General features: G+C 49.5%; 1 protein-coding gene, 1 long non-coding RNA gene and 1 pseudogene across 4 annotated transcripts; 2 read left to right on the top strand and 1 right to left on the bottom strand.

Annotated features, from left to right (window-relative positions):
- Positions 1–30185: 30185 nt before the first annotated feature.
- Positions 30186–31390, top strand: LOC120666558. Its single transcript, XM_039946425.1, has 2 exons — positions 30186–30410; positions 30491–31390. Exons 1-2 carry the CDS (start codon positions 30261–30263, stop codon positions 30917–30919), a joined length of 579 nt encoding a protein of 192 aa, XP_039802359.1. The 5' UTR covers positions 30186–30260; the 3' UTR covers positions 30920–31390.
- A 1375-nt stretch (positions 31391–32765) lies between these two features.
- On the top strand, positions 32766–42990 carry LOC120667994 (annotated as a pseudogene). Its single transcript, XR_005672221.1, has 18 exons — positions 32766–32771; positions 33263–33373; positions 33489–33594; positions 33674–33832; positions 33911–34107; positions 34189–34324; positions 34448–34828; positions 34917–34984; positions 35165–35279; positions 35435–35540; positions 35992–36085; positions 36282–36472; positions 36596–36695; positions 37567–37683; positions 37967–38023; positions 38278–38379; positions 39158–40659; positions 42292–42990. The product of XR_005672221.1 is annotated as an uncharacterized LOC120667994 (transcript).
- Positions 42991–43021: 31 nt separating this feature from the next.
- LOC120666559 lies at positions 43022–45469 on the bottom strand. Of its 2 annotated transcripts, XR_005671787.1 has the most exons (4): positions 45023–45469; positions 44003–44084; positions 43442–43542; positions 43022–43250 (listed from the first exon to the last, which is right to left on the bottom strand). It is a non-coding gene; the product is annotated as an uncharacterized LOC120666559 (long non-coding RNA). The 2 variants fall into 2 exon arrangements; XR_005671786.1 differs by lacking the exons at positions 44003–44084; positions 45023–45469 and having other exon boundaries at positions 43442–43990.
- Between the last annotated feature and the right edge of the window lie 26021 nt (positions 45470–71490).

Genomic DNA, 71490 nt, shown 5'->3' with positions numbered 1-71490 from the left:
GCCTCGTGTGTTCGAGCCTGTGTTTCTTTACTTTATTTCCGTGTTCTTCGTATGCGACTTAGATAAACATCTGCGAGGAAGTTCGCGTTCATAAGCAGCGTAGGCGTAGGGTGGTGAGGGGGGTGCCGTATCCCGGAGGCGTAGGCGGCCCCCACGACTCGGCCAGCCCCGTACCGTAGTTGCTTACGCCTCGCGTCCGTTTTTTCCAAGGATACAAGAAGCTTAGAATCGAGACGGAAATGTTTCGAAAAAACATTGGCGACTTTTTGGGGACGTTCGGGGGTTCCCCCCGTAGTAGCCCCCGAGGGAGGCTCGGCTTTGCCGAGCGTAAAGCCGAGCGTACCTCCATGTTCGCGCGCGCCCGAGCCCTCGAGGATCGGGAAGGTTCCCAAAAAGCGATAAGTGAAGGGTGCTTCCTTATTATTTCGGGAAATTGAAAATGCGATTACGAACAATATAGAAATAGCTTGAAATGCCTAAGGATAGAAACGACGTAGCTGTTGTATATTCCAAGCGTTGGTGAGGACTTCGCCTTTTTCGTTGGCCAGTTTGTACGTGCCGGGTTTGAGCACCTCGGCTATTATGTACGGTCCTTCCCATGGAGGTGAGAGCTTGTGGCGGCCCTTGTTGTCCTGTCGAAGCCTTAGCACCAAGTCCCCTTCGTTGAGGTCTCGGCGCCGGACCCTCTGCGCTTGATACCTTCGCAAAGACTGCTGGTAGCGCACAGAGTGGAGGAGCGCCGTGTCTCGAGCTTCGTCCACCTGATCCAGCGAGTCTTCGCGAGCTCGCTGGTTTCGTTGCTCTTGATATGCCTTGAGCCTCGGTGATCCGTACTCCAAGTCAGTGGGGAGGATAGCCTCGGCACCATAGACCAGGAAGAACGGAGAAAAGCCTGTGGCTCTGCTCGGGGTCATCCTTAGGCTCCAGATGACCGAGGGTAGCTCCGTGAGCCACCTCCGGCCAAACTTGTTCAGCTTGTTGAAGATTCTTGGCTTTAGTCCTTGGAGGATCATGCCATTGGCACGCTCTACTTGCCCGTTGGTCTGCGGGTGTGCCACAGCCGACCAGCCCACACGTATGTGGAAGCTGTCGCAGAACGCCAGGAACTTCTTGCCTGTGAACTGGGTGCCGTTGTCGGTGATGATCGAGTTCGGGACCCCGAACCTGAAGACGATGTCAGTGAAGAATTGGACTGCTTGCTCGGATTTGATCTTGCCGATGGGTCGAGCCTCGATCCATTTGGAGAACTTGTCGACCGCCACCAGCAGGTGGGTGAAGCCCCCGGGCGCCCTCTTCAATGGACCGACGAGGTCCAGCCCCCACACGGCGAACGGCCACGTGATGGGGATGGTCTGCATAGCATGGGCCGGGAGGTGTGTTTTTTGGGCGTAGAACTGGCATCCCTCGCAAGTCCGCACGACGTCAGTGGCGTCGGCGACCGCAGTGGGCCAGTAAAAGCCTTGGCGAAACGCGTTACCCACGAGGGTGCGCGGCGCTGCGTGGTGGCCGCAGATGCCAGCATGGATGTCGCGGATCAGCTCCTTGCCCTCGTGGATGGGAATGCAACGTTGCAGGACACCCGAGGGGCTACGCTTGTGTAGCTCGTTGTCGATTAGAACGAAGGACTTGGCCCGCCTGGTGAGGCGTCGCGCCTGAGCGCGGTCCGAGGGTAGGTCCCCTCGAATCATCCAGTCTAGATACTGGACGCGCCAGTCTCGCGAAGCGGGGGCCTCGTCGACTTCCATTGCTTCGGCCTCATCCACGGAGGTTGTCCCGGAGTCTGTGTCCATGGGCTCGACGCTGTCAACCGTGGGGTTCCCGCCGGAGGGCCCGGCGGACGAGGTGCCTGACTCCGTCGGTTGCTTGAACTCGACGGAGGGCTTGGAGATGTCGTGAGCGAAGACGTTCGGGGGGACGGTGGTCCGCCCCGAGGCTATCTTGGCCAGTTCGTCAGCATCCTCGTTGTACTTGCGCGGGATGTGATTGAGCTCAAGGCCGTCGAATTTGTCCTCGAGGCGGCGTACTGCGTTGCAGTACGCCTCCATCTTCGGATCGTGACAGCTAGACTCCTTCATTACTTGGTCGACGATGAGCTGAGAGTCACCGCGCGCGTCGAGGCGTTTGACGCCGAACTCGATGGCGATGCGGAGGCCACCGAGGAGGGCCTCATACTCCGCCATATTGTTCGAAGCAGGGAAATGCAAGCGGATTACGTACCGCATGTGTTCTCCGAGGGGTGAGATGAAGAGGAGGCCGGCACCGGTGCCGGTTTTCATCACCGACCCATCGAAGTACATAGTCCAGCATTCGCCCTGGATTTGTGGTGGGGGTAGCTGAGTATCCGTCCACTCAGCCACGAAGTCGGCCAAGATTTGGGACTTGATCGCCTTGCGGGGGGCGTAGGTGAGTGCTTCTCCCATCAGCTCCACAGACCATTTGGCAATTCTACCCTCGGCTTCCCGGTTGCGGGCTATCTCTCCCAGGGGGAAAGACGAGACCACGGTGACGGGGTGAGCCTCGAAGTAGTGGCGCAGCTTGCGTCGAGCTAGCACTACTGCGTAGAGCAGCTTCTGAATCTGCGGATAGCGTGTCTTGGTTTCGGACAACACCTCGCTGATATAATACACCGGCCGCTGGACGGGCAGAGCTTGACCCTCCTCTTGTCTTTCAACCACGATCACCGCGCTGACCACTTGGGTCGTCGCAGCTACGTACAGATAGAGGGGCTCGCCGTCCGTAGGTGGTGTGAGAATGGGAGCATGGGTGAGCAATGCCTTCAGCCTTTCGAGGGCTTCTTGAGCTTCGGGGGTCCACGTGAAGTGCTCGGTCTTCCTCAAGAGTCGATACAGGGGTAAGCCTTTCTCGCCGAGACGCGAGATGAAATGGCTAAGGGACGCTAGGCATCCCATGACCCTCTGTACCCCCTTTAGGTCTCGGATCGGTCCCATCCGAGTGATGGACGAGACTTTGTCAGGGTTGGGTTCGATGCCCCGCTGGGAGACAACGAAACCCAAGAGCATGCCTCGAGGCACCCCGAATACGCACTTCTCAGGATTTAGTTTTACCCCTTTGGCCCGTAGGCAGTCGAATGCGATCCTGAGATCAGCAACCAGGTCGTCCGCCTTCCTGGTTTTGACAACGATGTCATCGACATATGCCTCTACGCTCCGTCCGAGCTGGTCTCCGAAAACGTGGAGCATACACCGTTGATAGGTGGCTCCGGCGTTTCTGAGGCCAAAGGGCATCGTAACGTAGCAGTACATGCCGAAAGGTGTGATAAAAGAAGTCGCGAGCTGGTCGGACTCTTTCATCTTGATTTGGTGGTAACCGGAGTAAGCATCAAGAAAGGATAAGAGCTCACATCCCGCAGTAGTATCTACAATCTGATCGATTCGTGGCAAAGGAAAGCGGACCTTCGGACATGTCTTATTTAGACTAGTGTAGTCCACACACATCCTCCAGTTTCCACTCTTTTTCTTCACTAATACTGGATTAGCAAGCCACTCGGGATGGAATACCTCTTTGATGAATCCGGCCGCCAGAAGCTTCTGCAACTCCTCGCCGATCGCCCGGCGCTTGAGCTCGTCGAAGCGTCGCAGGCGTTGCTTCACCGGTTTGGAGTTGGGTCGGATATCAAGAGAGTGCTCGGCGACCTCCCTCGGTATGCCAGGCATGTCCGAGGGGCTCCACGCAAAGATATCTGCGTTGGTGCGGAGGAAATCAACGAGCACCACTTCTTATTTGTCGTCGAGGGTGGCGCTGATCCGCAACGCCTTGTCGTCGGAGTGGCTCGGGTCGAGGGGCACCTTCTTGATACCCTCGGCGGGTTCGAAGCTCCCGGCGTGTCGGTGCGTGGAGTCCAGGGCTTCGCTCGCCATTTTGTCGAGGGTGGCTGCGAGGGCCTCGTCCTCCGCTTGAGCTTCTGCGCGCTCTACGCACTCGACATCGCACTCGTAGGCGTGCTCGAACGAAGAGCCGATGGTGATGACGACCTTCGGACCCGGCATTTTGAGCTTGAGGTAGGTGTAGTTGGGGACGGCCATAAACTTGGCGTAGCAAGGACGGCCGAGGATGGCATGATAGGACCCTCGAAATCCCACCACCTCGAAAGTGAGTACCTCCTTGCGGAAGTTGGCTGCCGTGCCGAAGCACACGGGCAGATCGATCTGGCCGAGGGGTTGGACCCGCTTCCCCGGCGCGACGCCGTGGAATGGCGACTTGCTGGGGCGTAGCTTGTCTAGTCCGATCCCCATGAGCTCCAAGGTGGGGGCGTACATGATGTTGAGGCTGCTGCCTCCGTCCATGAGCACCTTGGAGAAGCGGGTGTTGCCGATGATGGGGTCGACAACAAGCGGATACCGTCCCGGGTGCGGGACGTAGTCGGGGTGGTCCTCGCGGCCAAAGGCAATGGTGTCCTTCGACCAGTCGAGGTAGGATGGTGTGGCTTTGGTGACGGAAAAGACTTCGCGGCGCTCACGTTTGCACTGCCCAAGAGTCATATTCGTCGTTGCTCCTCCAAAGATGAAGAAGGTGTTCTCCACTGGGGGGAACTCGTCATCTCCACCTTTGTCGCCCGCATCTTTCTTTTTGTCCTCGTCGCGATGCGCGACGCGGTTATAGTACTTTTTGAGCATTTCGCATTGCTCGAGGGTATGATTGACCGGGCCCTTGTGGTAAGGGCACGGCTTCTTAAGCATGTCGTCGAACTGGCCACCGCCACCTCGAGGGGGGCCTCGAGGACCTTTGCGGTCTGGGGCGGCAGCGAAGGCCTCCTCGGAGTCCTCCGCCTGCCCCGACTCACGCTGGTTTGGTAGGACCGGCTTCTTTCCCTTCCTCCCCCGCTTCAATTTCTTGGCGGGGGCGTTGGGCTTGACGCTGCCGCCCTCCGCGGGCGCATCGTCCTTGCGCTTGCTCGATTTTTCGTCGAAGATGGCACCAACAGCCTCCTCGCCGGCGGCGAAGTTGGTGGCAGCGTCGAACAACTCGTTGGTATTAACGGGTCGGCTTCTCGCGAGCTCATGCACCAGATTCCTGCACGTCGTACCCTCGAGGAAAGCGTTAATGACCTCAACGTGGGTGACGCTGGGGAGCTCGGTGCACTGCTTGGAGAAGCGCCGCACGTAGTCACGCAGGGATTCGCGGGGCTTCTGACGACACCCTTTGAGGTCCTAGGAGTTCCCAGGGCGCACGTACGTGCCCTGGAAATTGCCCACGAAGATGTGGACCAAGTCGGCCCAGTCGTGGATCTGGCCCGCGGGCAGGTGCTCGAGCCACGTTAGTGTGGCGTCAGCAAGATGGAGAGGAAGGTTGCGGATGATAGCCGCATCCTCCGTCGCGCCGCCTAGCTGGCATGCTAGGCGGTAGTCGTTAAGCCAGACTGCAGGATCAGTCTCGCCCGAGTATTTGATGAGGGTGTTGGGTTGTCGGAAGCGCGGGGGAAAAGGCGCGGTTCGAATCTCCCGGCTGAACACCCGGGTGCCCGGAGGCTCCGGTGACTCACCCCTGTCGTGCTCGGGGTCGACGCGTCCACCCCGTCGAGGGGTGTACCTCCTGTTGTCGATGACGTTGCGGGCGTCGCCGTCGCCAGCGTGCCCGCGAGTGTCACGGATTCGCTCCCTTACGGGAATTCTCCCGATGCGCTCGTGCACCGAGGGTGCCCTCGCAGCGGGCACTACGGCTGCCATGCCCTTCCCTGCTGGGGGTGTGTGCACAGAAACCTCACGGTCCTGGTGCGCAGTCCCATCACACTGCTCCGGGGCCTTCGAGCACATGCGAGACGCAGAACTCTCGGCCTGCTGCACGGCAGCTTGCTCGATGAGCTCCTGTGCCTCGCGGCGCAGGTTGCGGCCCGAAGGTGTCGATGGCTCGGGCATAGCTTGGAGTAGGTAAGCCGCAGCGACGAGCTTTTCGCCCGCCGTTTTCAGTTCCGGAGATTTGTCGACGTTGTCGTCGGCCAGGATGCGCTCCCGGGCAACACGTCCCGCAGCCTGGGCGTGTGCACCAGGCACGGTACGCTGCTGCTCGAGTGCGGCGCGTAGCTCCTGGGTTTGTCGACGCTGCTCGTCGAGCTTGGCTTGAAGCTCGTTAAGCTGCGCCAGTTGAGCTTGTCGCGCCGCTGAACTTGACGAGGAAGGGGCTGCAGGCGGGACCGCCGGTTGCTTTGCCCGTACGTCCGCCCCGCCGTCCTTGTCGTTGGCTGGAGCATTGTCGTCTTGCTCGTCCGCGAGGTCCGCCATGAAGCACTCCCTGGAAGGATCGAAATCCCCCTCGCTGGAGTCTTCGGAGCAGGTGAGGCAGTAGGCCGCCGCCAGCTGGAACTCGCGGAGGGCGTCGGGGTCGCGGACCCCGGAGTAGTCCTCTGCCTCCTCGGCCGTGAAGTTGTTCATGAAGAAATCGACGTCGTCGGCGATCGAGCTCGCTGTCTCGGGGTAGGATTCGTCAGGGGATGACGCGATGAGGCTGCGAGTCGACCGAAGATGATGACCCGGCAGATCCTCATGCTCGGTGAAGTCAGCGACGGTTGACGAGGCGCGGGCGGCAGCGTTGCGCATCCCGAAGGGGAAGGGCGACGCCGAAGTCGAGTCCCCCCTGGGAGGCACTAGTGCTGCCGCAGGCGATGGCGCTGGCTCAGATGACGCCGAGGCGCGTGATGATGAAACGGTTGCCCCATTGGCCGTGATGCTGAGTTGCGACACGCCGGCCTCGACCCACGTGGGGGAGCTGTGGCGGGCCGCACGACGCCTCTCCGCGCGTGCTTGTCGTGAACGCTGACCCGAGCGCCTGTCGCGCCGGGCTGGCGAAGTCGGAGCGATGAGGTTGCGTTCGGAGGAGAGGAGCTGCATGAGGTAACCGTTGCCGACTGCCCTGAACTCGAGACTTCCGAACGAGACCATGCGTCCCGCTGGGAACGGATCCGAAACACCCATAGGGTATGGGTTGGATCCGCTCGCCATTCCTGGAGATCAAATGGGAAAAAAGAGAGAAAAATGTCACGCGGCTCCCCTACCTGGCGCGCCAACTGTCGGTGTTCCGACCCGAGGGGCCTGAATCCCAACTAGTAAATGCTGCATGTTTCCTCGTCCCAGATGATGATGCAAGAGGCAACACAGTAACGCACGGTTTTATCCTGGTTCCGGCCGCAGGGCCGTACGTCCAGCAAAGGGGGTGTGTGAGGGCACTGTATTATCTTGCACCCGGAGTGCTTGTAGTAGGGGATACAAGCAAAGCGAGAGAGGGAGGGAAGCTCCCAAGTCTCTGCAAGGAGTGGAGTCGGTTGAGGTGAGTGCTCAGTAGTGCAGAGACCTTTCTGAGGGAGAAAGACCAGAGAACCTGCTGCTCACCTTAGATTGGAGAAAGTTTTATCAGCCTGCGCAAAAGGAAGCCCACCCCCTCCTTTTATAGTTGTAAGGAGGGGCGGCGTACATGAGTGTAGGGGCGCGGAAGTCGTCGTTTTCCCCCGAATCGCGGGTATAGTGGTCGAACACTGTAGAAAGTGTACTGTGGGAAGGCGGCGCGCGTCGCTATCGTCCTGGGCTCCGTCCTTGGCCCTACGAAGATTGTGCCGGTCGTCCCGCAGTGTCCCAGCGGTAGTAATGGCGTGGGACGGTCCCGGACCCCCTGGTCGGGGTGCGAGCGTGCGTACTAGAAGGTCCGGGGGTGCATAAAAGTCCCGGACCCCACAAGAGAGAGGTCCGGGGCCCTGCCCACGCATGCAGAGTGCCCCTCTTGGGAGGACACGTGCCATCGCCAGACCCCTTCCCCTGCGGGAGGTGAGTTCGGATGGTTGATGTCGGCGGAACAGTAACGGGGGCGGCGCCAACTTGTCTTGTACCGCGTTGAATGCCCCACAGTGCTGCTACAGCGGCTGGGGTGGCAGAGCGGTGACCGGGGTCAGTGGACGGGACGCCGGTCACATCCACTGCGGGAGTGGCAGTCTGACGCCGCCCGTCCTTTGAGCCGTGGCGGAGTAGCTGGCCTTTAATGCCTTTGTACGGCGGTCGGTTGGGCGGCGGGGCCATTTGTCCCTTGTGCCGAGAGATGGCCTCGAGCGAGGCGGAGATTGGCCACCCGCTCGAGGGCAGGTCCGCTGTCCTCGAGCGAGGCGGAGATTGGCCACCCGCTCGAGGGCAGGTCCGCTGTCCTCGAGCGAGGCGGAAATGCGATTGCGCGATCGAGGGTCCCGAGGGGAGCCCTCGAGCGAGGCGGAGATGAGTGACCCGCCCGAGGGTAGATCCGCTACCCTCGAGCAGGGCGGAGTTTGTTCGGTGGGCCTGAGAGGGGCCCTCGAGCGAGGCGGAGATTGGCCACCTGCCCGAGGGGGATGTGGCTGGGCCACATGCTGGACTTCTTTGAGTCCTTTCCTTTCCTCTGAGGGAGAAATAGGCCGTGGGCCTTCGTGGGCCCAGTTGCCTTAACATGTGTTTGTGTTTTTGAAAGTGGTTTTAGTACCTCAATTAGGGTGTCCCTAATTGTGGCACCCGACAGGTCCCATCCGAGTGATGGCCGAGACTTTGTCGGGGTTGGGTTCGATGCCCCGCTGGGAGACAATGAAACCCAAGAGCATGCCTCGAGGCACCCCGAATACGCACTTCTCGGGGTTAAGTCTTACCCCTTTGGCTCGTAGACAATCGAATGCGATCCTGAGATCAGCAACCAGGTCGTCCGCCTTCCTGGATTTCACAACGATATCATCGACATACGCCTCTACGCTCCGCCCGAGATGGTCTCCGAAAACGTGGAGCATACACCGTTGATAGGTAGCTCCGGCGTTTCTGAGGCCAAAGGGCATCGTAACGTAGCAGTACATGCCGAAAGGTGTGATAAAAGAAGTCGCGAGCTGGTCGGACTCTTTCATCTTGATTTGGTGGTAACCGGAGTAAGCATCAAGAAAGGATAAGAGCTCACATCCCGCAGTAGTATCTACAATCTGATCAATGCGTGGCAAGGGAAAGGGAACCTTCGGACACGTCTTGTTTAAACTAGTGTAATCTACACACATCCTCCAGTTTCCACTCTTTTTCTTCACTAATACTGGATTAGCTAGCCACTCGGGATGGAATACCTCTTTGATGAATCCGGCTGCCAGAAGTTTCTGCAACTCCTCGCCGATCGCCCGGCGCTTGAGCTCGTCGAAGCGTCTTAGGTGCTGCTTCACCGGCTTGGAGTTGGGTCGGACATCAAGGGAGTGCTCGGCGACCTCCCTCGGTATGCCAGGCATGTCCGAGGGGCTCCACGCAAAGATATCTGCGTTGGCGCGGAGGAAATCGACGAGCACCACTTCCTATTTGTCGTCGAGGGTGGCGCTGATCTGCAACGCCTTACTGTCGGAGCGGCTCGGGTCGAGGGGCACCTTCTTGATACCCTCGGCGGGTTCGAAGCTCCCGGCATGTCGGTGCATGGAATCCAAGGCCTCGCTCGCCATTTTGTCGAGGGTGGCTGCGAGGGCCTCGTCTTCCGCTTGAGCTTCCGTGCGCTCAACGCACTCGACGTCGCACTCGTAGGCGTGCTCGAACGAAGAGCCGATGGTGATGACACCCTTCGGTCCTGGCATCTTGAGCTTGAGGTAGGTGTAGTTGGGGACGGCCATTAACTTGGCGTAGCAAGGACGACCAAGGAGGGCATGGTATGATCCTCGAAACCCCACCACCTCAAAGGTGAGTACCTCCTTGCGGAAGTTAGCTGCCGTGCCGAAGCAGACAGGCAGATCGATCTGGCCGAGGGGTTGGACTCGCTTCCCCGGCGCAACGCCATGGAATGGCGACTTGCTGGGGCGAAGCTTGTCCAGCCCGATTCCCATGAGCTCCAAGGTGGGGGCGTACATGATGTTGAGGCTGCTGCCTCCGTCCATGAGCACCTTGGAGAAGCGGGTGTTGCCGATGATGGGGTCGACAACAAGCGGATACCGTCCCGGATGCGGGACATAGTCGGGGTGGTCCTCGCGGCCAAAGGCGATGGTATCCTTCGACCAGTCGAGGTAGGATGGCGTGGCCTTGGTGACGGAAAAGACTTCGCGGCGCTCACGCTTGCGCTGCCGAGAAGTCATATTCGTTGTCGCTCCTCCAAAGATGAAGAAGGCGTTCTCCACTGGGGGGAACTCGTCATCTCCACCTTTGTCGCCCGCATCCTTTTTCTTGTCCTCGTCGCGATGCGCGACGCGGTTGTAGTATTTCTTGAGCATCTCGCACTGCTCGAGGGTATGATTGACCGGGCCCTTGTGGTAAGGGCACGACTTCTTAAGCATATCGTCGAACTGGCCACCACCGCCTCGAGGGGGGCTCGAGGTCCTTTGCGGTCTGGGGCGGCTGCGAAGGCCTCCTCGGAGTCCTCTGCCTGCCCCAACCCGTGCTGGTTCGGTGGGACCAGCTTCTTTCCCTTCCTCCCCCGCTTCTGTTTCTTGGCGGGGGCGTTGGGCTTGACGTTGCTGCCCTCCGCGGGCGCATCGTCCTTGCGCTTGCTCAGCTTGTCGTCGAAGATGGCACCAACAGCCTCCTCGCCGGCAGCGAAGTTGGTGGCAGCGTCGAACAATTCGTTGGTGTTAATGGGTCGGCTTCTCGCGAGCTCATGCACCAGATTCCTGCACGTCGTACCCTCGAGGAAAGCGTTAATGACCTCGACGTGGGTGACGCTGGGGAGCTCGGTGCACTGCTTGGAGAAGCATCGCACGTAATCACGCAGGGACTCGCGGGGCTTCTGGCGGCACCCCTTGAGGTCCCAGGAATTCCCAGGGCGCACGTACGTGCCCTGGAAGTTGCCCACGAAGATGTGGACCAAGTCGGCCCAGTTGTGGATCTGATCCGCAGGCAGGTGCTCGAGCCACGTTCGTGTGGCGTCAGCAAGATGAAGAGGAAGGTTGCGGATGATGAACGTGTCCTCCGTCGCGCCGCCTAGCTGGCATGCTAGGCGGTAGTTGTTGAGCCAGACTGCAGGATCAGTCTCGCCCGAGTATTTGACGAGGGTGTTGGGTTGTCGGAAGCGCGGGGGAAAGGGCGCGGTTCGAATCTCCCGGCTGAACACCCGGGTGCCCGGAGGCTCCGGTGACTCACCCCTGTCGTGCTCCGGGTCGAAGCGCCCACCCCGTCGAGGGGTGTACCTCCTGCCATTGATGACATTGCGGGCGTCGCCGTCGCCGTCGTGCCCGCGAGTGTCATGGATTCGCTCCCTTACGGGAACTCTTTCGATGCGCTCGTGCACCGAGGGTGCCCTCGCACCGGGTATTATGGCTGCCTTGCCTCTCCGTGCCGGTGGCGTGTGCACAGAAGCCTCGCGGTCCTGATGTGCAGTCCTGCCGGGCGGCTCCGGGGCCTTCGAGCGCATACGAGACGCAGAACTCTCGGCCTGCTGCACGGCAGCTTGCTCGATGAGCTCCTGTGCCTCGCGGCGCAGGTTACGGCCCGAATGCGTCGATGGCTCGGGCATAGCTTGAAGTAGATAGGCCGCAGTGACGAGTTTCTCGCCGGCCGTTTGCAGTTCCGGAGTTTTGTCGACGTTGTCATTAGCCAGGATGCGCTCCCGGGCAACACGTCCCGCCGCCTGGGCGTGTGCACCAGACACGGTACGCTGCTGCTCGAGTGCGGCGCGCAGTTCCTGGGTTTGTTGACGCTGCTCGTCGAGCTTGGCTTGAAGCTCGTTGAGCTGCGCCAGTTGAGCTTGTCGCGCCGCTGAACTTGACGAGGAAGGGCCTGCAGGCGGGACCACCGGTTGCTTTGCCCGTACGTCCGCCCCGCCGCCCTCGTCGTTGGCTGGGGCATTGTCGTCTTGCTCGGCCGCGAGGTCCGCCATGAAGCACTCTCGGGGGGGATCGAAATCCCCCTCGCTGGAGTCCTCGGAGCAGGTGAGGCAGTAAGCCGTCGCCTGCTGGAATGAGCGAGGAGCGTCGAGGTTGCGAACCCCGGAGAAGTCCTCGGCCTCCTCGGCCGTGAAGTTGTTCATGAAGAAGTCGATGTCGTCGGCGATCGAGCTCGCCGTCCCGGGGTAGGATTCGTCGGGGGACGACGCGATGGGGCTGCGGACCGACGGAAGATGATGACCCGGCAGATCCTCATACTCGGCGAAGTTAGTACTGATCGAAGAGGCGTAGGTGCAAGCGGCAGTGTTGCGCATCCCGAAGGGGAAGGGTGAAGGCGAGGTCGAGCCCACCCCGGGAGGCACTAGCGCCGCTGCAGACGACGGTGCCGGCACAGATGATGTCGAGGCACGTGATGACGAAACGGTAGCCCCGTTCGCCTCGATTCTGAGTTGCGACATGCCAGCCTCGTCCCTCGTGGGGGAGCTGTGGCGTGCCGCACGACGCCGCTCCGTGCGTGCTTGTCGCAGACGCTGACCCGAGCGCCTGTTGCGCCGGGCAGGTGGAGTAGGAGCGATGAGGTCGCGTTCGGAGGAGATGAGCTGCATGAGGTAACCGTTGCCGGTTGCCCTGAACTCGAGACTCCCGAATGAGATCACGCGTCCCGCTGGGAACGGATCCGAAACACCCATAGGGTATGGGTTGGATCTGCTCGCCATTCCTGGAGATCAAATGGGAAAAAGAGAGAAAATGTCACGCAGAGACCCCTACCTGGCGCGCCAACTGTCGGTGTCCCGACCCGGGGGCCCGGATCCCAACTAGTGAATGATGCGTGTTTCCTCGTCCCAGATGATGATGCAAGAGGCAATCACAGTAACGCACGGTTTATCCTGGTTCCGGCCGCGGGGCCGTACGTCCAGCAAAGGAGGTGTGCGTGGGCACTGTATTATCTTGCACCCGGAGTGCTTGTAGTAGAGGGTACAAGCGAGGCTAGAGAGGGAGAGAAGCTCCCAAGTCTCTTGCTAGAAGTGGAGTCGGTTGAGATGAGTGCTCAGTAGTGCTGAGAGTTCTCTGAGGGGAAAATCAGAGAACCCGATTCCCACACCGGCCTAAGGAAGCCCACCTCCTCCTTTTATAGTCACAAGGAAGGGCGGTGCACATGAGTGGGGGTATGTAAGTCGTCGTTTTCCCTTAAATCGCGGGGTACAGTGGTCGAACACTGTAGGAAGTGTACTGTGGGAAGGCGGCGTGTGTCGCTGTCATCCTGGATTTCGTCCTTCGTCCTGCGAGGATTGCGCCGCTCGTCCTGTAGCGTTCCGGCGGTAGTTATGGCGCGGGATGGTCCCGGACCCCTGGTCGGAGTGCAGGCGTGCACACTAGAAGGTCCGGGGGATACGTGACGTCGCCGGACCCCCCCCTTCCCGGTGGGAGGCAGGCCCGGAAGGTCGGCGGGAGCGGTACCGAGCCTGTCTTGTCCCGCGTCGCAGGTCCCAAGGCGCTGCTACATCGTCCGGGATGGCGGAAGGGTGACCGGAGTCAGCGGATGGGACCCCGGTCACATCTACTGTGGAAATGGCGGCCCGACGCCGCCCGCACTTGGTGCCGTGGCGGAGTGGCTGGCCTTTAATGCCTTCGTACGGCGGGCGATTGGGCGGTGGGGCCGTTTGTCCCTTGTGCCGGGAGACAGCCTCGAGCGAGGCGGAGATGAGTCACCCGCCCGAGGGTAGATCCGCTTCCCTCGAGCGAGGCGGAGGTTGGTCACCCGCTCGAGGGTAGATCCGCTTCCCTCGAGCGAGGCGGAGGTTGGTCCTAGAGGGACCCTCGAGCGCGGTGGAGATCGTTTCACGGGTTCGAGGGGGGTGCGAATGGGCCGCATGCTGTGCTTCTTTGAGTCCTTTCCTTTCTTCCGTATGGGAAGCAGGCCGTGGGCCTTCGTGGGCCCAGTTGTCTCAGCAGGTGTTTGTGTTTTTAGGCGATCTCAGTACCCCGATTAGGGTGTCCCTAATTGTGGTACCCGACACTATCGGCTTCCATCTGTACTACACCGACGCGCTACAGAAGTTCTGTAACCGCGCGTTTAGTGGTAATCCCGTGATCTATAACTGCAGTTTTCCTGGTTTATGTGGTAGAAATTTTTTGCTTTTGCTACCCATTATTCCTACACCTTGCACCATTGAGTTCCAGAGCAGTCAATCCCTACCTACAAACCTTACTGCTAAGGGTATCTCTGAGCAGGCTTGTCGGTAAACACCGACAGGCACAATGAACTAAGTATGCACATTAAGAGCATGTACAATATGATTGCTGAGTTGAAAGCACTTGGAAAGTTCATCGCTGATAATCTGCTAGTGCAATATCTTATGGCTTCTCCACTGGAGAATTATAATAAGCGTACTCAAAATGTGGATATCCCAGTAAGATTGAAGTTCTATGAGTCACTTGATCAAGTGCAAAAGAAGGGTAATAAAGTCGTCTCATAAGCTCTCTTAAGATAAAGTTTCTCCTAAATTTTGGTGGATTGATTGAGATGCATTTCCTTGCAGGCATTAAGTCCGAGCCATAAGACAAGAGGAGTTCAAACACAGCAAAGTCTACTAATGATGATGAAGACGAAGATGATATATACTTCGTATTAGCTCTAGCTATTAGCATAGCTTCATTTTTCATATTGACAATATCTCTTAGATTAAGGAAAGCCATATTTGTTTCAGTAATAATTGATTCTGAACATTTTGTTAAGTGTTGAGATAATACATCATCATTATTCAGGACCCCCACCCCCACGTCCAGAGCTAGGAACGGACTGAAACCGGAAAAAGTATTTCCGAAACTGGAAAATTATTATTTCAACCGGAAAATCATGCTTGATAGAAAACCGAAACTAGAAAAGGTATTTCCGAAACCGAAAAATTGTTATTTCAACCAAAAAATCACACTCGATAGACAACCGAAACCGGAAAAGGTATTCCCCAAACTGGAAAATTATTATTTCAACCGGAAAATCACGCTTAATAGAAAACTGAAATCGGAAAATTGTTATTTTAACCGGGCAATCACGCTTGATAGAAAACCAAAACCAGAAAAGGTATTCTCGAAATCAGAAAAAATATTCCTGAAACTGGAAAATTATTTTTTATCATGCTGAAACAGGAATACAAAGATTCTGAAAAAAGAAACATATTATTGTAACCAGAAAATCAAAATCTGTAACTAGAAGATTATGAATATATCAAGCACATTGGACTGCGTAAGAAATCCATTTGTCTGGGGAAGAGTATTAGCTGTGATCACGAAATCAAAATTTCTAACAAGAAAATTATGAATATCTCAAGCACGGTTGCATGTGGGATCACGCTGAGGCTAGATAAGTTATTTAAATTGATAGCATGGGTAGAGAATGGAGATTTTTTGCAACATGGGTAGAAGAATCGATTTCCGGTTTGAACCTCTTTTTTTTTTGTTAGGACCTCTTAATTTTCTAGTTGCAGGATGGATGGCCATGACTAAGCTTAATTTTTCGGTCAAGTAGACCTATTTCCAGTTTGAACCTCTTAATTTTCCTGTTACGGGATAGATGACCATGACTAAGCTTAATTTTCCGATCACGTAGACCTATTTCCTGTTTGAACCTCTTAAATTTCTGATTGCGGGATGGATGCTAGATGGGCTTGAGTCTGTGCGTGAATCCACGTGTTTTGATGGCACGGAAGGCTGATCAGCGTGTTAAATAACTTATTCAGCACCCTTGGTGTTAAATAGGGTGTGTGTGTGTGCGTGCGCGCGCGTGTGTAGGACGAGTTTTTTATACACTCGCGTGAAGCTACTCTCATCATCAGCATGCCATCATGCGTATGTCCACATACTCATTTATCACTTTGAGTATGTTCATTTACTAATTCTAAGATACTTCAAAGAGATATATACAAAAAAAATTCAAAAGCATCCCTGTTTTTTAAATATATTATGATTATACATTACTACTATATATTAAAAAAAAGTATGTCCATATACTCCATGTATGGTCACATACCTAATGTATATATGATCATATATTGTCTAGTATGATCACATACTTCACATATATACTCTTCGTTGGGTCAGATACGCCATGCATCATGAGATACACGTGTGGGAGTAGTTACATGCGAGTGTAGAAAGGAATTTTCCTATATATATTGTCTAGTATGATCACATACTTCACATATATACTCTTCGTTGGGTCAGATACGCCATGCATCATGAGATACACGTGTAGGAGTAGTTACATGCGAGTGTAGAAAGGAATTGCATATTTCTTACCTAATACATCATCATTGTTGATGAGACCTTATCGAAATTGTGATATTATTAGTTAAAACCACATTTTGAATGGGAGAATTGAAATGTCTCATCAAATATAAGAGATACTCCAGCCATTAGATGTAATGTCTTATAAAGAATGAGAAGAAAGATACTCAAGCTCATTAGTTGTAAGACAAATAAGAGCTATAACTTATCACCATGTTCTATTTATCCATTAAGAAAGGAAAGGTTGAATTAGAAAATCAGCTCGTATAAAGGATGAATATGATGGAGAACGCTCCAAAAAAACCATTGTGACAGGAGAAATACTCATAATTGCCAATCGTCTCAAATAAAGTTAAGTGTGACTTGATTCATTTCTGGCCATCGCTGATGTGGCCTTGATCAGTAAAGGAAGTTGATCAATGTTTATTAAAAATAAAGAACTTAATCCATGATGAGCCACCATTTATGGATACCTAATAAGTCTAAGGGATACCATTCCTACTGCTCTAGTTATTTTAACAGTTATATTCATAAAGGAATGCAGAGTTTAGTGGGAGCCAGTGGGAGCTCACAAAGGAGGAAGAGTTTTGAAGAGATGCGGGTTTAGTTTCCCACACCGATGATTAAAGTAAAAAATTCTCAAAATGTTTAATTCATGCCATCAGTTAAGTAAACCTCCATCTCAATCTACCATATATTTTGTTGAGGAATCTCATAAGTTAATTAACCCCAACATCAAGTTGTGGTATATATGATTATTAATGTTGGCATAAAAGGAAGAGCCTTGTTTGTTTTGAAGGACTCTGTAAAAGAGGATATAGATTGAGTCTATAAGATCAAATCTATAAGTATGGATTTTGTATAAATTTCTGATGGAGTCATTACACCACCGGAAAACGGCAATATGTTGTGTGCCACAATGTTTGCCGTGTGTTTTTTCTCGGACACACGGCAAAGACACTAGTTGTCGTGTGCCTCAAAGAAAACACACGGCAAAGAAAAAACACTCAGCAAACGCCACTCTTTGCCGTGTGCCAAGGCCAAACACACAGCCGTGTGCCGACTCCCAGACACACGGCGAAGCCTCAGCACATGACATGCACGTGCTCCTGCCGTCCGGTGCCGTCCGGTGCCGTGACAGAGATCTATGTTTGCCATGTGCCTACACGGGGCACACGACAAAGCCTTCCTTTCGCCGTGTGCCGCGCGCCAGGCACATGGCGAAGTCGCTGCGCTGTCAGAGAGAAGAGGATGAAGTTAGATTTGTACATGTCATGATAGAAAAATTTGAGGGTGACTTTTAAACTTTTTCTATAGACAATATGCGATAATGATTGCTTCATGTTTTCATATTTTTCCGGGTCCATTTGGTATTTTACCATGAGCATGATTCAGAAAGAAAATTAAAAATACTATAAGCTTATAGTTTATCATGATTCAGTATTTTCATGGATAAAGGTATATGTACTAAAGGTGGAAAAGTTATTATCCTAATACTCTAAGTAAGTTATTATCCTAATATGTACTAATGGCGCCTCCGAGGGGCGAGCCAAGGGTTCTGACTTCTGAGGAAGGGCGCAGCAGTCAGGCGGCGGGGCTCAATGCAAAAGAGAGCAGCGGGAGTTACCTGTAAAATCGTGACAATCATTCTCGACTATTAAAGATAACATAGTCACATTCTCATGCCAAATGAGCAAAGGTTCGTTACATTTGTAAGAGAGCTTGGCGATGTTTAAAAAAAAACTTGCAGGTAGCAGTAGCACAAGTTTCTGAAAGACTGACATGCCTAAACAAAGTTTAGAACAACTGGTAATGTAACAACGGAGCTAGAGACATCACAAGACATATATATACATACAAGTAGTACTACGTAAGTGGCTAGCTACTAGTAAGTACTACTACTTGACGGTTTGCCTTCACTTGCTGCTGCTACTAGCTCCAGAAGTGTTGTTTCGCACGTCCACCTCTGACTCATATGTTGCTGGCTTGTCCTTCTTGCCATTTTCCGTCAGCCACAAGTCCCATTGAGATCGGCACAAGATGCTGAAGTCTTGTGCTACTTCCTTTATCTCCTCACAGCTCCCCGCAGTCAAATAAACGGTTTTCTCTTCTCCGTTGGCATCGTAGAAGCTACGACTCTTGCTGCACCAATTGTTGATAAGTAGCTGCAGCTTCTCGCCTACCAAATCATCTTTCATCTCCCTTATCAAGTCTAGGCACTTCTCATACACCGCCGGGAACCTCGGAGCTTCAAACAGCACCACAAGGATAACTGCGATTGCGACGCTACGATCCTTTTGGGGGCGAAGGCGGCCCACTGAAAGTGATCGGGTGCTCTAGCCTAAGAAGGGGAGGGGGTGAATTAGGCACTAATAAAAACTTAGACCTATGGCTCCAACTAGTTTGCACAAAACTTAAACTAAAACATGCTATCAATATGTGCAACTAGGTTGTTCTAGTGTAAAACCCCTATCCCAAAAGAGTTTAGCAATCTATAGCCTTTCCTACCAAGAAACTATTCTATGAAAGTAAAGGCATACAAATTACTAGAATGAAATGCGGAAGCTTAAAGAGCGGGATAGGAGATAGCAAACTCTTGACGCGGGTGTTTATCCCGTGGTTCGGTTAGTCACAAAGGCACACCTACATCCACGTTGTTGTAGCACTCACTAAGAGTATTGCTACTCGGCCACCAAGTCTCTTCCGTCGGAGGGTCGATGACGTTGCCGGCGAGCTCCACGCTCCAAGGTGCCGGCGCACCAAGCTCTTGTTTTGGTTCACTAATGAACCACAGCACAAAGGCTCTAAGCCTTGCAAACTCACTCACTAAGAGCTAATCCTTTACACAACACTCTCAAAGTGTGCTAAGGGCTAAGGATATGATATTGATGCTTTTGTATGGCTTGGAGATGTTCTTGGGTGTGTGTGGGATGTCCAGCAACTCCAGCAATCTTCAAATGGCCGGGGTGAGGCGTATATATAGGCCACCAAGTCTTGTAGCCGTTGCTCCAACGGTTAGCTGAAAATCTGCGTACCACCGGAAGAACCGATGCCTCTTGGCAGGGTAGCGTCGGTTCATCCGGTCACTCATAACACGAAGTAGCCGTTGGACTCCTGATGGCTGACGCAGAGACCACCGGTTGAACCGATGCTTTGCACCGATGCCTCACCGGTTCAACCGGTGCTGAAGGAACCTTCTCCTGGACGCTGACGTCATTACACCGGTGGTATGCACCGATGCACCGTCGGTTGAACCGGTGCTGAAGAAACTTCTTCTGGTCACTTGACATCGTCTCTGGTACAAAGGACGGCCATTGCACCGATGCCCTATTTTGGACCGTCGGTTCAACCGGTGCCTATAGGCTGTCTTGGCTTCGATTCCCTTCTGCACCAAAGTATCAAGGCGTCGGTTCTTCCGACTACCATCGGATGCTCCGATGCCCTGGCGTCGGTTCTTCCGGTGCTCCTGAATCGAAGAGCTTTCAGGGCGCTGCCCTGAGACCCGCGAGGGGCGGCTCCCCCTCGACCCCCGTCCGCTAACCGGGTAGCGGAACCCCCGTAGGGGCAGTCCATCGGGCCTTGCTACGCCTATCTTCTCTTTCTCTTTATCATCACTTGAACCTAAAAGCCTGAGAATGATCATCTTAACAATCATATTAGTCCAAGTGTTGTGTTGTCATTCGATCACCAAAATCACTCGAAATGGCATCAATGGTGCCATGTTCGTTACACCCACCAAGTCGTGGAATGCCTGGATTAGAGGATAATATCCAACTCTGCACTGATCCACGGTTGAGTTTAACAGATCGAAGTAACTCGCATTGGTGTGGAGGGATTCTGATCCCGACATCATCTTGGGTAATTTGCCGTCGATCTCATACCTTCGTCCATCATCAGTTACAGTCCCTCTGAACCATGTCTGGTGCTTCTCAGCCACCAAGTAGAGCGTCCTTTCACCATCCGTGATTGCAATGGAATAGGCGCCACTTGGAGACTGGTCAGGGCCAGGGGTCAAGGGAATGTAACGGTCACCGACACCATCAGTCTTGAAAGTGAAGCCGTTGCGCGATTCTTCTCTGATGAACTTGATGGTGTCTTCAACACATTTCTTGTAGCTCGCGGCCATGTTTCCGATGTTGCCGATGTTCACACTTTGCGATTGGAGTAGGTATTGCCTGCATTAGATTAGACAAGCGAGGTCATTTCAGTTCTATCTTTTCTAGGAGAGCTGGCACCAATAGCATCTATCGTCGAAGGACACACACCATCCATATAGCACAGGAGAGTACGGTATTATCAGCAGAAAGATTGAAGTGATTATGAAGTGCCAGAGGCTACTCACTTCCAGAATGGGGTTATTGCCTTGTTGGGAAGTATTCTCAACGGCCAGCTTCTGCTTTCCCTTCTTCTTACTGGGCGACATCGGTCTCCAGCTCTTTAGTGGCTATCGATCTGCGTGCAGCAAGAAAGAAGATTAAGACATTTGTTTGGGTTTCAATAAGAAACAGTTTCACTCACAGCACGTTTTGGTTTGAGGTAATCGGTGGAAGAGATTGAGCATGCATGTCTTGTTTGTTTAATGGGAATGGAAACTTTAGTTGGATGGGTAATGTGAATTTAGGGAACGAATTCCCACCGATCACTTCTCATAATTATGGATCCTAATTGGGTTTAAATTATGCTACAATTTCCTACTAATAAACACTCATACCCAAAGGATATGAACTCTCTCTTCAATTCAAACTCTCAATTCTACAAAAAGCCAAACAAAAAAATCTGAATAAGAATCAAACTACAGAGCAAATTCTGCACCCAATTCTTACCATCGATCTGCCATATATGCGACTGAATAGCATGTTTTTGTATCAGTAAAGCGGACTTTTAAAATAGTTTGCAACTTGTGTTCTCTAGATGGTTTATGCTGTCATGTGCAAAATATCTGTTGAGCTATCTGTATGTCACATAATTCTAGCTACTTGATCTGCAGAAAGTTCAGTCACAGCAAAGCCAATGTTGATCAAACATTGCCCTGTTTTTCTATTGGTTCCAAGCAAAGCCATCCGACATGAAGAGGAAGAGAGAGATGTTACATACCTCGTGCGAAGCGGGGGCGGCAAGTCGAGGACGTCACGCGCGCAGGCGCAGCACCAGTGGTCGCTGGGCGGTACCGGGAGGATGTACACCGGAGGGGACCGCGAAGCCGAGAAGAAGAGGCGCGGGCGCGCCGGTGCAGTGGTCGGCCCGGGGCGGCCGCGGAGAAGACGTACGCGGGCCACGCCGGTGGTCGGGGACGGGCGGCGAGGGCACGGTGGGAGTGGTGCCCTACGGCGAGTCCGCGGAGGAGAAGACGCTGGCCACGCCGGTGGTCGGGACGGGCGGCCGCCGAGCACTCCGTCTCCGTGGACGGCGAGTCGGCGAGCCCGCAGAGGAGAAGAAGCGGGCCACGCCGGTGGTCGGGGCCCGGAGGGTACGAGCGCGCGTACTTGCGGGCGAAGCGGTGCCCTGCGGGGACGGCGAGGTTGTTGAAGAGGAGGACGCGCCGGTGGTCGGGGGGAGCCGGGAGGTGGACGGATCGGAGCACGTGCGGGCGGACCGGTCCCTTGCGGGGACGGCGAGGTCGTCGAAGTGGAGGACGCGCCGGCCGGTGCCCGGTATGGTGGGGAGGTACCGAAGCGCGAGCGCGGCCGCCGCACGAAGCGAGCACGAGCACGGGCCGGCGGCTGTCGGTGGAGGAGGACGTGCCGCGGTGCTCGGCGGGTCGGGGACGACGGCGAGGCCGCGCCGGTTGTCGTCGGGCCGAGAAGGCGGGAGCTCGTGCGGGCGGAGTAGTACCGCGGGTACGGGGCGAGGTCGCCCCGGTGGTCGTCGAGCGGGGAACGAACCCTTGGGGCGGACCGGTGCCTGCGGAAACGTCGAGGTCGGGGAGGAGGAACGCGCGCGCCGCTGCTCTCCCTCTCCGCAGCAGATCAGCGCGGCCAGGCAACACGCCTCCTTCCCCCTCGTCTTCTCTCCCCCTCCCTCTCCTCCTTTAAACCCCCGCAACAACAACCTCTGCGGCCTGCTGCTGCAGCAGCTTTTTGGTTCTTCCGGCTCAGGACGACGCGCGCGGGCGCGCGGGGCCAGGTGCCTGGGCGCTGGCGCCTGGTAGTATTGCGGTTTTTGTGTCATTTTTTTTATTTTGTGGATGTACGATACGTACGTAATCTATCTCAGTCACTATAGGAGTATAGGTTGAACGAAACCACGCAAGCTTTACTATGTTCTTCGGCTGGCTAAAACTTGCATATACATCAACCGTACCGGCGGTAACGACTTTAATTAATCTAGCGATTTGTTTAGGTTTTTTATTTATGGAAATTCATGGTAATTAGTAAGCGCCATCATGTACGGTTTAGGCCAGTCTCAGTGGAAGTTCCATGGGCACAGTTACCTAGATTGAAAACTAGGTAACTGTGCCAGATGAGTTTCATAGTGATGAAACTCTCCTCACATTCCATAAAACTCTATCATTCTCTCCCCTTTCTATGTTAGCAAAATTGATGATATTTAATGTTATAAAACTCCCATTGAGACTAGCCTTAGCGATTACCTACGGCTCAAGTATAAATATAAGTATACAATTCTCGTGTTTAAAAAAGTACCCATGGCGAGCACAAATGTAATTTTAGGCCCAAAACTAAATTGTTTTTTTGGTCGTCCCCTACGACTCGGCATGCAGAATGCCTAGATCTAGCATGCATGCTCGTGTCTTTTTCCGTCCAATGCATGGTACTCGGGGTCGGGGCAAACTGGAAGGTCCCATCATATCCCTGTCGCAAACCGCCTCGCTCTCACACCTGCCTCCGACAGTAGGCTAGGAGTAGGTCTCGACGTCTCGTCGTCACCACCAGCGAGCGAGTCTCCTAGCTAGCTAACGACTCTAGACTGTGTTTAGTTGCAAAATTTCTGTATCCAAATTTTACTATTCATCTATCACATCAAATCTTTTACCTCATGTATGGAATATTAAATATAGTTAAATAAAAAAACTAATTGCATAGTTTTGATGTACACAACGAGATTAATCTTTTGAGTCTAGTTAGGTCATGGTAGGACAATAATTACCACAAACAAACGAAAAATACTACAGTGTTCGATGTGACCCTTTTTATCATTATTTTACGGATCTAAACACAGCCCCTAGAATCAAATGTTTGTGTCTAATTTTATTATTACTAGTTAAAGATGTTCGTACTAAGTTTTTTATTAAGATAAATCGACTACTCATTCTAAGTGTATGGCCATTTCTTAATGTCAATTACACTTGATCGTCACAAATATTTGTCCTCCTTGGCTAGTAGCCCGCTACATCTGGAGCACTAGTCCAGTAGATTGACACAAGGGAGGGACTCGTGAGTTGCGTTGGTTGTGGTATGGTGGGCCCGGGCAGGGCAGTTTGGATGGAGGCCGGGCAGTACGGCATACAGGCCCTGACAGCTAGACGCCTGCGCGCGAGATGCTCTCATGCAGGGGTCTGGTTCGCGCCAAGTACAAGTGGGGGGTGGCCTTTTGCGGCGCATGTACCGGGCCGGGAAACTTTTAATGAGGGCCTGTTTAGTTCTCACCCAGTAAACGCAAAAAAACCGTAAACGCATTAAAGTGAAAAGGAATATTGCTAATTTGAAGTACTAAATGAAGTCTATTTACAAAACTTTTTTGCATGGATGGGCTGTAAATCACGAGATAAATCTAATGAGCCTACTTAATCCATGATTTGCAACATGGATGCTACAGTAACCATCCGTTAATTATTAATTAATCATGGATTAATTAGCATCATTAGATTCGTCTCGCGATTTACAACCCATCTGTGCAAAAAATTTTGTAAATAGACTTCATTTAGTACTTCAAATTGGGAAAATTCTTACGCAAAATTTTTTTGTGTTTACACCTTTATGGAACTAAACACGGCCTGAATTTCACAAACAATGTCCATTATAAATGTTACTACGAGTGTGTTTAGTGGTGAAAAAGTTTGGATTTTAGTATTGTAACACATTTCGTTGTTACTTGACAAATAATGTTCAATTATGGACTAATTAGGCTTAAAAGATTCAGCTTGTGCTAATCAGTTAGACTGTGTAATTAGTTATTTTTCAACTACATTTAATGCTCCATGCATGTGTCCGAAGATTCGATGTGACGAGTACAATACAAATTTTTTGGAAACTAAACAGGGCCTACATTTCAAACTATAGATCTTTTTGGTATCTAGATGCGTAGTTTTTTCAATTTATCTAGATATAGTATTTTATATAGGTACACAGCAAAATCTATGCATCTAGTTTGTCAAACATCCATATTTTCTCTCTTATGTCATGTCAGCAAATTTAATGCTCATGACACTCCCATTGAGAACAGTGGCTGCAGCAGTATTGGCGCAGCATGACCCAGCAATGAAAAAGAGAGCAGCAGCAGTTGACACGGTTTGCCTTCACTTGTTGCTGCTTCTAGCTCTGGAAGTGTTGTTTGGCACGTTACACTCCCACTCCCATGACTGCGGAGGAGCGGAGGAAGCAGTGTCGCTCGCTTCCATGCTTCCCTACCTCGCACCAGATGGGCGCGGCCGCACGCAACCCTGATTGTTTGGATTCAGAGACTAAACTCTAAACCATGTCACATTAAAGAGGATCTTGGTATTTATAAGTATCAAAATGAAGTCTAATTACAAAACTAACTGCAGAATCTTAGGGCTAAACTGCGAGACGAATCTAATGAGATATATTAACCCATGATTAGTGAATGGTTATTGTAGCATCACTGTAGCAAATTATGGATTAATTTGGCTCATTAGATTCGTCTTGCTAATTAGCACTCATCTATGCAAAAAAAAATTATGAATAGATTTTATTTAATACTCATAAATTATAATTTTTTTTTTATATGATAGGGGCTAAAAGAAATCCCTGGAAACAAAGTCTCTGTCCCTCTCGGCTCACGCGCTCCTTCATCCTGCTGCAGCCTTTTTCATTGGTCTCGAATGGTTTTCCGCCAGCAGCCTGCCCTGCCGGCTCCCGAGTCACGACGACGCGCGCGGGCGCGTGGGCCCAGGTGCGCGGAGTCGCTGGCATCTCGTGGGCCCAGCCGCGGCGCATCTTCGGCGTACGTGCATTCCTTGCCTAGCTCTTGTTCAGGATTCAGGAGCCACCAATCCATCAGAAGGTGATCCCCACAGCCTGCCTGCCGCTGCGCTGCATGCAGGGAGGGGGGATTGAGTTAATTCTTTCAATGCCATCAAAATTTAAGACAATTAATTCTTTCAATGCCATCAAAATTTAAGACAATCCTTTGAATGCCATAAATATTTAGACCATCCCTTCGTTGCCATTAAAGTTTTAACCCCATCCCTCCAATGGCATTTCATCATTTTGCTGTTAGAAAGACCGTTAAATCAAAATAAAAAGACAATACTGCCCCTACAAAATGAACTCCATTAACAAATCGAGCACAGCACCCAGCTCCTGAGCAAGATGAACAGAGCAGCGGCTATGGACCCACGCACGGCGATGTTCGAAGGCTGAAGCCGCAGTGCCCCAAAGCCGGCGGTCCGTGCGAGCGCGGCAATAAGGCAAGCAGCGGCCTCGGCAGCATGCGCATGCGAGACTCCGCCGGCCTCCACGCGAGTTGAGCACCGGCTCCGGTGATCCAGGCGAGTGTGTCATCAGTCAGTAGCAGCTCCAGCGGCCTGCGGAGTTCTGTCGCCCTGCGCGGCTAGCGGCAGCACGCTGGCTGGGGCGGGCTGCACGCAGGGGAATGGCGGCTCCGGCGGTCAACGAGCGAGACGACGGCGCTCAGGCCAGCACCCGTGGCCCCCGCTCCGACGCGCGCGCGAGGGCCTGCGCCCGCCCTCGAAGCGCACGGCCTCGACCCCCGACGCAACGCGGCTCCCCGGCGCGCCGTCGTCACAGGCAGAGGCCATGGGCCAGAGCCCGGGAGGGGGGGAGGGGCAGGCAAGCTAGCAGCGGTGCCCGGCGAGGTTCACTGAATCGTTCCGAGGCCGAGCCTGCGAGTTTGTTGCCGCCATGGCCAAGGGCGGCCCGGCCAAGGACGAGCTGGAGTCCAAGAAGACCCCCGCGAAGGGTGCCTTCCCCGCGTGGTGCTGGCGCACGAATCGGCGGCGAGGAGCGCGGGGGACCTCCTGGCGGCGGGGGCGAGTCGCCCTCCTGTAGCGCCGTCCTAGCGCCCCCCTGCGGGGGCGCGTCGCCCTCCTGCGCCCCCCTGCCGCACGGGGGCCTCTTAGCATCGGGGCCGTCGGTCCGCCCTCGCACAACGCCCTCCTGGCGGCGCGCGCAGGTAGGGGGAAGGGTGGGCGCCGCGCCGGGTGCCGGCGGGCCTTGGAGTGAGGTGGCGTTGGGATGTAGGGATAGGGTTGGTGGGGTAGAAACGGAGAAAAAAATTGGCATTGGCGCATTTGTAAAGTGATTTCACAGTTTCCGAAATCTAACGGAAATGACATTGAGGAGGGTGAAGTAAAATTTCAATGGCAATAAGGGAATGACCTAAATTTTGATGGCATTGAAAGGATTGACTTAAATTTTGATGGGAATTAACTCGGGGGATATGTTGAAACGCATACTAGTGGGGTCTGGTGAGGCGGAGATGCTGCAGGCAGCGCATCGAAGCCCAGCACACGGCAGTACGGCACCCGCATGGTCAGGCAGGCAGGCAGCAGGCTCCCTGCGGCCGGCAACTTTATTGTTCGTTGGGAGCCGCCGGTGTTCATCGTGCACGTTTTCCAACAATTTTAGCTAGCACATATACGGAGTATATCCTATTAATTATTTTACCTAGCGTAGCGTGTGTGTACACACACATACATACACACGCGTACATGATGCAGCATGCTTACACACGACGGCCACATACGTGTATACTACTGCGGTTTTGTGTCAATTTTTTTTTAAAATTTTGTGGACGTACGTACGCAATCTCAGTCACTACTCACTACAGGTTGAACGAAACCACAATGCAAGCCTTTATTATTACTTTGTTCTTCGGCTGGCTAAAACTTGCGTATAGATCGACCGGCGGTAACGACACCCATTAGTCCAGCGAGACAGCGAGTCGTTTAGGGTTTCTGATGGAAATTCAGGGTAATTAAGCGCCTCAATTTAGGGCTTAGCGATTACCTAAAGCTCAAGGGCTGATTATAGGAGTCATTAGCTAGGAGACTCGCTCGCTGACGCTGGTGGCGACGACGACGTACTGCTGCTGCCTGCTGGTGGGTGGCAGCCAGAAGCTAGCGCACCGTACGTCGGAGCCAGGTGTGGGAGCGAGGCGGTTTGCGACACATGGGACGGACGATGGGCATGGGATCTTCCAGTTTGCCCGGAGTACCATTCAGGGACGAAAAAAAGACATGCGCATGCATGCTAGACCTAGGCATATTCTGCATGGCTAGTTGTAGGGCCGAACGACCAATGCAAGAAAAAAACAATTTAGTTTTGGGCCTAAAATTTTTGCTCGCCCATGGATACTTTAAATTTAACGGTACTTTCGACGACGAGACTTATATTTATACCCAGCTATATCAAATTTTTGTGGCTACTTTTATTATCATTAATTAAAGATATTATAAACGAAACATGTATTTTTCGATATTAGTATTAAGTTTTTGAATCTACATGTGTATGGTCATTTCTATAAACTAAGGGGGTGTTTAGTTGGTGAAAAAGTTTGGATTTGAGTACTATAGCACATTTCGTTGTTATTTGACAATTAATATCTAATTATGGATTAATTAGTGTCATTAGATTCATCTCCATGCATGTGTTTGAAAATTTGATATGACAGGTACTGCGCAAACTTTTTTGGGAACTAAACGCCCCCTAATAATAACTACACTTGATCGTCACAAATATTTGTCCTCGTTGGCTAGTACAGTAGTAGCCCGCAGGGATGGCAAAACAAGTCATGTCCGCGTGCATTAGAGCATCTCCAGCAGTTTGGCAAATCGAGTTGTCATCTTTGATTTTTAGCAAAAACGTTAAAAATACTCCTCCAACAATTTGACAAAAGACTTGGCAATTTTTGGCAACTTGGGAAAAACTAGCCTCCAGCGCGCAAATATACGCGCGCGGCGCGCGGTTGGCATCGTGGTTTCTAGTCAGGTGGGAGGGTGAAAAAAAAATAAATAACAGAGAAGGGTTCCTGATTTAAATTTTCAAAAGGTGGAAGGGCATAAATATAATTTTGTTTCTCTCTCAGAGTTCCTGATGTAAGTTAGATCTGGGTTTGGCAAGTGAATTATGTCAAATTGTTGGAGATAAACTCTTTTTTTACTTGGTATATCTTTTTAGAAGTTGGCAAAACACAAGATATACTAAGTAAAATATGGCAAACTGCTGGAGATGCTCTTACTCGTGAGTTGCGTTGGTTGGGGTATGGTTGGCCCGGTCGCCGCCGCGCGGGCAGTTTGGATGGAGACAAACGGCATGCAGGCAGGCCCTGACAGCCTGACACCTGCGCGGCGAGATGCTCCCCTGCAGGGTGCTGGTTCGCTTCGTACGTGTGGTGGTGTGGTGGCTGGTGCGGGCCAGTCAAAAGGCCTTTTGCGGCGCATGTATCTATAGACGTACTGTAGTGGTAATCCATCCCTCGTTCGGGCCGGGGCCGGGAAACTCTAACTGAAATTCACCACCAATGTCCATTTGCTATTTCGCTACTGTTCTTAAATGTTACTCCACTTCAAATTGTAGATCCTTTTGGTATGTAGATACGTAGTTTTCGCTATGCATCTGGATATATATTCATCTAGGTGCATAACAGAAACTATGCATCTAGTTTGTCAAAACGTCCAACAATTTGAAATGAATGGGGTACTATATCACTCTAGTTAGCAACTATGATCTCACTGTGTCGCGCGCATGATGTGAATTCGAGTGTTGGAGAGGTTGCTCGGACCTATTATTGATAAGCATTGTATTGAGCATATACTTCCTTATGCTACATTTGATGTTCTCACTTCCCTGAGATTTTTGCTAACCATCAACTCTGAACTACATTGCTTTTCACCGGAGCCTGCACATGAGAGGAAGACCAGATAGAACTTAAATTATTGTGCTCACCTTTGCGTGGGACTTCTGGTGACTGTTTTGATCAGCATACTAATTTGAATGTGGGCTGTTAAGTTTCAATACTGATTTACGGAATTGGTGGGAGCAAAAAGAACTACAAACATATGCAGTTAGGTACATCTATAACCCAAGGCTCAAGAAGCTGCAAAAATGGCACCACATCGTTACACAAGTTTATATTAAGCTAGACATACATGACAATAGGCAATGGCGCGGCTCATCGCTGCACAACTTAGGCTAGTAACGACAATAGGCAAGGCCGCAAGACATTCCCTGCATTACAGACCAGGTACCTAAAGGGATAGCAAGTAACTAAAGGTTAACAAGGGCCCAGATAGAGCACACGGATTGCGTCAGTTTGATCCCAACAATGACCTCCTCCAGAGCACATCAACTACACCGTGATAAACAGCAAATAACAAAAAACGGTATGGAGAACATGTATTTGGTTAATTTGATCTTGCGGACTTCATCTCTATGGCCTAATTACACTACGGACTACTAAACACAAGCAATTAATTTTGTAATGGCTGCAAGACAAAGTGACAAACGGACCATCCAACAACTAACTATACTTGTTTTTGCACAACCAAAACAGTAAATACACAAAACAAGTAGAGTGTCCACTGAATAGCGTCCAGCATTCCCAACCAAATCTTATTCTGTGCTCTTATCAAAAAGGAAAAATAAAAATTATTCAGTGCACCAATACGACAACAAGACGAAAGGGCAAAAATGAAAACAAAAATACACGCGACTCCGCTGCGGATCGAATCGAACCCAGAATCTCTGGTTCCGTAGACCAGCGCCTTATACATTGGGTCACGAAGTCGCTTTCGTTGGGCATGTATTAACAAGTGATATGTTTTAATAATGTATTTCGTCTGCATTATTAAACAGGGTACCTGACGTGGAATATTTGACCAGTGGAGAACCGGCACGTGTGCAGGGACGGATCAGGCAGCGAGCCTCGACCAAGGAAGATTGCCAAGGCCGGTGTGCTCTGAACCACGGGTTGGTTGGGCAGGCAGCGCGGCAGCAGAGGAGCCGAGGAGGAGAGCGCGCGCGCAGTGGCCATGGCGTCGCTGTCCCTCACCGGCGTGGCAGCAACCACGACTAGGCCAAACGGCGGCGGCGGGAGAGGGCGCCGTCTGAGGGTCGCCTCCATGGCCACCCAGAAGGGTCCGAAGCCGACGCCCAAGACCGTCTCCGGCACGAGAAGATCGGTAAGCGCGCGCCTCTCCTCCTCGAATTTACTCCAAGAACGAGGCGTCAGATGATGGGAACCGCGCGTGAGCGCGTGCAGGGCACGACGGTGTTCCCGCTGGGCGAGCCCGGGCCGCGGCCGGCGACGGTGAGCGGCAAGGCGCCGGTGAAGCTGCTGACGAACGTGGAGAGGCTGCGGCTGCTGACCAAGGCAGAGCGCGCGGGGCTGCTGTCGGCGGCGGAGCGCGCGGGGCTGTCGCTCTCGGCGGTGGAGCGGCTGGGCCTGCTGTCCAAGGCGGAGGAGCTGGGCGCGCTGTCGGCGGCTACGGACCCCGGCACGCCCGGCGCGCTGCTGGCGCTCGCGGCGCCGCTGCTCGCCGCGGGCCCCGCGGTGGTGTACCTCGTCCCCGAGGAGCACGCGTGGCAGGTTGCGCTGCAGGCCGTCGCCGCGCTCGTCTGCGTCGTCGGCGGCGCCGCCGCCGTGGCCGCGTCCACGTTCGTGTCCAGGCTGCAGAGCTCGTCCGGCTGAACGCATCTGCGCTCGAATCCGGCGCGCGAAGCCTCTGCACTAGCTGGTAGAGTGGTAGTAGCAGATAAATGGGATCGATGTGTCGCTGCGAGACGCATACGAGTGCAGGTTGAATATCGAGCAGAAGAGGCGTCAACTCGGTTGATCTAGAGGTGTTATTACTATCAAATATGTGATGGCCAATGTGAGCAGTTGATTCAGTGAAGAAGCTCTTTACTTGGTGCTGCTCTGCTATGCACGACAATGTATGGTAACAATTAACAGGGAAGGTGTAAAGTATGTGTATGTGCAACGCTGCAAGCCTGCAATGTACTCATAAAAACCATAGGTTACCAAGGGCACCTTTTTTTTTTTTTGAAGAGTACCAAGGGCACATTTTGGTCCTATAGCATCGTGCTGTCTCATTGTTTGGCCTTGCATTGCCAAGACAGCGCTGTAGTGAGTTTGCTCAGTTCACCTTTGTATCAACAAGCCAACAGTGTTTAGGCTTTTTAGCTTGCCTTTTCACTTCTAAAGTCAAAATCCAAAAACAAAAACATATGTTTTTCCAGTATATTATGCAAAATGGCCACAAAGACTACAGGAGATGAACGCACCCACACGACATTGGGTAAGTAAGCTCCGATTGTATATCTTTCTTTTCCTTTTTTGCGAAATTATGTCTTCATATTTTTACCTATCAGTTTACCCAAGTCATCCTCTCATCCTTTCATTGCAATCCCTCGTATCAACCTGGTTGCACAGTGAGGCCAAGGCAAATACTTTTTGCTAATGTTTTAAATCGCCAGCTAAGATGTTTAGCGGCAGGGCTGCCGTTACGGCGTTTAGCGGGCTATAACCGGCATTTAGCGGGCTATAGCCGGCTTTAGCGGGCTAAATGCCATAGCGGCCGCTCTTCCTAACAGCTATAGACATCTATAGCGGAAGCTATAGCCGACTATTTAAAACTTTGCTTTTTGCACAGTGAGATCAAGGCAAATACTTTACTCTTGTAGTCAAGACTTTTTGTTGGCTCCTGCTGGACGAACACAACCCACTTCGGATATTGCCTCCCATGGGGTCAAACACCTTCTCTTGTTACCTAGGTCCTCGATCTAGCTCTGTTAGATCATGTTTCAAGTTGCGGAGCGAGCTCTTTTAGGGCCTCAATTAGCAAGATGAGATTGATTAACCTAGCAAGCAATTTTGCTTGCCCGCTTCTACAAAGAAAAGCTGGAAATCTTAAGTTTCAAGGCATGATGACAAAGGAAACAAAACTCTTTTATACACCACTTTTCATCTCTTAGTTTGTTGGGAAAGTATAGTACGACTAGAAAAACACAAATGTGCAAAACTCACTTAAAAACAGTACAGACAACACACATCATGTCGGATTTCTATTTAGTCGGCATTGGTAATTTCCTACCATTGTGATTTCGATTTTTTTCTTGTATTCGAGAATTCGTGAGTTTTACATAAATCTCTGATGGAGACAAAGTTTTGCACAATACTTCCTCCGTCCACAAAAGAATGCAATTTTCATTTTTCGAGGAGTAAAACATTTTGAACATTGACTAAATTTATAGAAAAAAGAAATAACATTGATGATACAAAATAAGTGCCATTAGATTAGTTATAGATTATATTTTTATAATAAATTTATTAGAGATATAAACACAAATTTAGTAAAATATATGAACTAGTTTGACCGGCACAGATATCATAATTTCTTTATTTTGTGGACGGAGGAAGTATACTAGTAAAACCCATAGGTTATGGAGGAGGCGTTTTAGGTCCTAGAGCATTGTGCTTTCTCTCATTTTTGTTTGGCCTTGCATTGCCAAGCGAGACAATCAGGGTCCAAGACATGGTGGTGAGTATCCATAGTTCCAAACATGCTCTTACTCCTCACCTGACTTCTGTATCAACAAGCTAACATTCTTTTAGGCTTCTGAGCTAGACAAGCTAACATTTTTTTAAGAGTGCTAAGGCAGGCAAGAATCCGCCTTGAACGTTATATTGATGTTAGGTTGTTGCATACATTGTTTTCAGAATTGGGGTGTGACTGTGTCTGTGGGAGGGAAAGAGATTTACACCTAGACTTATAACTTTCTATAGAATCTTGAGCCTCAGCTAACAACAAAATCCTTTTTTCTGTTTGTGTGAACTTTTGCAATCATTTTGCACTCTTTCATTTGTGTAAGCCTTGTTTAGTGCCTAAAAAGATTGTTTGTGTAACACAGACGGTTTAACGAAAGAGTAAATAAACTTTGGTCCCGGGCCCTTGCTGCAAAATCCCCGGTTTAATACACTCCACCGTGCGCCCTACCCAAAACCCACTGACAAACGGGACCAATAGCCTAGAGGTCAGCGATTTGCGGCATCTCCCTCGTCCTCTCCGGTGACCCACTGGTCGTCCCCCCCTGCGCCGCCGCCGCCGCCGCCAAGGCGGAGGAGATCCGTTACTCCGGCGAGGTACTTTTGCCGCGAACCATCGCCTCTCAAATCCCCAGTTAAAACCCGAGTGTGGTTTCCCAAACCCTAAACCCTAGTTGATCCAGGCTGATTTCCTGCTTTCACGCCTCTGCAGGGGAAGGGCGTGTCGGCTGATGAGCTCAAGGAGGCTCTGCGGCGGAGAGGCCCTGACAGCCTCGGCTGCGTAAGGCGCCGCCTTTGCTCTGACGGCACGGTTCTAGGTGGGTGGTGACTCCATATACGCGGGAATTTGGGTGTATATATGTCATTTCTTATAACGGTGGTTTTTTTTTACTGCAGGGGCTGATGGATGCGATGGTGGAGGAGAGGGTAAAGCCGGCGTGGGTGATGGTGGTGTTGCTGATTTGCTCTTCATTGGAGCAACACTGCATCTTAGGGGAGCTGAGCTGGTTGTGCAACCACTTGTGTCCCCGTCTGGAAGTATTCTTGTTTATAATGGTAATTTCTTGAGCGTGATGGGCTCCCACTAGTTCTTGTCCTACAGTGTTATATGCTGATCTAATTATTTCATCTAAGGTGAGATATACGGAGGAATTGAAATTGCCGATGATGAAAATGACACCCAGGCTCTTTTTTCTTCACTGGAATCTTGCTGTTCATGTGACTGCCATGTGACTAGTAGAGATAAAACTTGTTCTTGTGCAAGTGGTGGCAAATCAGTTCCACAAATCCTTTCCGCAATCAAAGGTCCTTGGGCTTTGATATACTGGCAGGCAGGTAGTTATTATGATTGTACCTTTTGCAATCTGTTGGTGGTTCATCTTTGTGACATCCGATTCACATTGAACATCCAGATGGACTCAAATACGATTTGGTTTGGCCGGGATGCATTTGGAAGGAGAAGCTTATTGGTACATTGGCCCACATCTGATGACACACGCTTCGTATTATCATCAGTAGCACCCCCTTCATTTGCAAGAAATAACTCTGGTAATATATGCTTAATGTTCAGGTGCCCATCTTTACGCGCTTAATGTTTCTGCTTAAGTAGTGATAACTCTTATTCAATTTCACAATTGAATCTCATGTATGTGATCTTTTCCTCTTCTACAGATGCAACAGTTAATGGTTTTGTGCCAGGTCCTGACATCTCTAAATGTACCAAAGCTAGCTACTGGGACGAGCTTCCTTGTGGGATATACAGTATCCTCATGAAAAATATCAGGAAAAATGGCACATGCGCGAAGGAAGGATGGATTGTTGAAGTTAACACACATGAATGGATGGATTCTTCCTTGAATAAATTAATTCAATGGGAGAGGAAACTGACAGTTCCTGCTATAGAGAAGAGTTCTATTGATGGAGGGAACCATCACTCGTCGCAGAACTTTGTAAGCTCAGGGGAATCTGAAGAAAATAATAAAAATGGGGTCATGAAGATAGATCTCCTTTCGAATTCTAGCTTAGGTTCAGCAAATTGCATAACACAGTCAGGTAAATGAAACATTTGCTGCTGAAATTTCATAAATAAATCATCTTGAAAAGTTGCTAATATCGATATAATGTTGATATCTCCATTCAGCAAATAAAGTATTGGTTGCATTACGGGAATCTGTAATGCTGCGGACTAAGATGAACACACTCTTTCAGGTGAGCACACGTCTAAGTTTTAACTTCGCAGTGATGCTCTGTAATACTTTGGACCAACTTTACTTGACTGAAAATAGTTATATATTTTCACATGTTCCATTGATTGTTAGTATTTTTTTTTTGAAGCAGCCATTGCTTGTTAGTATATTGGGTTACATTTAGTCCTTTTCATGTGGACAGGGTGGTTTGAATAAATTTAGGGACAAAGAGTCAGCCCCAATAGCGGTCCTCTTTTCCGGTGGCTTAGACTCCATGATACTTGCAGCATTGTTAGACCAGTGCATTGACCCCAAGTGTAAGTTCAACTATTAATATTACTTTGCTGCATTTAAACTTACGAAATTATGTGGTACTGTATATTTGCTGCAAGAAGATTGGGTTCTTCATTCAACTCTTTAATCTTCAGTATGTGAGTAAATACTAAATAAAACTAATAAAGATTTCCAACAGGGACAATTGATTTATTAAATGTCAGTTTTGATGGTCAGCTTGCCCCAGATAGGATTTCTGCAATGGCAGGACTGAGGGAGCTTCAGAGGATCTCTCCACTACGGAGGTGACTTGACTTCTGAACATCTTCTGTTTCTAGCTTTAACAGCTTGCATGTTCTAGTACTGAATGCAATTTGGTGTTGTTTAATGATCCAAATCTTCATATCTCCAATGTACTTGCACACGAAGAATGATGGCACATCTGTTGTACATGAAAGTCTGCATTTAATTTCCTTTTCGGTGGAGTCTTTCTGGACACAATTTCTGGAACTCCTATAGGCTTCTGAGTTTTTTTTCCCTGTTATGATATTTCATGTGCATTTACCCACCAGATGGTTAGCTCATCTCAGTGCACTCCTGCATCATTTACGTGAATGCTTTTCTTTTTAATGTATATTTGTTATCTGTTTTACTTTTCAGTTTAGCTGTAAATGCGGTGTGACACTGTCACTTTGAACTGAGCTACTTTGCACTGAGCTATTTATTTATTTTTGCCTCTATGTCCTCAAATTGCAGATGGCATCTTGTTGAGATTGACACTGCTTTGACTGACTTGAAAGGGGAAAGTGAACACGTGATGTCACTCATACACTCTTCAAATACTTATATGGTTTGTATCCTTCTATTAGACTTTGATATGTTAATTTCATTGCATTAAGAACATACCACCTAAATTGTTTGTGCGCTTCAATCTGCTTATGTGTTCTTTGATTTGGGGTTTTTGAATGGTAACAAAACTTGAATTTTGTCTCTCTATTGACTCATTGTAGAGTTATCATAGTTGAAATCTTGGATCTCTTTTACAGGATTTAAACATCGGTATTGCTCTCTGGTTGGCTGCTGGTGGGGATGGTTGGGTGGATGGGAGTGCATGTCTTATGCAAGATGACTCTCGCCATAAGTACAAGTCAAAATCAAGAGTCCTAATCATTGGTTCTGGTGCTGATGAGCAGTGTGCCGGTTATGGTAGACATTGGACTAAATACAGGCTTGGAGGGTATGTCAGCGTCAATTTTATTTATTCCATTTAAGATGATACATGAATCACAGTTAAAATCTTTTGTGCACTGTAACTATAAAAATCCCATTAATGGCTGTTAGCTTTTGTGCTTCTGTTTAGGTGGAATGCACTGAATGAGGAGATGAGACTAGATGTGCAAAGAATATGGAAAAGAAACATGGGAAGAGATGATAGATGCATTTCTGATCATGGCAAGGAGGTAGGGTGTCTTATTTCTGTATTTTTATGAATTTGAATGCTTATCATTCAGAGATTTGGTTAGTTTTTTTTAACAATCTAAGGGCAGTCCCAACGGCCATAAATACGTCGTTTCTATCTGCATTGAAGAAGCCTCCACGTAAGTGAAAATTGAAGGCGGCACTCGAATCGACGAAGAAAGAGAAGAAAAAACGTCGACACCGTTTCTTCATCAGGAAACGATTTCGACGCTTGGAACGAGGCACGAAGAAATCGCCATTTTCGCGTTGGGGAGAAACGACCGGCGTCTAGCATTGATTGCTCGCCGTGCTCACCTGCAGGCCGCCGCACCTGCCGTCGGCCGCCCCTGACGTGAGGCCGTCCGCCGCGCCCGCGCCCGTCCGCCTCGCCCGCGAGTCGCTGGCGCCGCTGCGAGCCCATCCGCCTCGCCTCGCTGGCTGCACAGGGCGCGCCGCGCCGCGCGTGCTCGCTGGCTGCCCCGGCTTCGCCCGCCGCGCTCGCCCGCGCCGACGCGCCGCCTCCCCTCCGGCTCCAGCCCGTGGTGGAGATGGACGCCCGCGCTCGCGGACGGAGGAGCGCGCCCGCGCACGGATCGCTTGCGGCTGGAGGCGGCGGCCCTCCCCGCGCCCGCCAATGGAGCCCGTCCTCGCGCGGGACGGAGGAGCGCGCGCGGCCGGAGGAGACGGAGAGCCCGACGACTTCGGCGTGGAGAGTGCGGAGAGAGAGAGAGAGACATTTATTGCCTTGGACTTCGTGGCATTGCAGGAGATGGTTTCTAGTGATCATTTTTGCTGACGTGGTTATTTTGGACTTCGCGCGTGGTGTCTAGTGTTGGGACTGCCCTAATGCGTTCATCGGTCCATCCCCTGCAGGCCCGTTTCCCATTTCTTGATGAGAATGTGATAAAAACTTTGTTGGACATTCCGTTATGGGAGATTGCTAAACTTGATGAACCTGTGGGAAAGGGCGACAAGAAGATCTTGAGAGAGGTTTGCACTTAATTCACCTCACTTTGAATGGAAGTGGTTACCATATATATTCCAATTTGCATTGCAATTGAACACATTCTAGCTGAATGTGTCAATTGTGTGGATTGAATGATGTTGTCTAATGACACCTTTACCAGGGTGGTAATACACTGCCGAAACTGTCTTTTAAAATTGCCCTGAGGAATATTGAAATCTAAGCCTGATATGATGATGACATGCATTCTTTTTTGTTCCATGCTTAGATTTGTCTAATAGCGATAACCATCTCCTTTCCACGTTGAAGGTTGCAAGGCTGCTGGGACTACAAGAAGCTGCTCTTCAGCCAAAGCGAGCAATCCAGGTGCACATTCTAACCAGTAACCACATACTCTAGCTTTGGTCAGCAAAAGTACCCAACCATTAATAAAACTCTTGAGGAAACAATACCATAGTTTGTGTTACAAAAATGCACACAAATTAGAAGGTTGACAAACATGAGGTTAATCATCTATTGTAGTTACTTTACTTGGTTCTGCAAAGTGCAAGCAGTTTTCGCCCCCATAACACTAAAATCTTACAGTTAATAACACTACTTCCGCACAATGGTTTACACAGTTTGGCTCAAGAATAGCAAGGGAGTCAAACCGCAAGAACTTTGGGAACAACCGAGCTGCGAACCAGGCATCAGCAGGCAGTGTGCAGATTCACCAGCATATGCAATGAAAGTCCTCGGTGGGTAGCATATCCATTGACAGCTATAGCCCGCTTGAAGGGAGAGCAAGCTGATCAACAGAGTTCAGCTTCTCCAATCATGTTGAAGTTCTGCAGGACACAAGTCAGGCTAAGAATGACTTATCGATCAGCCTGTCAAGGGTTGATGCCGATGGTGATGGCGCGCCGTGAACACATTTAGCTGCGACAGATGGTCAGCTACCTTCATGCTTTGGCTTGTAGAGACCTTAGAAGTTGGATGTAGCATCATCATTGTCATGCATCACAATTCGCACATGCCACTATCTTGTATCTCGTTTCCTGTCTGTTTCAGAGCTTGATAGTTCTGTTCCTTGCTCTGAAGTAACTGCATGATGTAACGAAGACCTGCTTACAACTTGAAAGCGGCCGGCTCTTTTGTTTGCCGAGGCTGATGTGGCGCCTGGGTGGGCCTCGTTGGGCCGGTCTGGGCCTGGCCGTGTGGAGTGCGTAAGCAAATCTCTCGTTGGAAAAAAGTCCACTACGCGAACCCAATCGACCGGCCACGTGTGCCTCCCTTCGGCTCCGCGCACCCCGCCTCGCGCACACGAGAATCCACCCACCCTCCGCCGCCTCCTCTATAAGAGGAGGCCGCCCACCTCCATCCCCTTCGTCTCCGTCTCTCTCCTCCGCCTCCCCTTCCGCTCCCCTTCTCTCTCCTCCCTTCCTCGCTTGGACCTTGGATCCGAGCCCAAACCCTAAGCCCCAACGGTCCCCTCCCCTCCCCTCCCCGACCAAACCCTAAAACCCACTACCCCTCTTCGATTTCCCGCCTAATCATACCCCACCACCGCGCGCTCGCGTCGAATTCGAACCGGCCATTCGGAGCTCGAATTTGAATTCGAGCTCGAATCACCCGCGCCGGGAGCGAGGGCGAGCTGGGGGAGCTCGATTCGATGCGGTGCTGAGCGTGGGTCAACCAATTTGGGCCGGGCGGTGGCGCGGTCGGCGGGATCTGAACCCTAGCGGCCGGCCGGATCTGAGAGACCGCGCCGGCGAGGTGCTCGGCGGTATGAGTGGTTGGGAAGGGCACAGAGGAGAAGCGGAGATATGAGCGGAGGCGGCGGGAGCGGCACCGGGGACGAGTTCGGGCGGGCGGTGGCGCGGGCCGCGGTGGCGCAGGCGCTGGAGGCCGCGGGGTTCGACTGCGCGCACCGCTCCGCGGTGGACGCGGTCGTTGACGTCCTCCTGCGCTACATCTCCCACCTGGGCCGGTCCGCGGCCTTCAACGCCAACTTCGCCGGCCGCGCGCTCGCCAACGAGCTCGACGTCATCCAGGCGCTCGAGGAGGTCGGCTCCGACACGGACGGGTTTGCGGGCGCGTCCGCCACGGGGCACTGCCTCGTCGGCTCCGGCGTCGTCAGGGACCTCATGGCGTTCGTCGACACCAAGGACGAGGTGCCGTTCGTGCGGCCGCTGCCCAGGTTCCCTGTGCCGCGCGTGCAGCCGCAGCCCTCTGCCAGCTTCGCGGTGGCCGGGAGGGAAACCGGGATGAAGCACGTGCCTGAGTGGCTCCCGGTTTTCCCTGATCCGCACACCTATGTGAGGACAGAGGCGTGGGTTGAGCCGCCGGCAACCAAGGACCGGGTGGACAAGGTGGAACAGGTGCGGCAACGGAGGAAGGCTGAGAAGTCCCTGCTCAGCTTGCAGCAAAGGCTAGCACAGGCTGGTGCTGAAGGATTTCATCCAGCAGTTGGGCTCACACAGGATAGCACGGAGAAGGGCAAGGAGATACTGGCAGCTGGGACCAAGAGAAATCCATTTCTTGAGCCAGCATTGCCGCCTGGAGAGAAGGATATATCCGAGGTTGATATGCCTCCTGAAAAGAAGAAACTCTCTGTCCTTGAGGCATTTGCACCAGCTATTCAAGCTACAGCCATCAGGGAGATTGATGCTGGGACAGGGTTAGATCAAAACCAAAGGAGCATCGTTCCAAAAGAGAGGGCGCCAGTACACCTCAAGATTGGATTTGGTAAGAAGCCTGTAGCAGCTGTCCCGAATTCAGGAGCCCTGGATCTGAGGGATGATCCTTCCTTCTTGAAGGAGGAAGCGAAGGATGACAAGAAGCGGAGAGCAGGGATGATATTAAGAGCATCAATGGAGAACCCACAGGAACTTCCTCAACTCTGAAGTGATTTATGGATGAACTGCGGTGACAGAATGGAATCGCATCACAGTGCGATTGAGTTTATTGGAGCTATGGATATTTCAGATTGATGGTGGAACTTCAATTTCCAGAATCTTGAGGTACGTTGTAACAAGCAACTTGTTGTAACTCATCGCTTCTGGTTGTTAATTGCTCTAGAGGCCCATCATTGAATGTGATTGGATTCACATTGATCTGTAATCTTAATTTTAATAAATTTGAGTGTAGGTATCAAAATGCTGAAATTTTAGCTAGGCAGTGCATTGGTAATTTGTGTTAATTTGTTGCTCACATAGGACAATGATACAGAGATCAATTAAAGCATATATGCATCTATCCAATAACTGTAAACACTTTGGCATTTGTATGATTGAGAACTTGGGGGTTTTGTTGTGTTAGACTTACCTTTATGTAGGCTTGCTCTTCTCAGTAACGTTGGCAATTGAACAATTAAAGTTTTGAGCAGTACTGATACATGTTTTGGTACCCTCATCTTTCCATTTAAAAGAGAGTACAAATTGTACAGCTTGCACTTGTCATTCCATATATGTAATGGACAGTAAGGATTACAGACTAATTTTGTGCGTTGATTTCTAAGAGGAAATTTAATCTGGGTGTACATGATTAGGGGCAGTAGTTTGCTTAACTGACTAGTTTGAAGTAGGCTATCAATTAGAAAAAAAGGATCGTGTAAGTTTGGCCATATCAGCAATGATGTTTTCATGGAGTGTCCATCTAGTCACTATCCTGACCCTCCAACCTAATGCCTAAGACGCTGCAGATATGGCAATTCGACCAGAATTTTGCATGTAAAGTAGTACACAAAAGAGGATATTTCTTACGTATACGTGTAACTACATTTCTACTTTTGTTCCCTGCTTATATCTGTTATTTATATATCTTTTTTTTGTTCCCTTCACATTATCCATTTTTTAGCTCTGAGGCTGAATTTGGTTCTGTGGTTGTCTGGTAGATATTATAACTGGCGGTAATGGCTTGGACATAATTGAGTCTTTGCTTAGTGTTTTTTTAATTGATAGCCTACTGCCAACTAGTCAGCTAGGACATGAATGAACAATATTACACTGCATGATTTATGTTTTTACTGCCCTATTAAAAGGCAGACATGATAACTATTATTTTCGTTCTGCTATTGGTGGTTAATATGTAGTTTGCCTTAAGGGGATATTTCCACTTTCCACTCATATAGTTACACTACTATGCACTTCTATATTCATCTGTTTCATGTACATGAATAGTACAAATTTCCATGAAGGCGGGTAATATAGTTAATATAGTATTATTCCTTCTTAAATGTGGAAGTCTCTCTGAAGTAGCTTTTATTGGTAACCGACAACTATGTTGGTGCATGGTTAAAGCACATGAAGTACATGGCCCATTATTTAGTACTAGTTCGTGCAACAGTTTAAAAGTCCAAACCAGAGTATTCACAACAAGGGTTTAGTGATAATTGGCCTTGTAAATCAATCCACTATCCAACTGGTATTAAGTTTTCCACGTGTCCGGAGAACAATACTACACCACATGATTCTCGACAGAATGGATCTGTACGGAGAACAATACTACACCACATGATTGATTGTTGATAGAATGGATCTACTTTCTAGTACGAATTGCTTTTTTTCTTTATGATATTTTGCTTTATAGCATGGTTGTAAATTAGCAGGTCAAATAAATTATTGTTCTGATTTGAAATTTGGTGATTTCTGCAGGCCATGCGTCGGTGATACGACTTTCCTTGTATCTTAATGACATCAGAAGCATTCTTAGAACATTGCTAACAGCACCCAGGCTCTCCCTTCCCCACCTACCATTTTCCTGGAATCACAAGGCACTGGTTATTCTGCAGCGCTGCAACTGAAGTTCCACCGTTTCACCCCCATTCAACTTAGGTTCTGCTGGTATTTCACCGCTAAGGCGTTAACTGTAAGTGAGCCACTTCATACGGAGCTGATTTTGGAGGCCGTGTTTCCTCTCCCCAGACATGGCGTCCAAAATAATGATGCTCCCGAGTTACTTTTTGTAGCTGTATTCCCTGGTAGAATTGAAAAGAGATGTTTGTACAAAAGCTAACCTGATTCTCCTGACCTAGACTCCAAGACTTGTCTCGGTCAGGATTGATGTACCTAGTGGGTTACTCCCAAGAGCCAGCTTCTTTATGTTACATGTTGGCCTAATAGCTCCGGCCTGAAGTTTGGTCGCCGGCCTGCGATCTGGGCGCTTTCAAAACACCTGATGGGACTCATTTCATGATGATTTGATTGATTCAAAGAAGATTTGACCTATGTGAGTCCATATCCTCTGCGGACTAATGTAGTGCTTTGCAGTTGGGAGACTTAAGCGTTTGATTGCCCTTTTCTGGGACTGTAATAACTGTGTCCATATTGATTCTTTCGGCTCCTTTCCCTCTACTAGTAAGTTGGCCCGTGCTAATGCTACAGATAAAAAAAAACAACATATGTAATATTTATGTGTGATAATAAGTGTGCTCGTGTTAACGCTACTTATAAATTTCAGACATACAAAGCCATTACATTGTTCCAGGCCAAACTATTGCTACACAACCACATTCATCCCCCACGCTCCATCCGCATCTGCTCCCTTCGCCTCCCTCGCGCGCTCGAGTCCCCAACTGCCACCACCTGCAGGATTCCGCAGCTACAAGTGTCATCTGAAACAAAAACCAGACACACCGATGAGCAAGTGGTAAAAACTTGCCAGCACCAATATAGGTCAAGGCTCACTGCCTTTGCAGATACCCATTACTCTATCTAGATAAGGTAATAGGATTAGCATGAGCTAAATACGAGCAATAGAACGGATCTAATTGTGTTGCATAAATGCCTGAGTGTAGGTCCTTACACATGATGGTACATCGTATAAAAGGGGGCAAAAAAGGCCTCCCCTCTTATTTTCTTCTCCCTCCCTGGCTCAAAGCCTCAAAGACTTGCATCAATTAAACCCTGCTCTTGAACCCATCCAAGCAAGTTATGCCATCATTTCTCACATGCTAAAGAGTTATAGGCAAGGAACAGCTAGTTTGAATGAACCAGCAAGAATTTAACAAAGAGCCATCATTAAACTTTTGTAGAAACACATATCATGATGACACTTCCATTGGCTGAAATGATATATAATCACCTCCCCTCTAACAGGCCCCAGAGGCAAAACAAGGGATGCATTTTCTGAATGATATATAATGAATTGCTTGTAAGATCAAAAAACATGAGCATTTGCTTCTCTTTTAGCACAATGCTCCTAGCATGGACAGCGCAGAAAAATCGAAATACTAAAGAATGTTTGCCAAAAAAAAGGTCAAGCTTAAAAAAAAACAATCAGGAAGTATATAACTCCAAACTGTACAACAAAACAGCAGGTATAGCTTGATTAATCTGGTTATCTACCAAGTTTGAATGAGTTTACCTAGGAGCTGATTTAAGGTTGAATGAGACTCTCCAAACTGTCCAATTTCAATCTTGTGGACTTAAAGAGAAAGCTCTCCAAACTGTCCAACATGCAGAAGTCAATAAGAGTAGTATGATGCTAATATAATAGTATAATAGTCCATGTATCAGTTATAGTGCTTGCTAATCCAGAAACAGAAAAGCTCCAAAGGGACATCTTTCACACCGAAAATTTTAAGCACTACAGCAGAGAAAAAATACACTGAATTGAGGCCAATTGTTATAGTACAAATGGGAACTATTTTGTATAGAAATGGGAAAAAGCATGGACCATTTGTTATAGTACAAATGCTAACTATTTTGTTGTTCTTTTTTGTTTAATATGAGTAGCTTCAGAACTTGGAAGTCTTGTGGTTAAAACTTAAAAGGAGAGGCAACAAGTACTAAATTCCAGCTTGCTACATAGAATTATCCTTTTCAGCTCTTTCTGGTCTGATGGAGAAGCTCATTTATGCTCTCTTCTCTCTCAAGCAACGCACACAGCAAGAAGCAATCTGGCTCTTTGCTTGGCTCTGTTCTTATCCAGTAGCACACTACTTACTGCTACCATCTTCTATCTCGATCAAGCAGAAATCAGGACTGTCATCAGGCCATTCACAATAAAAATGAATTAGACAACCAAGTTCAGCATGTTTCCGAAGGCTCCAGATTGGATCATACACATACTTGTATGACTTAGAACTCCTAATAACACATTGAAAATGATATAGTATTTCTAGCTGAGTAGTTAATCAGACTCATAAATTTCTTATATGGCCGCTGCAGTCTAATTCAAAAGGAGTTTCACTTCAATGATAGCAGTTAGTGTCAGAAGTCAGAACTATGTTTAGTAATGATGCTGACAATAGTTCAGTTATGGATTTTCAATTAAAAAAAAGCAGGCGTGCAGCTCGCGATGTATTTTCAATCTTTGTGCATGAACAGACTACGCAGAGCATTGCCGACAATCTGAGTTAATGGAATATGTCAGTTCCCTTACAAGTCATCCCCGCCGGATCTCGCGGCGGCGGCGAGCTGCAGGTCCTTCCGCTGTTGCTCGCCCACCCGCGGCGGGCAAGGAGGCCTCGGGGCCTCGTCCGCCGGTGCTGGGAGCCACTACGGCCGCTCCCGCTGTCCGGCGCGGCGAGCTTCCTTTCCTCCCCGCCGGATCCTCATCCTCACGGAAGTAAGAATCACAAAAATATGAATCCCCATTACCAGAATCAGAAAAATAAGAAATAAGAAAGCAAATGAGGAAAAGAAATGCTAGCCATCCTCACGGTAGCGGCGTAGGGGATTGGGTCGCGGATCCCAGCCCGCCGTCTCCGCTGCGCGTTGCGGGGCTCGGGGTCCGCGCTTGCTCATCACGGCGGCGTCCCTCTCTCGACTCCGGCGCGTTGGGCGGCGGCGGCGTCCGGATCCTGCACCGGGCACGCGGGCCGCAGCTGCGCGCAAGCCGGTGGCGGCGTCTGGAGCCCGCAGCCCGCGCGCGTGCCGGCGGCGGACCGCCCGTGCAGCGCCCGCCGGCCTCCACCACCTCCTCCCCCTGTCGGCCAAGCGTTCGGCGGCGGCACCCGAGACGGGCCGCCCCGAGATCCGTTCGCGGGGCACGGCGTCCTGCGGAGGAACCGGAGCGCGTCAGGGCGGAGGGCGCCGCCGGACGGACCTGGAGGCTGGAGCCCGGAGGCCGTCGCGCGGGATTCGAGTCCGGAGGCGGAGGCCGGAGCCGGAAGCGGCCGCGCCGGACCTGGAGTCCGCCAATCCCGTAAGCGGCCGCGCTTTGGACCTGGAGGCGGAGGCCGTCGCGCGGGATTCGAGGCCGGAGGCGGAGGCCGGACCCGAAAGCGGCCGCGCGCCGGACCTGGAGGCGGAGGCCGTCGCGCGGGATTTGGCGTATTTTTTTTTGGTAGGTTTCGACGTTTCGTCGTTTCGAACCCGGCGCGCAGCAGAGGGCGGGCGGGCGGGGGCGCGCGGTCGGCGCTTCAACGCGTTGATGCAGAGGATTGACGTCCGTTGGATTGAATTGTAGCGTAGTTTGAGCCGTTGATTTTGACAGTGTGGAGATTTGAGGTACACATTGGTTGGTGCACACTGCTAAGCCATCTCAGCGGGGGCGCAAACGTGGGTGGACGTAGGAATGTTTAATCGCTCCCTTATAGGATGGATGGATATCTAACCTGAGCTTCCCCGATTTGACCAGTGAAGATTTTAAAAGGCAGAATGTTTGATGTTCCTGGAGCTTGTGCATTTGTCTGTGGCTCTTAGTGAATGTTTCAAAAGGCATCATGCTTGTTATGTGTACCTCAGTACCTGGAGTTTATGAACTTGTGACTTGTATAAGGCTGTTTCCTGTTCTTGTAGTAGTGCATGCAGGCTGATAACGAGGAGGTGATTTTTTACGGGCCGAGTTGGCCCAAACTGTACAAGTCGCCCGGTTATTCACTGGTGGTGGGTTAGGGTGCGTCGCTTTTTTCTTTTTTATATTTAAAAAAAATAAAAATTTCAAAAATATATGTCCGTTTTGAAAAATTTCAAAAATACCCCTGGACGCTCTATGGGGGTGACAGGTCTTAAATGTAATTTTTTTCATCAAATTTGCAACAAGGTCCTTGGCCTGGGGCGTGCGGGTGCAAGGGGAGCCTGTCGCCCCCCCGGCGACTGGGTCTCACCCCCTATATAAGCATTCTACCCTCATTTCTTCCTCATTTGAGCTCAAAAATTCCACCAAAAATCCAGAAAAAAGAGGGGTGAGGAGAAGGGAAGCGGCGAAGCCCTGCCGGATTTCGCACTTGTGATCTGCAGGTTAGTACATTTAGCTTATATATTTTTTCATTGGTATTGTAGAGTAATTTAATTTAATTAGTGCTATAGTAGAACCATTTAAGTAGGAGTTTAATGATCCTTTAGTTACGTAGTAATAAATTAGTTTAGAAAATTAGTACTACGCGTTTATTATTACAATTACAGTACTATTAGAGACGTGTTTATAAATTAATTACGATTTAAAATAGAATTTCGCATATGCAGTATAGAATTTGAGTGTCATCACGTAGTTTATGAATACTTATACGTTGTAGTTGAAATCCATACTTAGTTTTTACGGATTATTGAATGAGGTAGTGAAGTAAATAGTATAACTCGATAAGTATTCTGTGATATACAGATATGTCGAGCAAGATGCAGTTTCAAGTATTTTATGGTGACTACAATGTTTTGTATGGGCCAAATGGAGTAGACCTTTCTGCCTCCTTTAAGTGCACATCTAGCGCCATAGATAAATTTCTGAAAGGAGTTTTGGTTCCATATGTAAGTGGCTACAGCGTGAGTTCCATGTTAATCCGTTGACACATGTGATGACCGTCCAGACTCTGGTTAATTGGGAGGTAAAAAGTGATTTATGGCAATTGATGATGATACACAACACTGATGACTGGCAGAAGTACATGCAAGCAGCTCTAGAGTGTGGGTGGCCTCTGGCCATTCTTGTTTAAATTCGGGAGAAGACACAAAATGAAATCCAACATGGTGCAGATCAAGCAACTCTGAGTATTCGAAGAGAGACCAACTATGTTGAGCAAGATGAGTCAGAAGAGATAGAGAACCAAAACATCGGACCACAGGGCCTTGCTGATGAGGGAGAGAGAATACATAGCATTGTGGACGAGATGGAGGTAGAAGACCAAACCGCAATAGAGATGGAAGAATATGAGGGCTCATCTGATGACGAGCAGTACTCATTGCCAAAAGAGTGGAAGGAGCATAGTTTTGACAATCATGTCGCAGAAGACATACGAAATCAGGAGTGAGAGTACAAAGGGAATGAGGTAGTGCAAGGTGCAACATATCCAAACATTGAAGCCGTAAAATATGTTGTGAGACTATGGGCAATATCATTGAAACGAGAATTTAGAGTCGTAAAGTCTGGCAGTAAAGAATATGAGGTGAAGTGTGTGAATGATGGATGTCCATGACGAGTACATGCATTCAAGGGAAAATGGAAGTCGAACTGGAAATGTTCCATTCTGACAGAGCACACTTGTTTGCTGTCAGAAGTTCTTCCCTCGCATCGCAATATGTCATGCGACTTTGTTGCAAAGCAAATATATGGGTTGATTATGGACAACCTAAATTATGAGCCAAAAATGATTGTTCGACACATTGAGTAGACTTACCAGTACACCATTAGTTATTTGACAGCATGGAGGGCAAAACAAAGGGTGTTCGAGATGCGGTTCGGCACATACGAGGCATCATATGATAACCTACCTCGTATGTTATCCCAGGTTGCTGATAGAAATCCTGAAAGATTTTATGACACATACCTTGTACCAGCCGTGATTAGGGGGCAAAGCATTCTGCAACGAGCCTTCTTTTGCCTAGGTGCCTATGTTAGAGCATTTCAGTGTTGTCTTCTGGTGATCTGCATTGATGGCAGCAGGTCCTTCGAAGACCTGGTTCCTACAGTTTACAGTACGTATTCATTGCATATTTAAGTTTAATTGGTACAATTCACATGTTGCATTGTCAGTTGAAACCATTAATCTTAATTGTTTATGCAGCCTGCCCTGTTGGCTGCGGATGCCGACGAGTACAGTGTGACCAGATCGCTGGAGGCGTACCTACTTTGGTTGTTTGGTTACATCATGTTCAACAACACTCATGGCAACTCGGTCGATAGGATTCTCCTTCCGTATGCACGGGAGATTGCGGATGGGGACGAGGACGTACCAGCCTACAACTGGGGTGAGGCGGTACTTGCAGCCACTTACTGTGGACTCTGCGACGGCTGCTTGAAGACACATGGGAACGCTATCCTGGCGGGGTGCCCACTACTGCTACAACTTTGGTCGTACGAGAGGCTAGCCGTTGGTCGGCCCATCATCAGCCACGAGCCTTACCACGAGGCCATGTACGGCGACGAGGAGGACGACAGGCCCACTATGAGAACTCTCTGGATCTAGCGTCAGGTACGTTCGCAACAAATCTAATTTTGTTATTCATTGTTACATGATGCATTAGCGCACTTTTAATTTTACTTATTCGGACTGCAGAGGTCCTGGGCGCATGCGCAGGTTAGACGCGCATATCCTGAGTTTGTTTCGGAGCTCGACATGCTGACGCCCGAGGACGTTGTCTGGGAGCCTTACAGCCCAGAGGCTGTGGCTACCCATGCACCAGCAGGCCTGTCTTCGCACTGCTCCGCGAATGCGAGCCTGTGGCTTACTACAGCCGTCCTGGTTTACGACATCGCGGTTGAGGCATATTGCCCCTGGAGAGTCAGGAGACAGTTTGGGCAGCGCCAGGAGTTTCCGATGCCCACCGCGTTGGAGCGTGTCAGTCATCAGGACCACAGGTAATTATGAATGAACTTGGCTCATACATTCGTGTCGAATCTAACGATTCTTAGTGGTCCACTTTTGTAGGTTGTCAAGGAGTGGCTTGCCGTGCTCTGATGATTGGCTCACCAAGATGCAGCCGTGGGTGGACCAATGGGAAGAAGCAGACGAGCACTTGGTCCATCCAACAGGACCACACACATACAGCTCCTTTAGGGCTTACCTCACCTGGTACTTACCCCTTGACTCGGGCTCGTCTGGTTTATGTTGACACTCACCCGCAGCCACACCAGGCGAGGCCTCAGGATGGCTATGCCCGGCACCACGTGGAGGCACTAGCTGGCGCGATGAGTCTCTTGATCATATTTGCATATATATATATATATATTAATATTTATAAGATAATTCATGTGTTTCTAACTGTTCCTTTACTGAATGGATGCAGTTTCGCCTTTGCAACATGATGGAGACGGATTGCTCGACTTACCTGACGAGGGTACGTGCCGGATCCCCAATGACCCAGTTTGAGCAGACAGAGGCATGGTCGAGACAGCGTGACTAGTTGCGTCAGGTAGTGCACAACTCGGGAAGCCGTGTGCAGTACGAAGACAGCCATGGGTCGTCCCAGGCCTCGTCGTCGTTCCCGTGTCCGGCGACCGTGCACGGGCCGACGTCGCAGTACTACACAACTCCAGGTAACGTAGATATCTCTTTAAAATTAGATCAAGTGTTGCTACATATTTACTAATATCACAAACAGGATACGATCCAGCTACTGTGTTTGGCCATACTGGAATGTTTAGAGGGGCACCATCAGTTGGCGGACCGTATCCAGGGATGGTACCGGGGCCACAGATACCGGCGTACACAGGTTAGCTTATGTTTCGTATTTCGGTTTCTACATGTCATGACGAAAGACACGAGCGTACGCTAACATCCGCATTTTATGCGTAGGATTCTACCCCGATGCGAGCGCCGGACCTTCTTCTTCCTCCTTTCGACCTGGTACAAAACACTCTCTCAATACACTCACTAATTTACCACGCAACATATGTTGGTTTACGTTTATATGTTACGCAGGGTTTGTTTCGAGTACGTTCGTTCCAGATAACGAGGGCTTCACCTTAGACGAACTCGATAGCTTGACTCCAGACTCACCTGGCGCGCACGGTGACCCCGATGTCTTGGGGTATTCACAGCTAGGAGGAGCACCACTTGGGATCTCTCAGCAGCAGACACCGCAGCCCCTTTTGCGTCATGAGCGAGAGGTGAGGTCTCCGGATCGTCACACCTACTCCGAGGGCCATGTCCGTGCCCAGCAGAGGGCTAAGAGGGTCCGACGCCCTAAGGGTGGTTAGATATATCCGATGTTTGTATCTCTGATGTTTATTTGTAGTGAGATAGCTGTGGACCGCTTATTTGTATCCAATGTTTGTGATTGTGGTAGTTTACTTGTCATTTGTTTCTATAGATAATATTGATGTGAACTTGTTATGTTTGTGGGTTCCATAATGCTCGTGAAATAATGGAAGTTTTTGCAAATTTTTTCCGTGATTTAATGAAGGACAAGTTAGGTGCGGTAGGAGTTAGCGGCCGAGATCCCGCCGACGATGATGACGACTACCGCATACAATGTAAACTTCGTGACACACTCGAATAGCTCAAAATAGGGACCATAGTGTATCTAGCTGCGAGTACGAGATCACATGTTGCCACTGCTCAGCACGACGATCACGGGTTTCCCACATGTCGCATTGTTTGCCCAGACATACGTGACAAAAGACGACAACCCAATAGCAGTGCCCTTTCACCATTTTAAAAAGATGTGACAACACGGCAACCACACCAGCTCACCTTCAAAGCAGTCTCTCTGGCGAGGACGACGGACCTGTCATTCTACAGCGAAGGTCTGTGGCGTGTAGTGGGGAAGGCGGCATCTATGCGCGATCGACCGAGCGGCAGCAATGCAGTGCTGTGAGTCTGCATGCACTTAGATGCTCTACATGCACAGAGATGCATCGAGTAGTCAATTCGAGAATCGAATCTAGCCTTTTCAGTGTTAGGTCAGCTAGCCTCTTCACTGTATTGTCATGTAGGCTTTTCAGGTGCATTTACACTCCACACTCCACACTCCGGGTATCAAACCTTTGTGCGCCTATAAATACTCCGAAGTTTTTGAACTCCCAGCAGCACTCAAACACCAAAACTCATTGTATACCCAATGTCTGGAGGTGGATCTAGCGGGAAGAATTACTACGGTTTTGGAAAAGGAAAAGGGGGGAAGAAAGGGAGACCCCATAATATGGGAGGGGCCTCTTGGATCTGATTCCTTTCCGGAACCAGTGTTCGAGTTTCCGCCACAGCACAAGAGTGAATTTACCAATGAAACTCCTCTTCGACAATACGATAACCGTAGAGAATCGTGGCCAAAATGCAGACTTGGTGAGGACTGCTTAGTGTAGATGTGCACCGACGGGATGGATGGCGGTCGGCGTTTCTTTAAATGTCCACACGCATGGGTAATACTCGGTTGTTTCATTTCTTTATCTTCAATGAGACACCTTATATGAAATTTGTTTTGCAGTCTTCCGATGCTCCAGAAAACTGTGGTTTTACTAGGTGGGTCGATCCTGCACCAATTGATTCAGTTCAGGAGTTCATCGAGTACCTCCAGATAAAGATCTTCGATCTGCAATGCAAGGTGAACCAATATGAGGAAGTGAGCAAGGGTAACAAAGATGACGAAGATGATGATACCAGCAATGCTGCCGGTTCACAGGATGAACCATGCACTATTCCTTACTGCAACTGCCCTTGTCACAAGAAGAAGAGCCCTGCGCCTCCGGCACCACCGCCTGCACCACATGCAATGGGTGGATACTGCGGAGAAGGCTCAACGCAGTTTGCTACGTGGGGGTACGGCTACTAGGACTACCCTAGTGCTAGTGACATGCTGCAGCGTTATGTTTATTGTGTTTTTTTAAATTACCTAAGGCATGTTAGGTTAGTCCAGAATCTGTTTACCGTAGTATGCAACGGGTTCTGCCATGCCACTGCATGTGTGATGTGTGTTTCATTACTATAGTATTATGATGTAAACTTGATGGTTCACATTATGTAATGCATTTCTTTGTTCTTATTTCTTATCGTTATATTAATTAAATGTGTGCTTTTTAGTATTCTAGTGACATGAAAAGCTCCGAAAATATTAAGGACAAGTTCAAAGATTTCATAGATTCCCGGCTACAACTGCAAATTAATGGTAAAAGTTACAACATACAAAGTCAAGCTCTCAACTGAAAACATAAACAACTAATTGCAGTGGCATGTGCACGCGACAAGATAATTTCTTGTTGCATCTAAACCTACCATGCCTTATGGAATGTAAAATGCCGGGATTACATGGTACTACTCTACTGAGTGCACCGAGAATATTTGCCCTTCCTAATTGCTTCGGGCCCGGCTTCCTTCGCACGGCGTGCCCTCTCTCGCTTTTCTATCCCTGTCTGCTTCACATTCCGCCGCCGCCTTACGATCCACCTCCTCCATCCTCTTGCGGATCTCTTCTTGGTCTTTCTTGCGCTTCTCCTCTTGCTGTTCCTCGTGCTTCATTCGGCGCCAATGTTCTGCAGCCCACCTTGCTTGTTGTTCCAAAGTCCTTTGCCTGCTGCGACTGCACGGTGTCGAACCACTGCATAAAATCACAAAGAGGCGGAGGAGACTTTGTCCAACAAAAGTTAGAATCATAACTCAATGTTAGGTCACAAAGAAAAATAGCGTCTGTTGTCCTGCTATCTTGGCCCGGTCTTTGCCATATCGTTTAGGTGGATCATATTCATAGTTCTCACACATAAAGAGCCTCATGCCGTAGTCATCTCCTAAAACCTCAGATTGCATGAACTTGCATAACGAACCGCAGAAGCACATTGACACATCAATTTCTTCGGGTACGGTGGCTTCACACTTGCTCCACGGAATGTAGGTTGATCCTGACGAAGACATTGGCGCTATAGTGTGGTGCGCCAAATGACAAACAATGATTTCAATAATGCACCTATCGTATACCAAATCGATGCGTGAAAATATAGGTACTGTCATAATTCTATTGCCTTATGCTGCAATATCAATAAGGTACTGTCATAATTCTATTCTAATTCATGATTAATTTAAAAACAAGTCTGTAATAGTACTAAAATTGTAATACTAAACGAGTGTTCTAAAGCACTAAATCTAATTCAGCTAATCCGCTAATTAAATTAAATTGTTATACAATATCAACGGATTCATACGGAAGTTACCGGTAGATCACAAGTGAGGAATTCGGCAGAGCTTCGCCGCTTTTCTTCTCCTCACCCCTATCTTTTTTCTGAATTTTTAGGTTCAAATGAGAAGGGAATGGAGGCCAGGGCTTATATAGGGTGGGAGACCGGCGACAGGCCCCCTCCCTCCGGCCAGGGACCTCTTTGCAAATTTCAAAAAAAAAATTACATTAGGGTCCTGTCGCCCCCCTATAGGGCGACCGGGGGTATTTTTAAAATTTTTCAAAACGGACATATATTTTTGAAATTTTGATTTTTTAAATATAAAAAAGAAAAAAGTGCTTAGGATGCGTGATGGGCTATTTTTTCATGGGAAAGATTTATCAAGCAGGGCTCAAATAGGTTCCTTAACCATAATCGAGCTAAATTTGGCTCCCATACATCTTCCAGAAGTTCTGGTGCGTGGCTACGTAACTTCTGCTTTGAGATTTGTACGCATCACTGCATCAGACGTATACAAATAAACGAGACTATGGCCTGCGGGCATCTAGCGCTTCAGCACCTTGAGAAAAAGGAGAGTACGAAGGTAGCTGCATGAAGAAAGTCGACATGATGACGGATGGCTGAGTACCGTGGATTTGGAACTTAGGTTTTAATTTTTGTTTCATATGAATGCCTTTTAGATTTTGTTTCAACAATGGTGTTATTAAGAATTTATACAACAAAATAAGATGCAATATGAATATATTTCAACTTTTAAAATTTTGAAAAGTCAACATTCGAAATATATTGTTTCAAGATTTCAAACATGCATGATCAACAGTTTGGATATGTTGTGCTTCAACATTTCAACGTAAAATGTTGAACTAGTTCATTAGAATTGAACTATGTTTGAATGTGACTCTAGTAGTTTAAAATGTTTAATATATTAATTTGTTCAATATTTTGAACATGCTAGGTCATAATTCATAAATGTTCAGCAAAACTAATGAACCAATTTTTTTAAAAAACAAAACAAAAGAAAGAAAGCTTACCTGCTGCGCTGCATCTGTTTGCTCGTGCGTGTCCTGCGCGCCTGCTGTGCTTTGCTTTATTTTTTTTTCTTTTGAGAGAAGTGATTTGCTTTGTTGTCTCCGGCATGCATGTAATTGGGCCGTAGGGGATTTATGTTGATGGGGTGTGCGATTCAAACGCGTCTTGATCCAGAAGGACATACGCGCGGGTGCGGTTATATGTACCATCACCCGAAAAACTTTCTTCATATACAACTAAATGGGCCATCAGCCCAACTAGTTAGGTTCACATGATGTTTAATTAATTAATTTCATAACTGATCTCCTATTACGATTCTTGGACCAAAAGGTGAGCGGCAAGCGTGGCCACGTCGCTCGCTTTTCCAAGCCGTCGGATCGTGCGCGGATGATTCAGATCGAGCGAATCTAGATCATGCTGCAAAAAGCCTCTCCATCTCTACCGAAATCAACATGCAGTCCCTCTCCCCCCTCTCTCTCTTTGCTTTTCTCCTCCTCAACATCGCCGCCTGCCGCCGCCTCGCAAGCCCGTCGTCGTGCCCTCCACCTGCCGCTCCGCCCGCCGGCCTTCCGCCCTTCGGCTCCCTCCTTGAGCTTCGCCCCACCGCTCTGGCCTTCGACTGGCCGCGACATCCCGGTGCCTCGCGAGCCCGCCGTCGCGCCCTCCGCCTGTCACCGAGCTACCCGCTGGGCAGCCGCGGAGGACAACGAAGGAGGACGAGCCGCATCGTCGACCTGCCCGACGGGCACCGGCGCCGAGCCACCGAGCCACCACGCCTCCCGGCCGGCCGACGTGTGCCAGCAGACCGCCACGCGCCGCAACGCTCCTCCTCCGCGCGAGCGTCGGGGCCACGCCGGGCCGCCTGCGCAGCCGTGCCGGCCGAGCTATTCGTCGGGCGGCCGCAGAGGAGAACAGAGGAGGACCCTTAGGATCGAGCTGCCCGGCGAGAGGCACGGCGAGCTCGTCCTTGCACGCGGCCGGTGGCTACACTCTCGCGAAGCTTCCGTGGCCCCATGTTACTCGAGCTTGAGGCCCTCGTTGCCCTCCGCTGCCATCCTTATCTTGCAAGTCCTCCACCGGCCGGGGCTCAGCCACAGTGTTCCGCCTCCGCTCCTCATCGCGCCACCCCCGCCTTCATCTTCTCCTAATGCCACCTTCCCCCAATTGTCCACCACTGCTAGAATCGGCGGTGTTGCTCAGGACGGCCGCGAAGGAGCCATGACAGACCACTACGGAGAGAGCGAAGCGGGGCAGCAAGGACGTTGGAGGCACGGGTCAGCAAGCTCGAGCCTTCTCCTAGACAGCTTGTGCAACCACCTGCGCTGTCTAAAACCTAGGCCTGCCATGTCTCGACTGCCGCTCACATCCCCAGTTCCCCACGGGCACCGGCACGGCCGTCCATCTCGACGAGGACCTCTGCACCTCGACGAGGCCTGTGTTCACAGAGATGTGCTCTCTCTCGAGTCATATGCACACTAGATGTTTGTAGGAATGTTTCTGTGAACTCTTCACTGTTTGGCTAACACAGAAAGCTTCACAATCCTGTGCTCCCGTAGCATTCAGGTTGGTTTACACAGCTAAAAGCTTACCAATTCTAAGCCTGTGATTTTTTAGGCACACTTTATCATAGCATCTGATTGTCATTGTCAACCATGGGAGCACTGACACTTTGTGTAATATAGGACTGATGATCACAAACTTGGGCACATTAACCTATTTGCTCTGCCATCAAATTAAGATAAACTAAAATTTGACATGCTACCATTTCAGCTCCTAGCATCTCGATTTCATTTCATCTGTAGGAATGTTCAACTAAATGTTACCTAGCTGAACATTTCTACTTCATTATCTTTTATTCAATTTTCAGCAGACCCCTGATCTCAAACCTGCATAGCATAGGATGCAGCGAATTACCTAGGTAAGTTCCACTCCACTGTTTAGCTACCAACCGTGAACAAATATAAGTTGTGCATACTTAATTGGATGAGCATATCTGTTTTTACCTATGTTATGAATACGAATCTTTCTATTTACTGTATTCTCTGCAAAAGAAAACACTGGTGGTACAGGCATGAGATTCCTGATGCGACTAAGAAAAAGGAAGCATAAGGTATGCGTGCGGCATATGCCCTGTTGGTTTTCTGCAAGATTCATTGAGTTGCATGTGACATTCATTTGTATTTCTTATGTTACATGGACACGGGTGCGGGTGTCGGTGTCCGACTCGGGTGCGGGTGTCCGATTCGTTAGAATTTTTGGGGACACGGCAAATAACACTTGGAATCCGACACGGGTGCGGGGTATCCGACTCGGCAAAAAAATTAAGACACGGGTGTCCGGGTAACACAGTCAAAACTCATCAAGGACAGACCTCATCAAGACATCATCTTTATTTGTATGATGGATCTTGCATTAGATATACAAAGAAATCAAGCACTAATTGATTTGTCTTGCACAGTCAAGTCTCTAATGTTCAATCAAATAAGAAACTGCAGTGCCTCGTAGCAGCTATGTTAGTATTATTCCCAAGAACTTATTTTGATGGTTATCAAACATATTTGATTGTACTGGTTAGTTCTTACACACTCTACACAAAATATGACAACAGCAGCAATTTTTGTGTAATTCTAGGCTATTTTTTGGTGCATATTTGATTACTGCAGCTCCTAATTCTCTTACAGTAACAGCTGGAAAAGTTAAGTTCAACCATGATTTTGCACTATTATGCACAGGGCAATGATAAATTATTTCCCCTTGATAGAATGGTTAGGTCATCTATAGTAGGCTGGCACATCTCTTGGTTTTTCGCCTTTTTATTTCTTCTTTTGTATGATGGGACTGTTGTTTTGTTTTCTCCCTTAATTTTCATGCTTTCGTTTTGGTGCCATATTAGTGTTTACGATTCAACTATGAAAAAGAAAGAATCAGTGCATGCATGCAGAAAATATAAAGGTGATGACATCATCCCACATGCAAGAAAGTCTAGAACTTCAACAAACTATAGGTCTTAAACAGTGTGTCCAAATTGAATTTAGATTGCACCATTATCTTTTTTATGACAAGATCTTCAAAAACAAGACCACACTTGTCTATATTTGCATTATATTTTCTAAAAACATATTTTTTAATATTAATTAATTAATTTCGTCTACTGGGAACAAATATATTAACAATATGAACAAAAAATATTTTTACGAACAAAAAATAAAAAATAATGAACAAATAATATGTGCAACGAACAAATATTGAACATCGTGAACATTTGATTATACAAGATAAATAATAGAAAATAAATATCGCGAACAAATAAGTCAATATGGCCGAACAATTTAATCTATAAAGCGAACAAATGAATTAACATGTCCGAACAATTTATTCTATAAAGCGAACAAATAAGTCAACATGGCCGAATCTATAGGGAAAATATCTACTTAGGAATAGAAGAAAAAATAAGTAAGTACAAAAAAGAAATAAATAGAAAAATGAAATAACACTAAAAAGATTTGTAGAATGGATACGAGAGAAAGTGTAATGGAAGGGGGAATAGATGTGAGAAAATTGAACTAGCAACGGAAGAAAAAGAGAGCAGAAAAAATGAAACAAGAAACAGCAAGCCGTCAGATTTCTCCTTGCCTGTTAATTTGTAATGGTGGCGTGATGGGCCAGCTCCTATTGCAGCAAACTCCCTCCGGAGTTTTTTTTATTTTTATATTTTTTTTCGATTTATCAAAAATATATGTCGTGATTTTTTATTTTCAAAAATATCACATAGCCGCCGGTTCATCCGGCGGAAGGTTGTTACCGCCGGATGAACCGGCGGTAGGATCGTTCCGCGGTGGGCCGTGGTGGGCCGAGCCTTACCGCCGGTTGAAACGGCGGTAGGTGGAACCTACCGCCGGCCGGCGGTAGGATCGTTCCGCGGTGGGCCGAGCCTTACCGCCGGTTGAAACGGCGGTAGGTTCCACCTACCGCCGTTTCAACCGGCGGTAAGGGCCGGCGTATTAAACCGCGCGCGCCCGTCCCCCAGCGCCGCCGCCCGCTCGCTCCGCCCACGCCGCCGCCCGCGCCGCCAGCGCCGCCGCCCGCCCGCTCCGCCCGCGCCGGCGCCCGCCCGCGCGCTGCCCCGCGCCGCCGCCCACCCGCCCCCCGCGCGGCTCCCGCACGCGCGCCGGGGCGCTCGCAGCGCTCTCCCGGCCGCCGCACCGAGACGGCGCTCGCAAGTACATTTTAAATTTTAATTTTAGTAATAATAGTTGGTAGATTAGAATTAGAAATATTAGTGTTTTTGAATATAGTTTTATGTGTAGAAATAGTTTTTAGCGTGTAATTATTTGAATATAGTTTCATGTGTAGAAATTGTTTTGTTATGTGTAGAAATATTAGTGATTCGAAAATAAATTATTACGATACAAAATCGTAGAACATGTAATTGAAAATATTAGTTTACATACGAATATAATTGAAAATATTAATGAGTTCAAACAGACATATTTATCGCATAAAAATAGTATTAATTAATATTATATTACAGAAAAATAGAAATTGTTGTCAGTAATAAAAATTGTATAGAAATAATTAAGATATATGAAAAATAGCAGAATTATTTTTTAGCGTTGATTAAATTCTAAGGAAGAGTAATTATTGTCGGAAATATTGGCAGACATGTCAGATGATTTGTATTTTCAAGTGTTCTATGGGTCAGGAGAAGTTAGATATGGTCCTGAAGGGGTAGATTTGTCAGAGTTTAGCTCGATCACAAAAAAAATACCCCGAGCTAGAGAGAGGACTTTGATTTCAATATCCAATTGGCTATTTAAAGCTTTCGGCCTTAGTCGAGATGAACATGAGATCTCTGTCATGGCAGTGGTCAGTCGAAGGGAACCAGTATTTTGGGAGCTATTGCCGCTTGAAGGGACGCAAAACTGGAGGAACTATGTCAATATAAGTAGTAGCCGAGGCTTACCGCTTGTGTTGTTTGTTCAAGTATTCGAGAAGATTAGTTTTAGAACTGAAGCGGGCGGGGATCATGAAGGCCAGGGAGATATAGTATCGGAAGAAACTGAAACGATGCATGAATCTCATGAAGAAGGTGGTGAACTCGAGATTTTAGAAGATGATAGACATGCTGCACACGAACCTCGCCAAGCAACTGGTCAGGCTGATGAAGGGGAAAACATTCCAGAGATAGTTGAAGAGTTTCAGAGGGAGGGTGAAGAACAGCACAATGCAATGAATGATGACTCCTCGGATGATGATGATGACGATGAAGATTATCATGTCCCACACAACTGGTCCGGTTATGATTTTTCAAAATTAAGTGTAAATGAAGGTGAAGCGGTGCCTTGGGAGTACATGCAAAATGAGGTATGCATCGGTTCGGTGTATGCCAACAGTGACAACATGAAGGAAGCTATAAAACGTTGGTCGACTCTCTCTTTGCAAAGACAGTTCAAAGTTCTCAAGAGCAGTCCGAGAACATATGACGTGCGTTGTGTGAGAAGCGAATGTCCTTTCAGGGTGTATGCTTCTATGGGCAAGTGGCAGGATATCTGGGAGGTTAAAAAAATTGTGGAGCACACATGCCTGCTTGAGCAATTAGAACCACAGCACCGCAACCTCAGTGCAGGTTTCATGGCTAACTACATGTACCCTTTAATCGTGGACAATCCTAGTTATGAACCTAAGTCAATCATTTGTGCTATTGAGGAGGAGTTTAAATATAAAATTAGCTACAACAAAGCTTACAGAGCGAAACAGAAAGCGCTGCAGATGAGGTGGGGGACGTATGAAGCCTCGTATCACAATTTGCCGGCATTGCTGCACACTATATGTCTTAGAAATCCTGGTAGCTACTATGACTTGAAAACGTATCCATGTGCCCAGAAGCCTGGAAAGCAGGTACTCCAATGGTCGTTCTTGTCCTTGGGCGCTTGCATTGAGGCGTTTCCGCACTGCCGGCCAGTCATTTGTATAGATGGGACATTTTTTACAGGAAGGTATAAAGGCACAATCCTCACAGCTGTTGCAGCTGATGGTAACAGACAATTGTTGCCTTTGGCAATTGCCTTTGTGGAGAAAGAATCAGGGGATACTTGGTATTGGTTTTTGCAGAGGGTGAAGCAGATGATTGTCAAAGATGTAGAGAACGTGTGTTTGATTCATGATCGGCACAAGGGTATATTACAAGCAATCGATGACATACAGAATGGTTCTATTGAGCGTAGTAGGACTGCACTTTGACCGGACCTAAAGAGTAGGTGGTGCATGAGGCATATGGGGGCAAACTTTCATACCCAGTTCAAGAACAAAATCCTTATGAAGCTATTCAAGCGGTTATGCAGTCAGAATCAGGAAAGGAAATTCAACTTCCTATGGAAAAAATTGGATGAGCTAACAAAAAAGCAAACGGCGGAGCTAGCGAAGAGATCTATCAATACAGAGGACGACGACCAGGTCTCGCTTGAAGATGTGGGCTTGGACGATCCGAATATCAGGCGTAAAAGGAGAAGGGCAATTAAGACATTCTCTGAGTGGATTGAGCACGAACCAAAAGAGAAATGGGCTTTACTGTTTGATAAAGGAGGTGCTAGGTACGGTTTAATGACTACGAACCTAGCCGAGGTATACAATTGGGTGCTGCGTGGTGTAAGATCATTGCCACTTGTTGGGATCGTGGAGTTCTTCTTGTATCGCACTTGCGAGTACTTCAGGGACCGTTACGCTGTGGCACAGAAAGATATGGTCGATAATCGCAAAGTTTACGGATCCCTACGGCGCTGGATCTTCGTCTCTTCGTCGTCCAATACACGATTTAGGTACGTCTAAGACCAGTTGTTAATTTGCGGTAACAAGTGCATTTTTAATTGAATATTGATGGATTGAAGTTTGTGAATCAGAGTACCGGCAGGTGGGAGGGACAGACGACGATGAGGAGATTCAGGAGGTGGACGACCTCGTGCAGATGGAGTGGGTGAACACGTTCTTCTCTTCTGCACCGACGCAGGAGGTCGTCGGCACTTCACAGCTGGGGGGTGCCCCACTCGCGATGCAGGACTACAGTCAGGTGGAACAGACGCCTGTTCCTGAGCAGGGTCGTCGGTCCACTCGCCAGACCATCCCGCCGGAGCCACTGACGTACTCGCAGCACCACACTAGGGCGGGCCAGGCTGCAGAGCGACGTGGTAGGAGGAGAGGGGGCAAGCGCGGACGCATCTAGTTTACAGGTTGTAGCTTGTTAATTAATTTGTTCCGTCATATTATCTTATGTATGCATGTGCAGATTATGATTCGATGTGTCCATTACGTACCATTATGATGAGTAGGTTGGTGCAATGTTTCGGGCGATGGTATATGTCCGTGCAGTGAAATTATAACGATTAGGCCGGTGCCGTGCAGTGTTTCGGGCGATTGGATATGTCGGGGCAGTGCAATAATCACGAGTGAGAGCTGTGGAGCGTGCAAGTGCTGAAGTCATGAGCAGTGAGACGTCGTGTCGTTGTTTAAAGTGGGAGGAGTGAGCGGTGTTGAGCGTGCGAGGGTACAAATCAAGAGCAATGAGAGGTCGTGTCCGTGTTTAAAGTGGTACGAGTGAGCGCTGTGGAGCGTGCGAATACAGTAGGCTTTTCATGTGCATTTACACTCCACACTCCGGGTATCAGACCTTTGTGTGCCTATAAATACTCACAAGCTTGTGAACTCCCAGCACCACTCAAACACCAAAGCTCATTGTATACCCAATGTCTGGAGGTGGGTCTAGCGGGAAGAATTACTACGGTTTTGGGAAAGGAAAAGGGGGAAGAAAGGGAGACCCCATAATATGGGAGGGGCCTCTTGGACCTGATTCCTTTCCGGAACCAGTGTTTGAGTTTCCGCCACAGCACAAGAGTGAATTTACCAATGAAACTCCTCTTCGACAATACGATAACCGTAGAGAAACGTGGCCAAAATGCAGACATGGTGAGGACTGCTTAGTGCAGATGTGCACCGACGGGATGGATGGCGGTCGGCGTTTCTTCAAATGCTCTCACGCATGGGTAATGCTCGGTTGTTTTATTTCTTTATCTTCATTGAGACACCTTACATGAAATTTGTTTTGCAGTCTTCAGATGCTCCAGAAAACTGTGGGTTTACCAGGTGGGTCGATCCTGCACCAATTGATTCAGTTCAGGAGTTCATCGAGTACCTCCAGATTAAGATATTTGATCTGGAGTGCAAGGTGAACCATTACGAGGAAGTGAGCGAGGGTAACAAAGACGACGAAGATGATGGTACCAGCAATGCTGCCGCTTCACAAGATGAACCATGCACTATTCCTTACTGCAACTGCCCTTGTCACAAGAACAAGGACCCTGGCCCTCCGGCACCACCGCCTGCGCAACCTGCAATGGGTGGATACTGCGGAGAAGGCTCAACGCAGTTTGCTACGTGGGGGTACGGCTATTAGGACTACCTAGTCCAAGTGACATGTTGCATCGTTGTATTTGTTGGGTTTTTTTAAATTACCTAAGGCAACGGGTTCTGCCATGCCACTGCATTTCTGCTGTGTGTTTCATTAACGTTGTATTATGATGTAATTCCTATGGTTAACATTGTGACGATTACGCCAGTACCGTGTAGTGTTCCGGGCGATGGGATGTGTCAGGGCAGTGCAATAATCACGAGTAGGTCGATGTAGTGGCAGTACGACGAGTTTAAAGTGGGCGATGCGATGAGTAGGTCGATGCAATAATCCGTGTTTAAAGTTGTAGTAGGGAACGCTGTGGAGCGTGCGAGTACTGATGGTACGAGCAGTGAGAGGTCCTTTTGTTGTTTTTAGTGGAATGAGTGCGCACTGTGGAGCGTGCGAGTGCAGAACCGTGGACGACTGTGGAGCAGTGAGAGGTAATATCTGTGTTCAAAGTGCTTGGACATGCAAGCAGCCCTGCGTCTATAAAAGAGCACCTTGTGGTTCTTGAGAGCACAGACTTGCAATTCAGTTTCCACTTTTTTTAATTAGCCCAACCAAACAGCTATGAGCTCCTCATTCTCCCGGGCAGCTTTCCGTCGGGAAATGGAGGCTAATTTAGGACCCTCTCCTAACGATCCCAATATATGTATTACAGATTGCAAGGTATGGCCGAAAGGTGTAGAGCCACCCGATTGCTATTGCCAAATGCGTTGTGTTCCGAACATATCTCGTGATTACGAGACTTTTGGCCAGAGGTATTGGTGTTGCAAGAATATCGAGGAAGTCCAAAAAAGAGGTGCAACATCACAGGTATAGATTAATTTATAAATATGCTTTTATTATTTTTATTAATTTTGAATCGTTTCTTGTTTGTAAAAGTATGCTGGTGATGACACGCATACTCATTGGTGTCATTTCCATGAGTGGATTGACATGTGGATCACTCATCGTGATAAGCAATATATGGAGTGGTTAAAGAAGGTGAATGAAGATTTACGCAAAGGCGAGCGTGCAAAACCAGACATCGCGGGACGTGATAAGGATACTGCCCGTGAATGATTTATGTTGTACTGCTCCGTCTGAATAAATAATGTAACATTTGTTCGAATTACCTAAGGCATGTTAGGTTTAGTATTAGACCTCGTTACCGTAGTTTGCAACAGGTCCTGACATGCCATGTCATGTGTTTTGTGCGTTGAATTGTGTGGACCACTATTTAATTTGTGTTCAATGTTTGAACGGTGATTGTTTTCATTGTTTTTATTGTGTGTACTGGCCGATATATGCCAATGGAGTTGTCATGGCGTCGGTCTGAAAAGTTTATTTGTAGGGCAATGCTTCTGAATAATTTAGTACAAATTACACAATGTCGATTAATTTGACATTGAAATTACAATAACAATTGCACTGGCATGTACATGGAACACGCTAACGTCGTGTTCCATCTAGACCTAACATGCCTTAGGGAATATGAAATTCGAACATTACATGATAGTCATCTACTGAGTGCACCGAGGATACTTCCCCTTCCTAATAGCCTCAGGTCCCGCCTCCTTCGCACGGCGGGCCCTCTCTCGCTTCCTCTCCCTATCAGCTTCACGCTCCTCCGCCTGCCGACGTTCCACTTCTGCGAACCTCTTCTCGATCTCTTCTTTATCTTTCTTGCGCTTCTCCTCCATTTTTTCCTCTTGCAGCATTCGCTGCCACCTTTCCGCAGCCCACCTAGCTTGGCGCTCAACGTGTTCCTTAGCTTCGGTCGATTGCTCCGTGTCCAGCCACTGTATGAAATCATAAAGAGGTGGTGGACTCTATTTCCAAGTCGAGTTAGAATTAACATACTGAACTCCAAAGGCGCAAACTAGACAGTGCGAGGTGATACCTTCGCTTTGTCCTTGCCGTAGCGCTTTGGCGGATCGTACTCGTAGTTCTCACACATGAAGAACCTCCTGCCGAAGTCATTGCCCAAAACTTTGGACTCCATCAGCTTGCACAACGAACCGCAGAAGCACATTGGAACCTGCACTCCTTGAGGCACAGGTTCTCTAATCTTGTTCCACGGAATGTAGGTAGAACCAGAGGAAGACATGGTGGCCGTGCGTGGATGGCTAAAGACTTCGTATGAGATGGCTACTGACTTCATATGAGATGGGGCGATGTTTTATTTATAGATGGAGCTATTTGGTCTATAGGCATGGTTCACGCATGTCTATCGCCGTTTGAAACGGCGGTAAGTACTCCTACATTTTTAATTATAGTGGGGGTGCAGAAGAATCTGATGCAAGGTGACAGGACATCGAAATCGTAATTGAAACTCATGAATATCTCATGAAAATATATTTTCACAGACTATTAGAGTTAAATCTAATTTATATAAATTATTTTAAAAATTTCCCTAACCTCCGCTATCTCTATTATTTTCTGAAATATCTCTAAACGTGAAGAAAATAATTACAGTTACAGTCTTTAAAATAATTATACAATTAATTATAGCAGTGAAAGCTTATAAAACAATTAAAAATAAAAAATAAATTGTGGGAACACCTACCGCCGTTTCAAACGGCGGTAGGGCGCTGCCGTCTATAGGGCAGCTACAGCCGGCTAGAGCCGGGCTACAGCGCGGCGGTAGCACTTACCGCCGATTGGTTTGGCGGTAAGGAGCTACCGCCGTTTGATCCGGCGGTAGCTTCCATGGGCCGTGGGCCAAGGATCTTACCGCCGGTTCATCCGGCGGTAACTCCTTACCGCCAAACCAATCGGCGGCAGGATGACATTTTTGAAAAAAAAAATATAGCCACATATATTTTTGATAAATCGAAAAAAATAAAAAAATAAAAAAAATTCCTCCCTCCGTCCCTTATTAAGTGTCGGTTTTTTGTTTCCGTACTATAACTTTGACTAGATTTGTAGATAATATATGCAACATTTATATCTATAAATAAATTTATTAAAAAACTAGATTCAAATATCTATCTAATGATATCAATTATGTATTATAAATATTAATCCTTTTTTAAAGAAAATTAATCAAACTTGTTTCTTGGGAAGTGAGAACGACCATTGTATAGGGACAGAGGGAGTATGGAGTAGCAGGCTGCTGGCAGAGACACTGCCTCGGGCTAATACTGCCTTGGGCCACGAGAAATAAAAAGAACAAACCATACGGCAATAGATGCAAATGTTATCATGGGCTGAATTTGCATTATTGACCTACGCTGAACCTCTTGAAGCGATGGATTGCTTGTTGCAGCACCCGGCACTAAGGCAAAGGTCTCGTTGTCGTCGAACCAGTGTAGCTTCCGCTATAGACCGCTGTAGCTTTTGTAAAGGGCAGCCGCTATGGCATTTAGTTCGCTAAAGCCGGCTATAGCCCGCTAAATGCCAGCTGTAGCCCGCTAAACACCGTAACGGCAGCCCTACCGCTAACCGTCTTAGCCGGCGATTTAAAACCTTGGCGCCAGGTCGCGTCTCCGGCATGCCTGAGGCGCAGCTTGAGCATGTTGCCGGAAGCGATGCCGTCGATGAAGACGACGACGGCGAAATCGTCCTTGGTCGCGCGCGGGTCCACGCGGAACGCCGGGAAGGTCTTCTGCGGGGGTATTGGGGAATAGTAGCAGTCCTCCCTGGAAATTACGAGTACTTGGCAGTTGATGAATAACACACGATCGGTCGATTTCAAGAAGAGGAAGAGGTGGAGGCCGAAGAAGAAGAGCAAGAAGAAGAAGAAAAGGAGGAGCGAGAAAACCAACGGTTTGTAGTGCACGGCGACGAGGCCGATGGCTCGCAGCTCGTTGGCGCGGCCAAGTTGGGCCAGGCTAGCTCCCGAATGCGTGGCCGGTCATGTCGAAGAGGCTGGCCCCTCCTTCGCACGACGCGATGCGGCAGCTGTCGGTGATGGTCACGCGGACCCCGTCATCGGAGCACGCCTCATGGCCGATGCAGATCACCTGCATCCGTTGCAAGCTTGAACGATCGATCGAGAAGAACAGATCACGACGACGCAAACACGTACACAGCTGCTCATCTGATCGAGCGAGCGAGCTACGTACCCTGTAGCATTTGCCGCAGTCGAGGTGAGGTCCGAAACCGGCCATCATGTTCATGAACGGACCTTTTTTGCCCACGTTCGCCCCGTAGCCACACGCACCGTCTGAGACAACAGTCAGATCAGATGGATCAACCGTACCGTCCAGTGCTAGGAAATAATGGACACTAGAGCCTAGTTACAAGATCGGAAAGTCTACCCGTCCTGGCTTCGCCGTCGGGCGGGCCAGACCAGCCGGCAATGCCGTGCTGATATTCCCCGTCGTCGCCGTCCGACGGTGGGAAGGCGCCGGCGAGGAGCAGCAGGAACACGGCGGCGACGAGGCCGCGACGGGCCATGCTTGCATCAGGAAGCAGACCACGGTGGTCAAGAGGTTGGTTTGTGTCAGCGTGTGTGCTGCTGCTGGCTGCTGCAGAGCATGGATGTCTTCCATATATATAGAGAGAGAGATATTCGGGGTCGGGGTGTGCCGTGCTCTCCGCAAGATTCCGTGGGGACTCGCTGAGAGGTGGGACCGGATTACGTGTGGCCCGTAAGTCAGTGGTGTGGCGGCGCGGGTGTTTTTTGGAGTAGCAGCGGCCGTGCGAGCGGAGCTGTGGATCCTTTGTAAATGTCAATTTCTATAATAGAGAACTCCTAGAGACTCCCTAGGAATGAAGCGTGTAGAAAGAACTTTGGAGGTCTCCCAAAATAGAGGGTTCGGTAGAGGATCTGCTGGAGTCTATTTTTTTACTTAGCCGTCCAAACTTGAACTAGGAGGGTGTTTAAGAGGTCCGCTGGAGTTGCTCTGGAAGTGGTAAGGATGGGCATATGAGCGTCGCAAGAGGCCAAAGCTCCGAGATGTTAATAAGCAAGACGTGTTTTTATTCATCGATAATATCTTTTGTTTAGTTCAAGCGCCTTCATTGGGTTCCATGGATGATGATGCATTGTTGGAGGAGCAGCGAGGCATGGCATCTTGTTGGTTTGACGTTTGGTCCTTGTGCTGTGCCCGATCAACAATCCGGTGTACCCAGGTTTGTTAATTATTGCTGCTAATCCGCTTGTGTACTTACTACTTTGCTACAACTACTGCACTGTTGTAACTTTGCTCAACTTGTTCACCAACTTCAAAGTGCATTTCTAGGTACATAAACTTTTTAAGTCGTTCACGGCAGATCCATACCCCTCAACATGAGCTTGTATCGATGACATGGCATGTATGCTGATTGTGCATATTTATCTCTCGTCCATCACCCTCTCTCTCTCTCTGTCTTTGGCTGGGGAATTTCATCAAGCACGTTGTAGACGAGCGTGCCGTGGCGCCTGGGGAGAGTGTGTTGTGGCATGGCGATGCGTCGAGCATCGTCCATGGAGTGCGAGAGGCGCCGCAGGGAGGAAGAGAGCAGGGAGTGGGCCTCCTCTAGGCTCGGCATGGTAGTGCGCACGGTAGCTATGGCGTGGGCAGCGTGACCCGCCGCGTGATGGTGTTGTCCACGACGTACAGGTAGTCGGTCATATCGATTATGCCAGAGGACGAGAAGGTGTTGCAGCGAAGGATGACCTCCTCTTCGGCGATGATCTCTTCTTTGCCCTCATCGCGCCGCAGCCGCAATTGCACACTGCGAGGAGTACTACTGGGATTGGATTGATATCCAAAATCCAATGGGAGGAATCCAATTGAAGTCCAACAAAATTAAGCATCCATCCAGTCCAATCCTAACGGTTAATTTCTAATATCCAATTCAGTCCAATTCAACTTCCCTTAATCCAAATCCATCCATTATAATCTAAAATTCAAACGGAAGCCATAAACAGTCAGCTACTCATCCATGCTGGACGGTGGACGCCTTTCCCTCATCGACCACAAACTCGCCGGCAAGGAAGCTTCACAGCCTTCTCGCCAGCTCACCTGCCCGCAGCTCGCCGGCTCGCGCCGCCCACACCGGCCGCCGTTGTTGGACCGCGATGCCTCTGCCCGCACTGGTCTCCGCTCGCCGGCCTCCGTCCGCGGCTCGCCGGCTTCACCGCCTCCAAGCCCGCGTCAACTGCCGCTTCCCGGCCGCGCTGCCTCGCCTCTGTTTTCCACAGCACTGCCTCCGCGCGCGGCTCGCCGGCGACACTGCCTCGCCTCCGTTCGCCGCCGTCGTCCCTGACCACCACATCGCAGGTCGCAGCAATGGCGGGAAACGGGCTGAACGAGTTGAAGCAGATGGTGGCGCAGGCCAACGGCAGCCCTCCGCCGCCAGGGACGCGTCTTGTGTCGCCATCGAGCTCGACGAGGAGGCTCGCCCCCGCGTTAAGGCCAGCAGCGAGTGGATCCTTGGCTGCATCGCCCACGGCGGCGACATCTACGGTGGCACCTCGCAGCGCCGCACCAAGGACAGGCCTGCTCTGTAGATCGAGCTGCTCAGGTCCTTTGCTTGCTCCACCGTCTCTTTGCTTGCCGCTCGATCCCGCTCGATCCACTCATCAATTGTCGAGGCTACTGCATCAATTTCCTAGGGACGGACAGGACGCTGGCCAATTCAGGAGGGGATAATCAAAACTTTAGCCACCTGCGTGGCTGGAGGTGGCATGGGGACGGCGTGGGGCTGGAGGTGCTCCGCGGCGAGGGCAGGAGAGACTGCGAGAGGCAGCGGCGGCGGCGGGAGAGATGGCGCAGGGAGACAGAAGACAGGGACGAGGGTTTCCTCGAATCCAACCAGATTTGGATTATCCTCTAAATTTTTATCTAATAGAATCCAATCCTATTTTCTAGCTACCTAATGGATGTCCATATCTATCTACATCCAAATCCAATTGAATCCAAGAGCCAAAATCCAATTGGATTTGGATTTGGCCCAATCCATTATCAGGAGTAGCGAGGAGTGCGGGTGAAGATAATCTCTCTCCTCACATTAATTCTAGTGAGCCATAAAGTAATAAAATGAATGAAGATCTCCTAGATTTTGATGCGGCAATCAATAGCTAGCTGGTAATATTGCAACTAATTAATTAAATAGAAAACTAATGAGGGGTACATGCGTATTTTTCCCATCTCTTTATTTTGTTGGCAAAAGCTACAATACCCTACATTTCAGGACGGATGGATTATGCGCATAGGGCAACGGTGGTGATTTTTTTGTGTAACTTGCAAAAAAGATAGAATAGTAGATCTTGGTGGTTCATCTCTACTCAAACGCAACTTGCAAAAAAAGATAGAATAGTAGATCTTGGTGGTTCATCTCTACTCAAACGCCCTATATATATACAGGATATAACATAATTGCCAACCTTCACTTTCTTTCACCCCGGCCGCAGGGACGGTAGATGGGGAAACGCGTCACGCGTGGCGAAAAGCATGTTACAAATATGACAAATATCGTTGAAAATTCCTCGTTAAGTTTTCTCACCACACAACTGTAGATTCTTATTTTCTTTTAGGGAAAAAAGGAACAAAGATAAAGGTTGAACAATAACTCGGACAAAAAGGGAAATTCAATGCCACATCCGTCGAGCTCAGACTGACCCCAACAAAGAAATGCAAAGCCATTTTTGCACCTCGGGCGTCACTGTGCCGAACGAAATCCATCTCCAACATATCAGGCAACACAGCAGGCACTTTGCATCGCGAGGAGAGAGGCGAGCCAAAAATGGATTCCCTCTCTCCTCCTATGCAAATGCGGAGGCGAGCGGCGGGGCAGCGGCGGCGGGCCGGAGCCGCGGCGGCGCGCGCGCGGTGCCGCAGAATGGCGGCGGCGCTCCCTCCTCCCTGGCCGGCCGGCTTCCCCGCCGCCACCCCCTCCCTCGCCGGCGCACCTCCCATCCTCCTCCTCCCTGCTCTCTCCGCCCCGACCTTCGTCGGCCATCCCCTTCCTCTCTCCGCCGCGACCTCCGCAGGCCTCGAGCTCACCGGCCAAGCGGAGGCACGGGCGTGGCGTGCTCGAGCTCGAGCTCCGCCGCGACCTCACGCGTCTCGAGCTCGAGCTCCGCCGCGACCTCTGCTGTCGGCCTCACGCGTCTCGAGCTCGAGCTCAGCCAGCTCCGGCTCCCCTGCGCCGCGAAGCCACTGCCGCTTCTATCCCCACGGGCGCACCGCCATGCTCGCCGCCGCATCGTGATCACGAGCGCCCTAGCCGCCCTCGGTGATTCCTCGCCATTGCTGCGTCGGAGCGGGAGGCCGCGCTCCTCGCGCGCGTGGCGGCGAACCACCTCTTCCTCGCGCAGTTTGAGGCCCCGTGCGCGGCGCTCCTCAGCCTCCGCCGCCGCGCCGACCCGGGGCTCGCCGCGGACTTCCTCCGCACGGTCGTCACCGCGGGGGGCCGTGTCCCGGGCGTGCTCTGGTCCGCGCCCCCACCTGCCCGTCCCTGTCCCACCTCGCCTGGCTCGCCG

The sequence above is a fragment of the Panicum virgatum genome, chromosome 3N (assembly GCF_016808335.1).
Source record: "Panicum virgatum strain AP13 chromosome 3N, P.virgatum_v5, whole genome shotgun sequence".
Lineage (NCBI taxonomy): Eukaryota > Viridiplantae > Streptophyta > Magnoliopsida > Poales > Poaceae > Panicum > Panicum virgatum.
This window is presented reverse-complemented; position numbering and strand designations above follow the sequence as displayed.

What these genes read in the sequence shown, in the direction of transcription:
- LOC120666558 (XM_039946425.1), top strand. Translation starts at nt 30,261, where the DNA reads ATGGCGTCGCTGTCCCTCACCGGCGTGGCAGCAACCACGACTAGGCCA. An exon ending in TCTCCGGCACGAGAAGATCG is followed by an intron (nt 30,411 to 30,490) that starts GTAAGCGCGCGC and finishes GAGCGCGTGCAG; the next exon opens with GGCACGACGGTGTTCCCGCT.